At 37.1% G+C, this 72,089-nt stretch overlaps 1 protein-coding gene across 1 annotated transcript; it reads left to right on the forward strand.

The window, feature by feature from the left end:
• Positions 1-12,230: 12,230 nt before the first annotated feature.
• On the forward strand, positions 12,231-43,784 carry TRPA1 (transient receptor potential cation channel subfamily A member 1). Its single transcript, XM_041464464.1, has 27 exons — positions 12,231-12,350; positions 14,747-14,909; positions 16,014-16,189; positions 17,930-18,037; positions 18,460-18,568; positions 18,908-19,053; positions 20,344-20,480; positions 22,740-22,788; positions 25,774-25,873; positions 26,867-26,967; positions 28,256-28,425; positions 28,514-28,678; positions 29,433-29,547; positions 31,359-31,525; positions 32,386-32,479; positions 33,082-33,141; positions 34,052-34,150; positions 34,955-35,025; positions 35,520-35,667; positions 36,261-36,350; positions 36,572-36,741; positions 38,841-38,970; positions 39,097-39,279; positions 40,212-40,280; positions 40,896-41,006; positions 41,466-41,563; positions 43,360-43,784. The coding sequence occupies exons 1-27, from the start codon at positions 12,231-12,233 to the stop codon at positions 43,589-43,591; spliced, it is 3,381 nt and encodes a 1,126-aa protein (XP_041320398.1). The 3' UTR covers positions 43,592-43,784.
• The last annotated feature ends 28,305 nt before the right edge of the window (positions 43,785-72,089 follow it).

Genomic DNA, 72,089 nt, shown 5'->3' on the forward strand with positions numbered 1-72,089 from the left:
CCAAAGAGGAAGAGACAGTGTAGAAGCAGTAATGGCCAAGAATTCTCCTTATCTTCCCCCTGGCCTGCCTCCCTCTCCTTCCTGCCTTCTGCTAGCCTCACTCGCCCTTGACCTCTCAGCCCTTCTTCCCTCTCTTCTTCTTGTCTTCCCTGATATAAGGTTTGAAGATTTTCATCTCATTTTAGAAATATCTGTTATTATACATATAACCTGAGGTCCTCTGTGTACTCATGAAAGACAGAAACTTAACACTCTACTAATCTTCTGTAATTCACATGTCATTCCATGGAGTTTCTGACAAAATTAGAGATTTTACAGTTATTTCATAACCTAAAAATGTCATTTCAGTGAAAATTACTGCTAAAATGCACTATAACAGGATCTACTATTTTCCAGCAACTAAAGAGTGACTGTTGGCAAAATCTTCAGTTTTAATACCTAATTACTAAATAATTACTTCATGTTAATACAGGTTTTTAACTTTATAAATACTCCCATAAAATGTACAGGTTTTGACAACAGTAAATACAATGGCTAATAATATTGAAAACAGATAATTAACCTTCTTTCTTGGTCCTGAGACAAAGTATAACTGAAGCTTTTCTGAAAGTTATACTGATTGCTACTTTAATTCCTGAATAAAAATATAGATTCTCTCTGAGGATCAGTATAATAGCTCAGGGAAATCATACAAGCTGATTAGACATAAGAGGAAAAGAAATTATAATAGCTCATACTTTTTTAGCACTGAATGTAGACTTTTAGAAAAAAAAAAAAAACCAAATATTTGCGAAGTACTAATATCTACAGAATTGAAGAAGGAGTCCTAGTTGCTTTAGTCTCTTTAATTTTGAAATCAAATATAGTTTCCATTTCCATTGAAGGTATCCTTTTATATTTTTCCAGGTTGGTGAAACTGCAAAAATACAGTGGACATAGGTTTTCTTTACCCTGTATTTGAGAATCCTGTGCTAGGAAAGGAATGGCTCGATGCCATCCTGCTTTCCCAGGGCAGTTGCAGAGCATGCTAATGTTCTTGGTGCTGAATCAGTAACTCAAACACTGGAACAGCCATTGTATTACTGGAATAATTTTGATCTTCTAATAAATGCCAGAAATCCCACTCAAGAAGAAACGAAGGATTAAGATTTTTTTTGAAGATATCTCCCAATTTGGCAATAACAGATGGGTTATTCACAATGATCTGTATTGAAGGAGTTCTGTCAAAGTGTTAGAATTCTTAAAAAAAATTGTAAAATAAATGAGCAAATTAGCTAGGGTGTATTCAACTGGATGCATTTAGACAACATTTCTGATTAAAATCTTCAAATTGTGAACCTTCCAAATTGTTTCACCCTTTACAGTGCTATGTACCTGACGTGTTTTGTCACTGAGCATGACCTGTGCATAGGTTTTCTCATCTTCAGTTTATAATTAATTTTATTAAAGCACAGCTTGCCTTCAAGAAAGAAAAAACTTGAATACTTTTAATACTTTCTTAACTCCTCTTTGCTCTCCCTTCCTCACAGCACCATCATATCAAGATACCCTCATAACTCCCTTTATCCTTTTATTCACTTTTTTAAATGTTTCTATAGTGAATCTATGAATCTCAGCTCTGCAGGCACTAGATGGCATTTGTAAAATTTTTCCTTTGACTTTGCCCCTGCTAATCTGCTTTTGATGCTGTAATGATATCTCGTAGTTTTGTCTGATGCAGTGTACTTCGGTGTGTTTTTATGCTTCTCTCTGTATACATTATCACCAGCTGACACATGACTTATGGAGCACTGCTGGTTCCATCCCAACCTCTCCCTTAACTTGTGTCACTTCTGTGACAAGAAAGTAAACTTGTCACAGGTACTCCTCCTAATCCTTGTGTCAGTTTTTAAAACTGAATTCCTAAAACTGGGTAAAGAATATTTAAGCAGCTAACACCCATTCATATTAGCAGGGCTTACCTTTAATGTAGCACTTGTTGGCTTTTAAATTTGAAAGAATGTTTTTGGTTTTCATATGACAAAGTATATAAAAGATGCTGCAATATTTAGTTCCAAGTGTATGTAGCCTAGGTACTCCTCTAGCTGACACAGTTGTATCCTGGAGGTTTTCCTTCATCATGTTATACTGAATCTTCCTTGCTTTTTCCTTGAGAGTGGTATCTAGGAATTAGGGGCCTAAAGATCCTTGGTGCATGTGTCCCAGCTGTTCTCAGTCCTGATACTTGATTTGTAAATCCCTACCCCCAGAGCTATATGAGAACAGCTGACCATCAGTTTGACCATCAGGAAAAGAAAGAGAGAGACAAGGAACACACCTTTGAAACACTCCTAGTCTATGTCTGAGTAGTCAAAAGCATGACTACAATCTCAGGACAACAGAAAGGGTGCAATGAGTTCATTAGTCCCATTAAATGTTCTGAAATTGCCCTAATGTACACTTGGAATTCTTGAACGTGCTGTTACTTGCGTAGCTTGTATTTTAATATTCACTGAAGATAAACCCCACAAACTACCAATTTGGAAACTGTAAGAACAAACAGGAGCAGGTCTCGAGAGGCTACTGGAATTTTTGAAAAGAAAATAAATGGTTTGGTTTGCTGAGTCTGACAAAATCATGGCTGTAAAGGGCTGTGTTGTCCTCTCCCAAGTGAATTAGAACATAGAGAGACATACCATAGTGCGGTAATGATAGCTTAAAAGAGAACACAGTGTTGACCAAGAGGAAATTATTACCCCTAGATCATGAATGAATTTATTCTGGGAGCTACAGAAACATGTAACTATGAAATCAGTAAGGTATTAGAAAAAAAGTAGAGGCAAGAAACTTAACAAGTTTCAAGGTAGAAACTGTTCACCTGGTGAATGATATGGTAGGAGCACTGGGGCTATCAGGTGACTGAATTTGGAATTTAAAAAATTGTTCATTTTGAAGTTTCCTCAAAGAAAATGTCATGGTGACTTGACTTTTTAATTTTGAGAAAATTAGGTTTTCTAGCTGACAACCACTATTCAATATCCACAAAATTCCAACCATGTCCACATTATTAAAACAGTGCACCGTAATATTTAGTTATCTGCTGTAACAACAGCCCATGAACACAATAAATTTCATGCCTCAAGCACTGTATAGCAGCACTGGAAAACAATTCAAACTGCACTGGTAAGTTCACAAAGTCTGTCAAGACCATTATTTCTTGGTTCCACGTTTTTCAAGATAATCATGTGGTGCTGCAAAACTTCAACTAGCACTTAGACTATTTTTGTGTTCATATCTACTTTCTATTTACTGAGATAGAGGCTTCATCTCCAAAGAGACAGATAAATAGAATTACATAGTGATGCCAGACAGCTTTTTTAGGGAGACATGTCCATGTTGCTTGACTGTTGAGAAGTCAGGAAGATTCATCTGTCTCCTCCTAAGCAATCAGGTCAAAGCCAGTACTAGCATGACTGAGTGACAATGCTTGGTGGGTTTCAGCAGGCTGGGCAAAGATGAGCTGCAGAATGAAGAGCCCCAGTCATCCTTAGCCAACATCAATTTAGAAGACTTTTCTAAATTTCATTATCTAAAAATAAATTTAAATAAATTTTTATTTAAATTTAGAATAGGTATTTTATTCTGAAGATTTTATTACTGTCCAGATTCTATGTTACCAAAATGATAGAAAAGCTTGAAAATGTCACTGTCTGAACCACAACTCAATCCTTTGTTTGAGAATCAGCAAGGCTTATGGATTCTGAAAGAATATGAAATCACACAGAAGTGAAAATTGCGATACTGCTTGAAGTATATGAGCTATTTTCCCCAGACTGCACAATTATGTATTCTAGTATTTGTGATAAGACAATGTAATTGATAGGTGCTAGTACAAGGAAACTTTGTTTTTTATCAAAATGCTGACCACTGTAACTATTCCAGCTTCAGGAAACTGTGTAATCTCGCTTTCAGTCTAATGCAGATGGGGCCAAGGAGTCCTCTGAGAATTAGTTCAAATGAACTGAGCAAGATTGTGGTACTTTGAAAATAAAGTGCAGAAGACAAAGTAAGATTTATATTTCAAAGAGAAAGCATATGCAATTCTTCTTGCATTAGGAATCGATCACAGTCTGCTACTTTTTATATGGTAATTCTAATTTTTGAAACATTTATTAGTAAAGTGAATTTCATAAGTAGGCAGTTTTCCTCTTCAGTGATGTTTGGATTTTCCATTAAAGGCAATTAGTTCACTGCAAATAGGTAAACAAGCACCCTCCAGTGACTACCTGACAAACTGAAACTACTCTAAGATATTGCATTAGAAAAAACTTCTTGTATGGAAGGTACATTTGCAGCCAGAATTGAAATGGAGTTGGATTAGAGGTATTGAAAATAGAGAACTTCAAGGATCCCTTGATGAGCACGATGCTCCTCCCACACTGAGCAATGCATACCTACCTCTTTTAAATAAGCACCTCCTTACACAAAGTGAGCCACCAGACGACACAACTGGTGGCTTCACCTGCCACAAGAACTTACTGATATAAACATCAGATAAGGATTCAAACAGTCATATCTTTGTGTTCTTTATATATGTGTTGCTTCAGAGAGAAATCATCTGCAAACTTCTTGAATGGTAAGCGTAATATAGTTTTCGCTCAAATTCTGTCACTCAAATTTTTGTTGGACCTATTTTTCTTTCGTTTTTAGGGAGATATTTTCTGCTAAAAATACAACATAGAATTTTTAAAATTTGTATTTAAATGTAAATTTGGCATAATTTCAGCAAATTGGAAAAATGTATATACGTATTTTAGCTGATTTTCATAAAATCCATATTTTAAAAGCGGGAAAATGCAAGTAATATACAAATAATATTACATCCTTTCATGTTCAGTATGGACTTTACATTTCTTTTTATTGGCAAAAGTTTTTCACAATGTGTTATTTCTTTTTGGCCATCATTTATTGTCCCCAGTATATCCATATGAAAAAAAACATTCTAACTATTGTACCTACCGTAGTGTCTAGCATCACTATGTAATTCTAAGTATTGTACCTACCATAGTTTCCAACTGATGCTTGTAACAAGGGAAATAATTAATTAAATATGCTTTAAATAGAATAAAATAGACTATTACTGATGAGACTCTGGTCATAGTTTCATATCTACTAAATATGAAATAGAAAATACATTTCAAACAAATAACCATATCTACTCCTTCTAGTAAGCCTACATAACTTAATCTTAGGCAGAGAGACACAATGTCTGACTGATTTTGACTTAGATACCATCCTTCAGTTAGGACAAGAATGGCCAGCGCTTGTGGAAATCAAGTCAATAGTCAACAAGTCTTAAAGAAGAGCTAAAATACCCAGTACTGTACTTATAGTAGTTTTATTATTTTTGCCTATTTCTTCTTTACTGAATTATATATGTTTAAACTGACTAATTTAAAACAAGACTATGTATTTTCAAATTTTTTTAGATTCAGGTATGTGAGGATCATTTTTGCTTCATTATAGATGTAACCATTTTCAAGACAATGTTTTCTTTTATCATATAATAATATATGTGTGTATATATATATATATATATAGCATATGTACACCATATAACTTCCCTTTTAATAAAGTTAATTTTAGATTAGTCTTTTTTTTTCTAACCTGATAGAAATATAGTTTAATATGCCAAAAGAGTTAATCTCCTGATTTCAGTGCAATTGCACAGGTAATTCATAGAGAAGAAATAGAAGTGATACAGAAAACTTGCAGAACACATTGTTAATATTTCAAAGAAGTGAAGACCTGAGGTATAATCTGACAACAAAAATAAAAGTTGCATTCTATTTTGAAGAATAGGGTGCAGTCTGTGATGATCCATAGAAAGCTTTTACTGAAGATTTCCAGTGTTGCCAGTTTCTGCAAAAGAGAGTCAGTTCATTATTCCCAGTTACTTAAACAAGAGGGTCAGGTTAACCACTGGAAAGTCAGGATCCATATCTCTCTTTAGATATCAGAAACCATGGAAGTGCTTTCAGAAAATGTGTGTCCCTAAGAAAGTTAGAGAATTAAGTGAATCCTCTTTTTTTAAAAAAAAAAAAAGAGGAACTGCAGTCAGCAGAAGTTAAGAGGAAGACAGACTTTGGATGGATAATATGCACAGAAAGAAAGTAATGTCAGGGGAAGAGAAGAGGATTAAGCAGGCTTGAAATATAAAGAGAGAAGCCAAGGGAGAAGAACAGAAAAGAGAGATAGTAGGAAGGATACAGAAATTATCATAAAAATGAGTTTGAAATGCCAACATGAGGATACTGGAGATCATATGCACTGTTGCTTTACTAACGCTACTTTTCCATGCTTGAAGTTGTCACCCTTCATTTTCTATATTTGCAAACTGGTGGCATGTAGCTATGGTATTATGAAAAATCCTTTGCTGGGATTTTTCCTCTCCTGAGAAGCTGAGGAGCCTCAGGAGAGAAATGTAAACAATTACTATCTGCTGCTGTGGAATGCAACAGGTGCATCCATGATTGGTCCATGTAGATTGTTTTCCATTGATGACCAATCACAGCCACCTGTACCAAGGCTGTGAGCAGTCACAGGATTTTGTTATTCTATTCTGTTCTGTTCTGTTCTTGTTGTAACCTTCTGATCTCTCTGTTCTTTTAGTATAGTCTTAATGTAGTATTTTAATATAATATTTAACATAATAAATCAGCCTTCTGAAATAAAGTCAAGCCTCGTGTCTCCACACACGGAGAGTCCTCAACAGTGGCAGGGGGAACATTACCCAACACTAGATCCCAACAGCTATAAGCATGAAAAGGTTTGAGTGCTCCAGTTCAGCAGTGAAATGTATGCTGCACTCTGAGCAAATATATGACAAAATGGGGAATTCCAAGCCAATGAGCTTAAAATTTACTGCATGTTTTCATTAGAAAATATGCATGGAAACATTTGACAGAAGTATAAATATTGCAGTTTATATAATTGTGATAAGAAATTATTCCTAATTATTTTGTCCTTCTGTTGCTGCATATAGTAAAGACAAGTACATCCCAAGTGAGAGCTATGAATTACTAGGACACGGTCTGGCAGGTTTTCCTCCATACAGTCAATTTTAAGAACTCCCACCTTCAAAGATATTTGTCACTAACAGCTCAATATCAGTAACCACCAAAGACTGTATCTTTGGAAGGACAAAAGTAACCTAAGGCTCTTTTCAGAGATGGAGAGAGAGAGTAGAAGTTGTGTGATTAAGATGTCTTTGTAGAGGACAGATTTGGCTGGATAGGATGTCCATACGAGAAAAGGATTTCTAAAAGGACAAACTAGTGAATGAAAAGCACCATTGCAATGAGGATGTTGTGTTCCCTGACAGGCAGAAAATATACTAAGGAGGAAAGTTCTGTGGATGCATATTAGTGATGCCTTGGTCATGTAAATCACACAGCAGCTGAGGAAAGACCAAGCAGCACAAAGAAATAATGTTTCTGAATGTATTACTGGTCACCAAGAAAGTGCTTGAATTAGATTGCAGGTGAGATTTGGGCTTCTGAAATCTAGGACTGTCTTGCCTGAAACAAACCCTTGTCTAACTCTCATATGTATAAATATCCTGAGGCACCAGTGTCTTCAATCTGACCTAGTTGAAGATGTCTCTGCTCATTGTAGAAGGGTTGGACTAGATGCCTTTAAAGGTCCCTTCCAGCACAAACTATATATTTAGTTCTAGGTATTTTATTATCAAGATTCTCCTTTTTTTTTTTTTTCCCAGATATGGTACACCTGAAGGTATATCTCCACAATCTCCAAAACCAAAAAAAGTTCATTCAAAATAAATAGTGTAAAGCATACATTCAATGCTTTAGTCTCATTGGACTGAGGGATCAGAAAGTTTCTGAAGCCTGATAATTCAGTTTTTCCTAAATTTCATGGTTAGGGAAAGCCCGGGATGGAGTTCCCCAACTTCACAGATGGTTTCTGGGTCTGGTCAGTGGTAACTGAATGTGAAACCACAAAACCAGTACTGAAGACAGGAACATGAAGACGAGTTTTCCAGGGTGGTGGAGAATCAAACATCAGCACTTTGACCCAGTCTCTAGCTGTACATGGGCAGAGGTCCAATAGGAGGAGGAGACAGCATCACTATCAGAAAGCAAGCTGCCATTTGGTGACCATGATTGTTTTTATTATGAAGTAGAGAGAATGTTTTAATCTCTTTAATTTGAGGGAGACATATGATGCCTGCCAAGTGAGAGGCCCTTCACTCGTTTCAAAGGTAGTTTGCAAGAGATGGATCAGCCCCAGCTTCACAGGAGGATTTCTGTCTGAAATGGGTACCTAAGTCACCCCTCACCTGTGCACACTCCACTCTGAGACATTCAGCCCTCCCAGGGACAAGGGCTTACATTCACTTTTGCTACCATACCCCTAAACTTCTTCTAGATCCAGCAGAATGTTTTTCTCTAGGAGCTAATTTGAAGCCAATAGTTGCTTCAATTAATTGCTGGGCTGCACTGGATAGCTTGGGAAGTATCCTTACCAAGAATGTTCTCATGGAGTGACACCTGCTTATTACAATAGATATTAACCATAAAATCAATTTATACTTCCTTTCAAATCATAGATTTACTCTGCAGGCCTCTACTTAAATTTCTTCTTGTCCAAAATAGTCAGAGTAGGACTCAAAATCTGTAATATATTATTTCATATCATGTTTTATCATTAGAGAAAAAAAGGTTCTGCAGTATAATAAAATGAATTATTATTTTCTAGATCCCCTTTTTTTTTTTTTTTTTTTTTTTACAATTAGGCATGTAACAAACCAGTCAATAACTTAAATCCTTCTGCCGAGCATAGCAGCATATTCCTTACAGCAAAATCTCAATAACAAAGAATGCAATGAAAAATCCATTAGACATAAGTGTAAAGTGTTAGTCAAGTTGACCTCGCTTGTTTGACAACGACAGTAGCATTTTTTTTCTCCATGGTAAGTACTAGTATGTTTCTGAAAATTTCTAGGAGACAATGCATTCTTACTTGTTTAGGCAGTAACTTACTTGTTTAGGCAGATAAATTTCTGAATGGCTATAATCAATATCTAAAGTAGAATCATGACTTCATTTGGCTTACTGAATTAAGCTGATTCACTAAATCCTAGCAATCATTTTACACATCATAATTTATATAATACTAATGCCAAATAAATCACTCCCAAAGCAAAAAAAACATACAGTGCATCCTTTTCATTACTGCCACTTGCTTGAATTTATGGTTTGTGCATCTGGAAAATTAACAAAATTGCAGTACTGTGTAACTCTGGCTCCAGTACTCTAATGGTGCATATTTACTGTATATACAATTTAATTATTAAACAATCATATTTTTAATGAAATGCTGTGGTATGATTATCCTCAGTGAATTTTGCTTGTACTAATGGATGCACTCCTTCCATTAGCAAGATCATATTTGAAATAAAATGGTATAAATGTATTTTAATCCACTCTAGGGAAAAGCAGCTGTAGGAAAGGTTACTCTATGACTACTTCTGCGAATTAGTTCCTTATGTCAGATCATTATGCAGAAATAAAAGCTGTGGTCAGCCCACTTAAAATTCCATTTGAATCCTACTGGGAATTGAAAACCTTTGTACTATTTTTCATAGTCTGAACATTCTTTTGAACGCTTACTAGAAGACTAAAATGTAGCAGTAATTTTAAAAGAAGGGAGCAGTATTATCAGATTCCAGCAAATTAGTAAAGTTATGGTTAGTTCTATTGTTTCACAGCTTCTCTTGGGCTGCAATTTAGGGGATTTTAAGAAGAAATGGATGATAGTTTTACTAATTCTTACTGATATTCCAATGACACTTTAATTTCCAGATAATGATTTATACAGAAAATGTCATTTATTTTCTTTATACAATACCCAGATGTTGAGTTTAATTTCTCATAAAGAGGACTGTGAGCAACAGAAAAGTCAAGGCCAGACAGGGATTTCAAAGGGATCTCACCACAGGAAGGTGAACATGCTCACCAACACGGGATGCTTCTAATCGAGGCACCAGGAAAACACTGGAAAATACAAAGATCTCCAGTGTCTTAATCCCAGGTCACATAATTTGAATCTCTGCAGGCACTAATTGCTAGCTTTCCTAAGCATAGCTTCCTTGCTATAGTATAAATATCCCTGTTCCTGTTGGTCCTAATTAATGATGATGCAGCAACAAAAACATACCTTAATGCACTGCTGTTTGCAATACCTGGGGCTACAGCAGTGTATGAGGGGAAGAAAGTTTTTGTCTCATTTTTAAATGTTGCCTGATAATTGACAGGAATGAGGGTTTGTACTACAAGCACTTAAACCCACCCATTTAGTCTTAGAACTATTTTGGTTTATGGTCTTAAAACTACTTAGTTAAGAATTTGTAATTTCAGCAATTTACAACAAACAATTCTGAAGTTACAGGCTCAAAAATAACAGGATCAAAATAACAAACACAGCATTTGTAGAGCGAAGTCTGGTGTTACGCACACCAGTGAAACTCTCTGAAGGAATCAGCAAGCCAAAAAAGGTACAAATGATGCCAGAGATAAATGAATTTGGGAAAGTTCTTCAAAAAGGTCCCTCCTTGTAGTCTTTTAATTAAACTAAATTGTCACAGGACAGGCAAGAATGATTTTCTGAATTTGGTTAAGCATTCAAAAATACAGAGTAGGAATACAACTTTTTAAAGCAAGGAAGTTCCTTGAGACCCCTTAAAGTCAGTGATGATATAAAGGTGCAAAAAACATTCTGGTGACTTGGAAGGCACTACTGAATTCTCAGAATAAGCAAAAATACAGAGGATTGTGGCAGATCCCAAAAGATTAGTGATACATTAATGAAATGTCAGATGAAATTCAGTGTTGATAAATTCTAGGTGAGTACCCATAAGAAACATAACCCTAACCAGCTTCATATGAGTGTGTACCTGAATGCTATTTATTGATACTATCACCAGCTAGAAAAGGGACTGTGGTGGAGAAAATTTCTATGGAAACTCAGCTCAGTGGCATTCAAAAAACCTCAAATATATTTGTGAACATTTATTAGAGGAATGAAGAAAAAAAAAATCAAACAAAAAATGAATACTACTGCCTGAATATACCTTAACCATGTAAGTCTTCCCATTCCATTTCTAAAGGAACATGGAAAAGATTCAGAGTAGCAGGATGTGTATATTCAGAGATAAACAGTGGCATTTGTAAGAAGGAAAACCACATGTACAAGGGCCCATCAATGAGCAAAGTGCATCAATGAGCAAGTACTTTGTGAAATAATGAGCACTAACGGGGATGAAAAAAAAGGGGAGAAAACACTCCATTTTTCGAAATAAAACCACTAGGGACCACTGAGTGAAGCCAGTGGTAAAAGAAAACTTTTTTTTTTCCCAAATATATAATGAAATTATGGCACTTAGTGCCACAGGATGTTGTGGCACAGACGGTATAAAAAGGATTTTAAAAGGGAATGAATGATGGAATTTATGGAAATAATGGAGAATATAATGGAGAATTACTTGTTGACAGCTATTAAATAGGCTATACGGGGTGCGACACTTGGTTTTGGCAGTCCTTAAGCTGCCGCTTGCCATAAACCATGAAAACGCAGGCAAAAGAATCACCTCCTGTGGCTCCTACTGCTGTTCCCAACCCTCTGTCCCCTCCACTACCTGACCTTTAGCAGGGGTGCTCATCTCACGTTAAGTAAAATGTTTGTTCCCCGAGTCACACGTATTTCCGTAAAGACTGGCTCAGTTACAGGCTCTTTAGGATTAATCCTTTGAAACACCTCATGCTCCTTCCTTCTCTACTCTTCCTTCACCTCCCCGAACTGTCTGGTCAAACAAATTCTGCAAGAAAATGTTACGGGTACACAGAGAAGCTAATAGCAGAAAACTCGACCCGCTTTTTTAGGGGCGGGAGGGCAGTGCAGGGCTAGGCAGCACCATTCGAGGGGACGGCTCCCGGCGGGCACGGGCGCTCCGCTCCCGCGGGGCCCGCCTGGAGCTGCCCGCCCGGGATGCAGCCGCCGCCCGGCGGGATGCCCGTCCCGGCGGGATCGTCCCCGCCTGCTTTCCCTGCTTTCCCTGCTTTCCCCGCCTCCCCCGGCGCCGCGGGTCCCGGCCGTCACTCGCTGTGTCGCCTCGCAGGTCGGCGGAGCGGACGGGGCGGGCGCTGCGCGGAGCCGGGCGGGCGGGCGGCATGAAGCGCTCTCTGCTGCGGCTCTGCCGCTCCCGGCAGAAGGCGGCCGCCTCCAGCGCCTACCAGGGCGTCGTGTGCGAGGCCGATGCCGCCTCCGTCGCCTCGCAGGATGTCTTCAAGGTGCGTGCGGGCTGGGAGGGAGGGATGAGGGTGGAGGGTGAGGTGGGCGAGGGGGCGGAGGGTCTCTGGAGGCAGGGGTTACGTCCCAGGGAGCCGTGCCTCCGGGGGACCCTGTCCGCAGTGGAGCAGGGAGGGAGGATCGGTGCGGGATGGGAGACAGGCTGCGAGCGTCCCTGGCCGCGGGGTGTGAAGGCACAGGTCACTGATGTGCTGTGGCCCAGGCTGAGCGGCAAGGTAGGGGAGCAGGGGAAGGAGGATGTGGGTGGCAGGCTGCTGAGGCAGAACTCGCACTTCCCCTGGGCACAGAAAGAGACCCCCTCTGAGAGGGAAGCCGAGGTCTCGATGGAAATGAATAGATCATCTTAGCAAAAATGATAGGAAGGAGTTTAGAAGCACTGGAACTGTTACAAAGGGAAAGGGAACCATCGATGCAACTTACACAAGTGATATTGCAGCCAGAAAGACAGAATATCTTCCCATTTTTAACAGAGATTAGGATGAGAAGTCATGTATTTGTATTGCTGCTAGGGAGACCTCGACCAAACTTTAGTGGAGCCTTTTTTAAGCATAAGAATAATTAAGCAAAGGAAGAGTTTGCTTACAGGATGGAAGTCTTGGATAACTTTGGAGATTTTTAACAGCAGGCTAAACAAATTTGAGAAAGTTTGTAGGTGGGTTTAAATGACCTCCTGAGGTCATTTCCATTCATATATGTTTTCTGTGTGCCAGCTGTAGACATGAGCAGCACCTCTTCAGCATAATATGGCTGGTCACTGGTGGGTGATCTGTCACTGCAGAGCTGTTCAGGCACAGGGCAAAGGAGCTGCTGTTGTTTAAAATAGCTTGCTTTGCTGTTTTCAGCTAACCCAAGTACTGAGAACAACTAATTGACTTCTTTCTTCCTTATTTTGTTAGTGAAACACTACAGTATTGGCTGATAAATCTTACTTTGGTCGATAGAAATGATCATCATGACACACTTTGTCTTACATTGAGAAATAAACCCAGTGTTAAAAGTAAAAAAATGTGGTCTTGATCAATAGAAATAATAAAGTAGAATGTTAGAAGAAAAAGAAAATACTGGGGTCTCTAATAAGGTTTTTTTGTGTGTCTAAAATGTATAGATACCGCACGTGTAATTGAGCTATTATTTTTGTGACAGTGGATTCATCTTAAATATCTTTTCCACAATTACATCACTTGTTTTCAATTACCTTTTTCTGATTGCACTATTGAAGCAGATACCAGCCCCGTATTTGGCCTCAGTCTTATAAATGTTTAAACACATTTGTAGCATTATTGACATGAGTAACCTCACTGAGGTCAGTGGGACTCTAAGCTGAATGAAGCTAAACACGTGCTCAAGCACATGAATGGGCTGCCCTGTAATGCACATTTGCTTAAGGATGGCAAAAATTTTTGAGTCTTTGACACTCAGGGCATCCTGGAGAGCAAAGTTTTCTTTTTCAGGCGTGAAGGGAGCAGTGATTTTAGGGAATTCCCTCGTTTTATTCTTTGCTTGCTTACAAACCATTTGAAGGTTTGCATTACTTGAGATAAGCATTTTTCTGATTTTTTTTTCCACCCAATGTAGTTGAACTGTTTTACTTTTTTATTCTCTCATAATTTTTGGTATTTGTTTCTTAAATTCCTGTCCATTCTTCTGCAATCATGTTATTCTATCACTTTACTTACAAATATGGCATTTTAATAGCTTTAACAAAAATATTTGGAGAATATCATAAAATAATAAACAGCAGAGTTTCCGTAGTGGGCTTTGGTTGTAAAGCATAGTACCTGGAATGCATCAAGCTGTCAGTGGGCTCACTGGGAAGATACTGCGTTGTGTCAGGCTGAAATAATAGTCTGATATTCTAAGCATGCTGTTGAAATTAAAACATATATTGGTTTCTCTGACACAAAGAACATCACAGAAGCCCAGTGGCTGAAGTTAAAAGCCAAGAACACAGTATCAATCTCAGTAAAAAGATCTAAAGAAAGGAATTTATCAAGACTATTAATTTTTCTCTCTGTTGAATTCATTTTACATGGCCACTGTAAGAAAGAGTATATTTGCTTAGTTGAGATTTTCCATGGTGAAGGAAGGATTTTGATCTCACTACAGAAGAGAGAACAGTGTATTCAAGATGATTTCCAGTTTTGCTCATTTTGCACTGTTTTTCATGCGGATCTTATATTGCAGTCAGTTACACCAATAACCAATCAGAGTTTCACTGTTGGCTCAATCTGATCTGGATTTGTGAACTTCTGTATGAGCCCAAAAAACTGGGCAGGAGTTATTGAGTGGTAACATGCCCACAAAATCACATTACAGCATTGCTAACTTCCTGCCTTTTAGGAGAATGAGAAAATGAGAATGTTTGTGCCCAAAACAGGTTATTTCAGATGGAAGTGCCTGTAGGCTACGGAGCTTCATTAAGAAGAATCGTTCTGGGCTTACAAAAGTGGATGAATTAAATGCCACCCCACTGCATCACGCTGCAGAAGGAGGACAAATAGAACTCATGCAGTTGATCATAGATGATTCTTCCTATGAAGGTAACATGCATTTTATGAACTATTTTGTTTAGCACAATAAAAAAGTTCAATAACCAAGATGTCCATTGCCTCACTGAAATAGGACTGGTAAGTGTTCTCTCCATTTACAGATTCAAATATATTTCCACTGTCTGCCACAGTTTGCGCTGTCTCACGTGTGTTTTGGGTTGCTTGTGTTATGTAGGACTGTTTTCTCTCTAATGCAGTGCATCAACATGTCTTGCTTTATTTGACACTCAGATATGCAGTCTTCAGATGTGAAAAAGAAAACTGCAGTGATTGAACAGAAGACTTGACTTTCTGTCTTCCTTATTCACGTTATGTGTCTCTTATATAATAAGCATTGTGAACTACATCAGACTTCACTGATAGATTGTATACTACTGAGTAAACCTACAATGAAATCAGATTAAAAGCTTGGTTTTTCCCCCTATTGATGGCCAATCTAATTTTATATTATTCTGGCTGAAATATATATTTTTTTATTTTCAGTCCATTTTTTTTTGTTCTAATTTTTTAGGATATTTGTAGAAGTTTATCTTCAGTTTTCAAGCTCAAAATGTATGTTTAGGACAGACCATTTTTATAACTGGTGTGAATTGATTTATTTTTGTGTTCTAATTTTGTGTTCTGTTTTGTACTCAAAACAGAGCAGATATGGTGTTTAATTTTCTTACAGTTTGAAAGCACTTATTTGTTACCTCTTATTTAGGTTATTTGCACTCATTTATTCTGTGCAGTCTCTAAAGAAATTGCTGTGAAGTCAAATAAAATAGGAAAAAGAATAATCGAGGAGAGAGGGAAATCAAGTAACTCTTGGGTGAGGAGAAACGTGTATAATAGTGGGCAAGAAATAGAGAGATGTTTCACTTCCATTCCCCCCACCAATACTGTATATTCACCACAATATTTAATTGATTTAACACATGCACTGCATCTCATGAAATCTTTTCCTTTCCCTCTCCAAAGAAATGTGATAGCACAGACCTAAACCTGACACTGAAGACGCCTTTTTTTTTGTTTGTTTCAGTGCAATCAGAACATTTGATTGTTTTGCTTTGTTTTTTTGTTTTGTTTTGTTTTGTTTTCTCTCCTTTGATCTAGTATTAAATGTGATGGATTCTTCTGGAAATACCCCACTGCACTGGGCCACAAAGAAAAACCAGGTTGAAAGCGTTCGCTTGCTTCTCAGCAGAGGAGCCAATCCAAACATTCTCAACTCCAATATGATGGCACCTTTGCACATGGCTGTTCAGTCCCTGCACAATGAAATTGTGAAGGTAGGTCTAAAATCTGCCTAAATATACACACTTGATGAGTAACTGAGGCAGCAGCCATGTGCAGAGCACCAAGGCTTTGTTGATATATGCCATATCTCCTCATGTGTTTTCTCTAGCAAGCAGGATGTGTAACATGATGCCTGTAAAAATGCTGGTGTCCTCTTAGCACTGCCACTGCCAGCTAACTTACTGATTTATAGAAATACTGAAGTTTGTGCTATGATAGTAGTCCTTATGTTTCACAGAAAATGCTTTTCAATTTTCCAGGCACAAGGAACTTTCTTTAAAAGTTCTTTTTAAAACAGAAACTTCATGTAGGCATGTGTATTTCAAATTATAGTATTCTGTTTCTTTATTTTTTACAATTGTATAGGGTGTCTTAGAAGTATTAACATTCTTGAAATTAGTGTATTTTTAAAATAAAAAACAGATTAAAACTAGTCAGAAAGTACAGGTTTTAGAACCAACATTTTAATAATCAGTTGAATGGTAGCAGAGCTAGATCTGCAATAAAAATCACAAAAATACATTGTGATGAAATTACTAAGGTGTCCATGTTGAACTATGTTGAACAGCGATAGCTTTGAGATTTTAAGCAGCGTAATTTTTTTAACTATTTGTCAAAGTGCAGTGAGAATGTTTTCACTTCATATGCAGCACAGGGTTAGAATTTTAAAATTTTTTAAGTTCTTTAATTTTTTAGATGAGTACAACCTTACAATTGCAACACTTCCTTTTCTCTTTAAATTTGTCTCTTTTTCTAGTTCATCCATGCAAAAGAAAGAAACACATGTTATCTATATTCAAGACAAATAAAGAGTTCTTTGGAAAGGTTTCAGTGTCCCCAAATCTTTTACAAAATGTTTATTTACTATGAGTTAAGAGCAATGAAATCTGAAATCAATGACATTTTTAAAACGGGCTTTTTATCAGCTTCTGTGCTTTGGTTCTTGACTAAATCTGTGCTCTCATTTTTTTCTCCACTCTGTTGTTTATTCAAACTAATTCTCCCTTGGTTTTTATTGTCAAATTGCCTGAGAGTGATTAAATGTACCAGTTCCTTTAGTGCAGAAAAAATAAATAACTGAAATTACTGAAAGACAATTAAATAAATATGTAGCTAGGGGAATAAATAAGCCAGTATGGTCATTATAATTTCCAGATCCTTTACTTCTCAAAAAGTGCTGGAAGCAGTCATAGAGATAATTGATCATATGGATAGTTCAGTGTCAGCTGTTAGCATAGAGACTGGAGCAGGATTTCAGGACTGCAAGGTCCCAGTTTTCATCAGGACCCATCTCCCCTCATTTTACTGTTCAATTGAGCAGATGTCTAATTTCAGATTCCAGAACATTGCCACTTGCCAGGGAATTTTCTGTTGAAAACTTCAGTTAAAAATCTTTGTCTGTAATGTGCGACAGAAAATACTTTCTCCCATTATTAAGAAATTGTTAAATCAGACTTTAAAATACTTTGCAGCTATGTGCAGAGTTTAACTCAGTTACCTGGTTGCTTGCTGGAAGGAACTGTACTTCACATGTGTTCATATCTGCATTTTTCACCAGCATATTTTGGCATTTTCCTGCATTTCTCCCTCATCTGCCAATGCATTGCGGGCCTTTGGCATGCCAAACGAGGAAGTTGCAAGAGTTCTGTGGGTTGTAAACAATAAAAATAATGGAATAGGCTTTTATCTTGTGTTTGACTTATGATTGACTGGATGTTTTCTTAAACATTTAGGTTTTAGTCCAACATAGCAGTACAGATGTTAACTTGGAAGGTGAAGCAGGGAACACACCCATAATTGTAGCGTGTTACAAGGACAATCCTGAAGCACTGACACTCCTGGTAGGTATAATTATCCATCATCTTTTGAGATGATTCTCCCTACCAAAATGCAGAGTTTTTCTGCTCCTGGGTTTGGTCTTTGTTCAGTGCAGGAAGGTTAATCATGGACCTAATGTTCAACTGGCTTTGCATGGGTTACTAAGAAACTTTAATCTTTTAAGAGGGTATATTATATCTATAGCTATCTGACTGACCAACTTAAGGAAAAAAACTGATTTTGAAGGTCATGAGAACACAGAATGAAGCACATGCATCGATTGTATGGCTATAACACGCAAAAGAAACTTGCATCAAAACTTCATAATACATATGTAACATTAAAAAATGGAGACAGCTACCCAGGAGACTATATCTGTAATAGTATATTCATTTGTCAGGTTCTTCTCTCTGTCAATAAGCTGTATTGAGACATTCTTTTTCAGATTGAAAATGGAGGAAAAATATGTAAACCAAATAAAACGGGATGTATGCCTATCCATGCAGCGGCATTTTCAGGTGCAAAAACGTGTCTGGAAATTCTTTTGAAAAAAGGTAAATACAATGTTCCCAAGTAGTGAGTAGCAATTTGCTCCTTTAGTTCTGAAATAACTGTGAAAACAAGCAATTGTAACTGTGTTTGAACTTACAAGAACTAATTGCAGTTATTTGAATGGGTGCTTTATGGTGACAACTTTTGTATGATTGCAGCAACAAACTAGCTGCTTTCCTAAATGTATGTTCATCCATTGTTAAATGACAGATGTGGCAGGTTCATATTTTGAGAGGGGAGAATATTATTGCACACTTAACGTGCTTGTTTTGAAAGCCTTTACATCTTCTGTTATCTCATTCTCACTTTAAAAAAAAGATCAATTTATTTTCATCTCTCAGGTGAAGAATTGGGTCACTCTGCTAAAACCCACATCAATTTTACCAATAATGGAAAGTGCAGTCCACTTCATTTGGCCGTTCAGAGTGGAGACCTTGAAATGATTAAAATGTGCATTGAATTTGGAGCTCAAATTGATCTAAAACAGGTAAAACTCAGACTGGAGTGAAATGTATTTTTGATAAAACCTAGCTATTTCTAAATCTCTGAGTGGTATGAAAAAAAGACGAGCAGATAATCATTGTTCATTCTCTCTTCCAATGCAAAGCAGAGGGAGCAGCAAATGAAAGCAAGTCTTTGGTTCAAATCAGGCAGAATGTGATGTTTCTTTACACAAGGTACATTGGGTCACCCCTTCCCAGAAGTGGGATCTTCCCAGAAGTGGGATCTTCAATCTGACCTTTTCTGATCATTCTGATCTTCCTCAGCCCTGCCTTGGCCTTTACAGTATCTGCTTTGTAAGCAAACACAAATTTGTGATACTACTGCTGCTTCCCTGGCATAGTACTGCTGGTGCAAGGGTCTGTACCCAGATGCATTAATGAATAAACATTTTTAAAAATAGCTACTGCTAATCAAGGAGTTTGCAAGGATGAAATCAACTCATGAGAGCAAAGCTAAATGTAGTTTTGCCTTCTTTTACTGGTTTGACTCTTTGAACACACAGCTTTCAAATGAGGTGAGTTATGCTGCTGATCTTGTGATGGGCAGAACTATTTTGGACATGCTTATGGCATTGTGGAAAAGCCCATTCCAGTGCATTCACCAAAATGGTCCTGCTCTAAAAATTATAAAGTCAAAACCCTCAGGCATATATCAAAGCTGGTTAGTCCCATCTTGCTAAACAAAAATCCCATTTTGGCAAATATTGTTCTATTCATCTGTATATTTCTTAATTATTTTACAAGTCTAGTTTATAATAGGTTTATAGCATATTGTTATTTTTTGCCTGCAGAAAAGTTGATTTAAGAATTACTTCTAAGGAGGATTAAATTTTAGGAAGTAAATGAAGTTTTAAAATAATGTATTTTCTGTATAATATAGGCTTGTTTGCTTATTCATTTGTATTGACCTAGATATGGTTTTCTGTATCTTTCATTTGCTTCATCTCGTGTATTAAAGAGTGCTGCATCTGGTTTTTAATTAAACTATAAAAGGTTGTTAAAAGTATAATTATCTCAAATCTTAGGGACTTTAATATAGAGTGATAAGAAGCTTCATAGTAATCCTTTAAAACTATGTCTTTACTCTTCTTTGGTTTTGTCAATCTCTTTAGAATTGTACTATATTTAAAGACTAAAGCTTTATTACTTGCATAGAAATTTAGGCATTTGTGAATTATAAATCCTGGGCTGGTTCACTAGTGTGTTTAGTAGATTGGAAGTTAGGTTTCTGAGGTTTAAATATTTATATTTTTTCTTTTTTTCCTCTTTTATAGAATGAAAAATGCACAGCACTTCATTTTGCTGCCACTCAAGGAGCAACAGAGATTGTAAAGCTAATGATGTCATCCTATGCTGGGGAGGAATCCATTATTGATGCTGTAGATGGGAATAAGGAAACATTGCTTCACAGGTAAGAACCTGCTGTGCCAGATTTCATTATGAATGCTGAAGCATGATATTCCCAGTTATTCCTTGTGTTTGGAGCACTCTTCCACATAATTTGGAACTTCTTCATGGTATGGGAGATGGTTGTAGTACAGTATGAAAGAGGAAAAAATTTGGTCAGAATGTTAAAAACCTTGGTGGTGATACCAAAATGAAAACAGTTCCAGTTACCTTGGAACCATTTCAAGGAATGGTCACTAACAGTTTGCATTGAAAATTTACTCCAATAAAGTTGTAAGGGACCAAGTTTATGGAATTGTTAACATCTTCTGACAATGTGGAAGATATGCGTTTATGTAATCACATGATGTTCTCCATAAAATGAGTGAAAAATAATATGAACTGTTTAAAAGAATATTTTCCTTTATTTTCAAAAAACCCATATACCTGATCAGGTAAAAGGAAATGTTTGTACACTTCTCTGTTACTTCATAGTCGCAGAGATGGTGTTTGTGTATATCATAATCCTTAAGACTTGTAGTCTTTTACACTCCGTTTAAACCCAGAGCACTAGACTGTGGAGAAGTTTCCTAAATCCTTTGTAGCAGAAAGGTACTTAGTTAAACATGCTTGCTCCCAACTCTATGGAATATAATATATTTCCCTGTCTATACATTTTTTGCAAGACAGATATGTTTCACTGCATTTAGCTGTAATTATTGGACAGTGTTATTCTATGAGTTTTACTGTATGAAATAAGTGGTAGAGCAGTGGAGATGATTGTTCTTTGGACACAGTATAAAGTGGAATGATTCAAAGATAATTGAAGACATTAAGAGTTTGTTGTAAAATTAGGGTAATGTTTGGGTACACTTGGAAATGTTACCATGGAAGAACATGATTACAAACAAAGTGATGACAGAATGCCAAATCAAATTGTGCAGACACATGTACTATTTAATAGATAACTGGCTACCTTATCTCTGATAATTATTGTCCTTGAAAAAAGCTTGGTAAAAAGGACAACACTATTTTAGTCCCTGTGTCTGTGAAACAGTAAAAATTATATTAGTAAGAATCATCAGGAAGGTCGAAAGTCACCCAGATATCTCAGAATATAAAAACAAACCTGAGTAGGAATGTTAACTTGTTGAGAAACAAAGCAGCAGTGAAGTATAGGTAGCACTGGATGCTTTTGCATTCCTACTGTCATGCTTCCAACTAAATATTTAATAAAATGACTTTGCTTTCTCTTCAGTCACCTTGGAATTTATTTTAGCGTTTGTGAAGCATTCAGTATTAATGTGTGGCTGGAAAGGTCCACTATAGATAACGGAGGCATCTCTGCGTATTTGGAACCATGACTTGATTTTTGAAATATGTCTTTTGAGCAATCAGTTCTAACTATAGTACACCCAATGTTTTATTACCTCTCATAATGCTAAGGCAACTATTATCATTTGAGATACAGTACAACCTTGGAACTGTTCTTCTGTTTTGCTTATTGGGTCAAAATATTTTGCAGAGGTCTGACTTGTGGAAACATTTTGTCTGTGTGTATTTACTGTGCTATACTACCATACTTTAATCAGTTTTTTCCTGTAATACATAATTCAGTGACTTACTGTAGAATAAAACCTGAGAAGATTCCAAATGTAGAGACAGCTTTAAAATATTTCTGGTAAATGGCGTAAACTTTTAATCAGTATATTTAACTAATGCTACTGACTATGCTCCAAATGCCCAATTTATACCAATTAGATTGTTCATATTTTTTCAAGTAGACTTGACTGCCACAGTCAGAATACGTGTTTAGACATTACCATTTTAACCTCACACTGGCATTATTGCATTAAATATAACCAAATTATTTTTGAATAAAGAAATTAATTTGAGGCTCCAGGCATGCTTGGAAAAAACTGCATATAAAATTTATGGAATTCTGTATTGACCTTGTGTGGCACACTGGATGATCTGACATACGAAATCACTGCTTATCCTAAAACTTGGCGGTAAAATACCTGTTAACCTACAAATAAGATCTTTGTTTCCTGCAGTGAGTTTTGAATGCAATAACTGAACTGAACTTAGTTTGAAAAAAGAAATCCGTGCAAAAATATAAAAAGAGTTTATTAAGATGAGTTATCTAATAAGGGTATATCTCTGTCTCTTTATTTTAAAATTGATTTATTTGAAAATAGAAAATGGAGAAGAATGCTATTCTTCGGCTTGAAATGTCTTCGTCCTGTCTAATATTACGGTATTTTTGCATTTTTCTCCACAGAACAGCACTGTTTGATCATTATGAACTGGCGGAGTATTTGATTTCAATGGTAAATATTTAATCAAGCAACACGTTTAGAGAGATTATTACTATCTATTGCTGCAGGTCTACATAGAGAAAATCATAAAGTAGAATGTGTTCTCAGGTATAGGCTAGTTAGATAGGTGGATATATACATTTCATAATGTATAATTGAGAGTTACAGTACAACAGTAGCTGTTGATCCATAATATCATCCCACAGTTACAGAGGATGAAATCTTAGATTTTTATTTCCATTTTACTTACTCAGTAAAGTTTCATAAACATCTTTTACCAAATATGGTGAAGTGGTCTGGTCATCCTACACTCTTCAGACATGACATATAAAAAAATACTAAACATGCACAGAATTTCTTCTGACCTTTTGCAAGTCATAAATCATTTCTTTAAAGAATGTACATATGATTACTATGGGATAACACAGCCATATATCAAAGTTTGTGTATGATCCAGAAATAGTTTTTATTCTGTATGGTTTGGTTGTATTTCTTCAGTGGATAATTATGAAGAATGGAGAGAAGAAATATAATCAGGCAGGCTACTGGCTATGCTCCCAATGTCCATTTGTGCCAATTAAACTAAGGCTCATAATCATTTTGTGCCCCACGTGGCTGAGGACATTTTGAGAAATTACCAGATTTCTTTTGTGTTTTATGTGGTTTTAGGATTTTTGCTTCATTTCATAGCACTTATACTGAAATAAATTCTCTTCTACATACAGTTTTGCTTTTCTCAGAAAGTTTGTCATAGAGATTTGATTTAGTTAGAACTAGATGTTGGGCTTAGTTTTGGTTTAAATACAAAATGGCGAGGTTTGACTACTCAAACTTGTCTGACAAAACCAACTGTCAACAAAACTCATTACCTGAGAAACGCAGATACAAGTTTTTACATGTGGAGGCTTGTGTGTGCAAAACATTATATCATAAATACCTTTCACACTGCATTTGCTAAGAACAAACTTTCATTCCTTGAGTGCAATTAGACTAGTTTGGCCTCTTCCATAGGAGGTTTGCTGAGGGTTTCTTTGCCTTTCCATATAAAGTATGTCAGGTTTGATGCTTTAGGACTGTTTTAGTTTGCCCTGTCTGGGAATGGATCAAAATGTGTCAGTTGGAGTCAGTGGAGTGCTGCATGTACAGCCTGTGCTCCTCCTCCCTTGGACTCCTGGCAAGATCATGGAGTTCTGCCTCTGCTGTGGTGTACGTGAGTGTGAAAAAGAAAAAGTTCAGCAATGTTGCTGCCTGAAAGGACTAGCAAATTCCAGTTCATAAAGGTTTTCCAGTTGTAGTAAAGAACAACATCTATTTATTTTACATATTAAATATTATTCACATTTTGTTCAAAATAAATAAGCTGTAGTTTTACATATTTTCTTCCCATTTTCTTGACTTTATCCCCCTTTTGCTTCTTTTGTCTTCTCCAAAAGGAAAATGAAAGATTAAATAGCTATAAATAATATCTGATATTTACAAAACTGGTACATTTGTTTTTATATTAATATCTGTTTAATTCATTTATGTTAATGCATTTGGGGCAACAGAAATGGAAAATTAAATAAAGTTCAGAAACTATTTTACAAACTCTTAATTCAGCTCTATCATAAATGAGGTAAATATATGACAATATATAGGTTACTTCTTACTGTGATAAGTGTTTATGAATGCTGCCAAATTCATTTTATTGAAAACTGAACAATTACATTAGTTGGTGGGAAGGTGAATAAATACTATATAAGGAAATAGAAATTGCTGCCCTGTATTAATTGAAATAAATTATACACTTGGATAAAAACGGTCTGTTTCTTAATGAAAAAAAATAATTTTTAAGATGTTGTCTGACCTTGTAGAAAGGTAAATGGGGAAAAGGTCTTGCATGTATTACTCCCAAATATTTAATGAATATACATTGGAAGCTCTCTGTTCTCTGTGGTAATCATTGCACGTTTATTATGTGCTTCTTATTACTACGCTACAGGTGTTACCATCCTGGAAAGTAAATATTGCTCAGGATTGTGATTAATTGTCTCTCAAATTAAGACTGGACCCAAAGATGATTCAAGTTAATGGAAAAACTGCCATCGATTTTTTTTTCAATCATCTTTGGATATTATCTGAAATAAAATAGATTTTTTTTTTGTGTACTTTGTTCAGCTCATCAAGTTTGACTTGCAACTCGGTATCTAGAAAAAATGATATCTAAACTGTCATAAAATATACATACATCTCATTGGTCCATTTGTATGTACCTTCCTGCTCCCTTGGTGGGATTTTTTAGATAAATATGTTCATGCTTATAGTAGTACTTTGCTGATATGACCATAGTGATAGTGTGACTATAGTGACCATACTGTCCTGGCAATATGTGTCACTGCAAAAGTAGACAACACAGAATAAAATATGCCCCCTGTTGATACAGCTGCTTTGGCATCAAAATGGACTTGGTTCAAATCACTTATGCTGAAGGAGAGGAAACTAATGTAGATTGAGCTATGCATATTGAACTGTACTAATTTCTGGATGCATTACATCTTGAATTGTGTTCATACAGTGTAGAGGTTTAGAAAGATCTTTTTCTGGTAATTGTTTGATAGGTAAGACCACATCATTGAAAGGACTACCATTTTTACATTTTTCCATAATGTCAATCCTGGTATTTTCAAGTTAGAATTTTATATTGAGAGTGCATGGAAAGGTTCTCTAACCAAAGATCGTAAGCTGTAAATTCAGTATACCTAGAAGTAGCCCACTACTATTTTGGTATCTGAATTTTTATATATAGATGACTGGACTGTGACTGATGGTTAGAAAACATGGTAGTTTTATAGAGTGTTTATTGGTTTGTTTGTTTGTTTACATAATGTGGAATTACTTATCTAGACCATCTGGGATTACTAAGAATGCCTGTATTTCTGCTTTGCTTATAAAAGGCAGCACCATTTTAAAGTTTCATTTATTCATTATTCACCATAAACTTGGAATTCTTTTTCTCAGGGGGCTAATATTGATAGTGTTGACATAGAAGGTCGATCCCCGCTTCTGCTGGCTACTTCCTGTGCATCATGGAAAATTGTGAATTTACTGCTTTCAAAAGGTAAAAAGGAATATACACATTTTATATATATATATATATGTATAATATATATATATACACACATACTTCCTTTGAACAGGGTTCATTAATTTTAAAACTCTGCATCCAGCTTCCCTCTCAATTTGCCTTCACTACTTCAGCATCCAGCCCAGGAGCAGCTGAGCTAAACGGCTGCACACTGCTGGTATCCCCTGAGATAAAGGAAGAATTGGTCTGATGATTTCACCCCTTTCACTACAGCATGACCAGGTTGTAGAACAGGCTGTAGAACAGGCTGTGTGTGCCATGTGTCACACTTCTCAAGGTGGAGGTGGCACTGGCACTCCATCCCTGCACTCCTTAGCAGCTCACAAAGTAAGCAGAACTGCTGAATAAATGCACCACTTAAACAGAGCTGTGTTTCATTGTTTTCAGCAATCAGTGTTTAAATGTTAAAGCCCACCATTTAATCCTTACCTGCAGTTTTACAAAAACCACAGTCACCTTGAAAATGTTTGAGCTACATCTCTTTCATTTGCTGCATTTTGGTGCAACTTAATGATTATTACTGTATTTCCTCTTGTTAATAGTATAACTGATTTTCTTTAAAAGCCTTACAGTAAGTTTTGAAACTGCAAAAAGGCTACAGCTTTAAAGGTTAGAAGAGGTGACTATCTGCATCTTTAAATTTCTTCTTGATTTGTGGGTGATCAGCATCTTGGAATGTAATGGCCCTATATAAAACTTACTGCTGCGATGAAATACGAAATGCATACACACAAGAAAATGCTGAAAACTGAATTTCATTAGGGGTGATTTTTTTTGGGAAACAAAATTGTACATTACAAGATTGACTTAAAAGAATATTTTATAGATTTATAAGAATTATTTTATAAAATTTTGTAAAATAGTAAACATTTGTTCAGCATTTGTTCCCTTGTCTTAAACATCATTATGTAGTGCCAAGAACCAGCAGTTTTGAAGTTGCTGGTATTTATTTCCGTATTTATTTAGGAGCAAATGTGTCATTAAAAGATCATCTGGGTCGGAATTTCTTGCATTTGACTGTATTGCAGCCTGGAGGATTACAGCATCTGAATGAGAAATATCTGCAGGTACAGTAAGCACCAACGTATGTCTTTCTGTTACCCTTTCTAGGAAAATGTAAAGAAAAAAGCAACTACCATTTTATTTTGGTATGTTTGTAAAAATTTTTGATAAGTGTTAAATAGACCAGTGTCACAAAAAAATGGTTTGAAGAGGTACATATCACATACCTCTCATGAAAACATTTCAAAGCCAATAATACAGTTTTCTTATTGCCAGGCAAAGGAATAACATAATCCCATAAATTATTTTGCTGTTGGGGGATTGAATAGCTCCAGAGGTAGGCAATAAAATATAGAACTTTTCACTTCTATTTTCCCAGCTTGCATGCAGTAAAGCCGGGAGACATGCTCGTAATCAGTCAAGATCTAGAACTTTATAAATAGTTTGCAGCATATTCTGCAGGAGCTTTCTATGGACTGAGCCATAATGAAGTCTTGAATTTAGTTTCTAAAAATATTTCTAACATAAATTTGTATTTGGCTATGTTGAAATGAAGCACTCATATTGATAGAGCCCAAGCTTGCCTGTAAAAATTATATTTGCTGGCTTCCAGAACTCCAGGAACCGCCTTTTAAATGTGAATCAAATATAACTCATCTTACAACATTTGCTGAAATCTATGAACACCTTTGATTGTAATTCAGAATGGATTTAACCTCCCTTTTCAGCAGATGTAGTGAATCAGTTTTAAAACAGTGATGATAAGCCTCAGCATTCGCTTTCTGATTATTGATCATATTAATAATTTAGAGAAATAAGTGGATAGGATGGTGGGAGGAGTTTTTTAGTTGCTTTAAGAAAGGTTGTAGGATAGCATTAGACAAGGAAAAGGGGAAATGAAGATGAAAACGAGAAACAAGGGAAATAAATTGACACTGTAAAACAGTGAACTGCTGGGTTTTGACAGTCAGAGGTTTTGCTACTGAATACAGACTATAAGACTGCCTTTAGTTTTGGTACAAGCCTTCTGCTGCCAGCAGTTAGCATTATGTTGGAATGGCAGCAAAGAAGAATTTCCTTTATTGTGCTGTGAATGGATTGCAGTGAGGATGCAGGATGGTAAACTCCTGTTTGCTCTTTGAAGAGTTGTTGTTTGAAAAAATGGTGACCCACAAATCAGCAGATAAAAAAGGTGCTCTTTGTTCCTAAATTTTATTTAAGTTTATTTCTTATTTTTAGATACTGCTTTAGAGTATTAGTGCTATTGTTGCAAACTATTAGAAACTGTGGAGCAGAAAAGATATAGACATAATTCTGTGCTTTTGTTTTTGGGTATCTCTGGGGGTATAACAGATGGAACATATTAAAAATCTTGTAGTGGATGAAGATAATGAAGGATGCACTCCGTTGCATTACGCATGCAGACAAGGTGTGGCCCTCTCAGTAAATAATTTACTCAGCCTCAACGTTTCCATCTACTCTAAGAGCAGGGACAAGAAGTCGCCATTACACTTTGCTGCCAGGTTAGTAGCACAGTCCAGGCCATGGAATCCATGCCGTGGTTTTCATCCCTTTATTTTTGACATTAATCTCTGTGTGCATCTTGCAAAGCTATGGGCGCATCAATACTTGTCAACGACTTATAAGAGACATGAAAGACACAAGGCTTTTGAATGAAGGTGATAAGAAGGGAATGACTCCCCTTCATTTGGCAGCCCAGAATGGTCATGAGAAGGTAGTTCAATTTCTTCTGAAGAGAGGGGCTCTCTTCCTCTGGTAAGTGTACAAATTTTCATTCATTAAGCCAAAAAAACCCTTTATCCCCCTATGTTTTATGTTCATCTGCTGGGAAGTGAATGCAATATAAATATAAGTACAGTATATTAAAATAATTATTATATTAATATATGCAAATACAAACATATAGTAAGAGTATGGTTATGAAATACTTGTAAAACAGAGTAGCTAGCTGTTAAACCAAGGCTTATAGTAGTACTTTGTGCTGATATGACCATAGTGATAGTGTGACTATAGTGACCATACTGTCCTGGCAATATGTGTCAGTGCAAAAGTAGACAACACAGAATGAAATATTCTAATTCCAGGGGAATATGTCTAATGCTAGTGGAACTGAGGTTTCTCTAAATCTAGTTGAGAGACGATTACTGAACATTTTCATGAGAAAAAAAATGGTTTGGAAATATTACAATCATTTGAGCCCCACTTACAGGCTTGAGAAGGGTTTCTTCGGACTGGTGGTTCAAAGGCATTCAGCCTTCAGGTTAAAGAGCCTCAGATCTCAGAAAGAGATGAAAAGGGAGAGACCTAAGTACTATTAGTGAGTTGAACCTTTTACTTCTGAATGGTGCATTGATCGTCCCATAATATTTGACAGAATATATGGACATCTCTGCAGCAGTGATGCCAAAGAAAAGAGGTGCAAGTCAAAGGAGCAGGCATTAACATTCACTTTAAATTTATAAAAAGCTTTTTTGTTTATCATTTCTAATTTTATACCATTGCATGTAAGTGATTATAAAGGCTGGACAGCCCTGCACCATGCTGCCTTTGGAGGATACACTCGCACAATGCAGATAATTTTGGATACTAATGTGAAGTGTACTGACAGAGTGGATGAAGAAGGGGTATGTGTTAACATTATTTGTTTCTTGTCTGCTGTTACTTCTAGATGAAGTGTCAGGGCTAGGCTGTTAGTAGCTTTCCACTGTGCATTACATGTGTAATATTGTATTTCCTGTGGCAGACTCAGTGATAAAGGATTTATTGGATAAATATATGATTGCTGAAATTTTTATCCAATTACTTTAAGTGGGAGATAAGAAATATTCAAATATTCTAATAGAAATCATGAAACAGTGAATGTACTAGACATGTTCCTCTTTCCCCCTATACCGTGCAAGAATATTTTAGTAATGTAGTACAAACATTGGTAATGCAAATTGAAGGAACTTACACAGATGTAAAAAAAACTGGTTATAGATTAATAAACATTTGTGCAACATTTGTTCCTTTGTCTTAAACATCATTTAGTGCCAAGAAGCAGCAGTTTTGAAGTTGTTGGTATTTATTTCCATATTTATTTAGGATCAAATGTGTCATTAAAAGATCACCTTGGTCAGAATTTCTTGAATTTGACTGCATTATCAGCTATAGCTCAGTAACATATATTGTTTGAAATCCACTGCACGCTGATGTCCAACAAAACGAGCACCTGTCTTGCTCTGGAGTTTGGACAAATGCAGTGTGTATTAGGTCAAAACAAAATCCCTTTCTGGGATTGAAGGCCTCTTATGTGAACCTCTCCCTTCAGAAATATAGGGCAATCATTTTAAAGAACTGTTTAATTCCCAATACAGAAGCTGTTGCTAATTTCTCTGAGAACTGGTGTTGAAAACATTTAGAATTACTAGATTAGAAACAAATCTTGACTATAAATTTAGGAGAAGCCTTAATTTCAATTTATAAGAAGTCCTTAATTTCAATCAGAAAAATCTGTGTGCATTCAGAAGATTCTCAAATGTCAGTTTTAGTGTACCTTGATTCCTAAACCACTGATTCCCTTACTTTTATGAAAATACAAATAAAAAACAAATATTCCACTTACAAAATTGCCCTCAGATTTTCTTGCAGATATTTTTGTATGAACACATCAGGATATAATTGAACACTTCTCTACTTGATTATCTAATGCAAGTGTTCTCTGTCTGTAGACACCATCATTTTTACCCCTTTGTGACTTGCAGTTCATTAATTACAAAATTAAAGTATATTAATGAATTGGCTTTTCTTACCTATAGTGAGTTTCCTCTTCAGATTTTGCCCTAGTGTAGCTGTAGACATAAAGAACATACCTGTAATCTCTGTCAGAATCTCTGACAATATTCTAATGTTTTGTGTTGTGTCATATTCACATTTTCTGAAAAATCCCTTCGCTCGGGATTTTTTTCCTGGGAAGCTGAGAAGCCTCAGAGAAAAAGGAAAACAATATTATCTCATTTATTTATCCTGTGTTTTGCTCCTTTGGAATGTGGGTGGAGATTGTTTACCAACAGGTGATTGTTTCATTGGGTCCTGGTGTGAATAATTTTGACTTAATGGCCAATCAGCACCAAGCTGTGTCGGGACTCTGGAGAGAGTCACAAGATTTTCATTATTATCTTTTTAGCATTCTGTAAGTATCTTTTCTGTATTCTTTAGTATAGTATAGTTTAGTATTCTATATATAATATAGTATCATAAAATAATAAATTAGCCTTCTGAGAACATGGAGTCAGATTCATCATTCCTTCCTGCCATGAGGGTCACTGCAAATACAATAGTGTTGCTAGTGAAAGCATTCAAGACTTGCAGCTGAGAAAAGCGTCTGGCTTTTCAATGTGGGAAAGCACTGAAACGTACTTTTCTTTAATTACTCGTGTACTGCTTTTCTGCACAGAACACAGCTTTGCACTTGGCCGCACGAGAAGGACATGCAAAAGCAGTGAGGTTACTTCTTGACTATGGGGCAAAAATTCTGTTCAACAAAGCAGTAGCTTCTTTTTTCCATGAAGCAATACACAATAGGAGAAAAGACGTGGTGTCTGCTGTCATTTTGCACAAAAGGTAAAGTACAGAGAAAATGCTTCTTGAATTTGTTTGCCCACGTGTCTTGGTTTGGTTTTCTTAAATGAGATTAAGTTCTGAAAATCTGTTGTTTAATAAGTAAAACTGAGTACTTATTTGAAAATTCCAGAGGTTGTGTTCTGTTCTAATGAGCACAAATAAAAAATGGCAAAATCGTACAAAATGGACATCAGACATATGGCAAGTTGTTTTTCATATTACATTGAGTAATTGGATTCTGTGTGTAAAAAACCTTTAGAAACCATCAGAAATAATTTTGACCTTTCACATAATGCTTTCATGCCTATAAAATTTAAATCAAAACGTGAATAGAACTGAAATAATTCAAGAGGTTTAATTTAAAATCATGATTTTAAATGCTGCAAGTATTTTAAAATGTGGCATTTCGACTGCAGTTTAGAATATTTTAGATTAAGGTATAGTGAAGCCCCCACTTTTGGAATAAAGCAGTACACCATTGCCTAATGAGAACATCTTTTGGTAAGAGTTACAGGAATACTGACAGGATTTTACTGCATTTATTATTATTTGTGTAATTTTGTTACCCAAGATTCCAAAATTCGTTCCAGTTTCATATTTTTTTAGGAGGCCTTAGCATAGTTGAAACATTTCTGTTTAATTGATAACAGAATTTAACATGAATCATTCTTAGAGATGTGTCCAGATTATTACTCAGCTACTCCCCAAACAGCTTAGTTTCCATTTAATAGTGCATAAAATTAGCACATTATGCATTATGCTTTTCAATATCCTAAATGAAACTCAAATAATCTAAAAGTAGTTAATTAAAAACATATTTCATTAATCAATTTTCCATTATCTGAAATATTTTTTTGCAGATGGGAAGAAGCTGTTGTGACTTTCTCTCACTCTTCCAGTGCCAATAAGTGTCCTTTGCTGGAAATGGTTGAGTATCTTCCTGATTCATTTAAAGTAAGTTTTCTGCACATGTTAAAGAAATTACTTCACAAAATAACCTTTGTTGTGCTGCATTTATTCTTCTGTTTGCTGTGCTCTCTAACATGTATTATTATAAAATAGAAATAAGTTCACAAAATTATTTAATAGTATTTTAGTAATAGTCACAGTTTGTCCAGTTTAAGTTCTTCAGGATTAGAAAAGTTCCTAGCTTCCTGAGATCAATGGAGTTATAAAAGTAACACAAAAATGATATATAAATGTAATGAGAGTTGTAAGTGAATTGGGTTCAAAATCATCTGAGATATTTTCACTCTCTTAGCTAACTGCCAAATGACACAACAGAAATTATTTTTAATTAAAAGTGGTACATATGTATTCATAAACTATTCACACTTCATACTTGTAAAATAGCAGTAGCCTTGCATTTATATTTAACTCCTACATGAAAACTGGAATTTTATGTCTTCAAAACTTACATCATAAAATCTGACTGAGTCATCACTGCCGTTAGCTGATTGCTGTATTTGATGGTCATTTTCTTCTGGTCTAAACATATTCTTTCTGTTGAGCATTGCCTATGTCACCTTAATTCACTTTTCTGTTCCTCTGGAAAGCTGGTGTTGGACAACTGCATAATTGAGTCTTCAGAGGAAAAGACAAGTCGAGACTTCTATGTAAGTAGATTTAAAAGTTAAGGAAAGTACAAAACATGTATATTTTAATGTACATGTCAAGCTCATATGCGTAAAGTACTATTGTAGATGAATCTCAGATCTTAACACAGAACACAGGAGACAGATCTTATTTTATCCTTTGGACTGTAAATTGGTTGAAGTTCAGTTTCTGTAATCTTCATGCTTACATATTTTAATAAGTGTGACATTAAACTTCTACAGTCCATAAACGGTATCTTTGCTGTGTTAATTTTTGCAATGGGTATTTCAAAATAGCAGTGAGAGAAGACATGTAATATCTATGAGTATTGAAAGTATGGTTATAATAAGTGGTGCAATTGTCATCAATAATTTAGAGTTCAACATGCTTCTTTGTTTTGTAAAAACTTGTCCAAAATCTTCATCAGTAGATTGCTTTTAATGCTAGGGAGACATGAATGTTCTCCAGTTATGTTACCTTTGAAACCATATTGAAAACCACCTTATCAATGATTATATTGGATTGTGTCCACGTCATTAACAGAAAACTTGCAAATTTTTTGCTACTGTGCATTTTCTTTATATTGTATAATCAATGCCATGTAACTCTTAAAGACAAGCTTTTCTTTAAAGTAGGCATTAAAAAAAATCACAGTTATGAAAATGACCTTTCTTAATTGTAACCTTTTAGCAAGAAATGTGCAGTTTTTATTTTAAAATTCAAAATGGCTGTTCTTTTCAACACCTTGCAGTCACAGATGTGTATCTCGATGGCATGTGTTCAGCTGACAGTGAATATACATCTTGATTCTGACTACCTTGACACAATATGCTCTCTAAAAGATAGACTTTTTTGTATTAAGAACATCATCTAAGACTGAGATAATCATTTGCATCATTTGCAATATTTACCTTCTGGTGTATTATATAGATTGAATACAACTTCAGATATCTTCAGTGTCCCTTGACACTTAACAAGAAAGTAAAGGATGGTGAAGATATTTTCTATGAACCACTTACCACTTTAAATGTAAGTTTTACTCTGATATCATTGCCTGCTGTCTTGGTTTAGATAAAATGAAGAGGCTTGAATTTTTCATCATAATATTTCTTCTCCAAAGCCCATAACTTTCTATATTGAAAGTATATTGAAATTAAGTATGGGCCAAAGTTCTAAGTGATAAATAAAATTTATTTTAGGTTTAGGTAAAACTATGAATGCTCAAGATATTGTGCTGTACATGTAGGCAGTACATCAAAGAAAACCACACTCCAGTCATGGTAGTGACCATGCACTGGAATGTAAGGCACTGAAAAACCTGACAAGCTGATTTTTTTCATATGGTAATTGCAAAATATTTATGATGCCTGAAACAAATTTGCTAGTTTTTTTGCATTGTCAATCTGTTCTCTCATTCTTTGTTAGAAAATGTCTATATAACAAACTTTCTGGCTTAATATGTTTGCTTTTTGGGATTCCTGATGGTAATTAGTTGTTATACTGTCTAATAATAAATAAATAAATAAATATTTTTCCCATTAAATGTAAAACTTGGTCTCACAGGTATAGTTCAAAATTGTCTGTATAATTTTTGAAGCTTGAAATAGACTAAGAGAGCCCCACAGAGAAGCTGAATGCCTTAGCAGGCAGAGAGGGCAAGATAGTGAGGGTTTGGGCCAGAGTGCTTAATCAAAAGAACTTTGCAATATCTTACACATATTTTACTTTTCATTAGGCTAATAATCAGGTTAAAAAGGTTGCCCAGCCAGTTTTGTAAGCACTTTGCTTACCTAGATGAATGAAGTTTTACCCTTCTGTATTTGTGTTTTGTAGGCCATGGTGCGCCACAATCGTATGGAGCTCCTCAGTCATCCCGTGTGTAAAGAATATTTGCTTATGAAGTGGTTGGTCTGTTTTAATGGTTATAAAATATTATAAAATAAAAATTTATAATATTGTATAAAATTATTTTATTATATAAAATATTATAATACTGCATGTTAAGATAAAGACTATTTTGCCTGAAAGTTGTTTATTAAAATGTGTATGTTTATAGAGATGACTGGGCAAATGTCTGTTCCATAAAGTACGACTTAGTATTTAGTACGACTTGGTATTTAGTAAAGATTTTTTGATACTTACAACAAAGGCAACTAATAACTTTGTTTCCTCTTTATTGCAAAATATGTGATAAGGTTGCCAAGTTAAAAGTGAAAGGAACTTATTTCAGAGTGGCAAATACACTTCTGTCCACATAAGTGATGAACACATTCATCACAAAGGGACGTTTCAAGAAATATTTATTTCCTCATCTTGAAAACATTATTGACTGTTAAATTTGAATGCATGCTCTTCTAAATTTGAAAAGTGTTGTAACTTTAACATTCTGACTTTCAAGGATGGCCTATGGGTTTCGAGCACATTTAATGAATTTAGGCATATATTCTCTTGGTCTCATCCCACTGACTCTTCTGGTCACTCACATACAACCAGGAAGACCTTTGAATGGAACAGACCTCTATGAAGCAAGACCATTAGAATATGAGGTACTTTTATTAGTACTTACAATCTGTTTAGGAGTTTTATAGCAAAAAGATATGATCATTAAAATAATTTCTAGACTAATTTATGATCTAGCAACTCTAAGGAATAAAATTGAAGTATATATTTCTAAACATTCAGCAGCAACCTCTTTAGATGATTTGCAGTTCTCATTTCTTATTTTTTTCTGAGAAATTTATATTTGGTACTTTGTTAATTCAGTTTTTCCCAGAAGTAAACAATATTTGTTTAATATTGAAGAAAAAAGATTCACATGAGAGAAAAAGTATAGAACTGAAACTCAAAAAAGGATATGCTAGTAGAAATATCAAATAAAACAAATGCAAAGGATATACAAGTTTCATAAAGATATCCTGATATATGAAAAATCATGAGAATCACATATACAGCCCAACCCAGAACAGGGATTTCACAATAAATATTAGTAAAACAGAATATAGATAGTAATAAGTATTTGACACAGGCTAACAGGGTTACTTTGCTTGGCAATATAATGTATATATATAATAGGTAGAGATTAAATGAACATTCTTTTAATAATTTATAATTTCTTTTTGTGGTCTGATTTTTGTTTCAGGATTCATACTTCACAAGGGTGTGTATGTGTTTAGTTTTAATTATGAGTTTACTGGGCATCTGCAAAGAAATATTTCAGCTGATTCAGCAGGTTAGTACAGAGAGAAATAACATTAATCAGACAGTGTGCTTGCATGGCAGTTTGTATGATAATTGAATTAATCTGTTTTTTCTTGATTAGAAGGGAAATGTTAATTTATACTTTTTAATTTATATATAACAATTAAAACTGATAAGAGAAATTAAATAGTGAATTCAGTGTTTTAATGGTGGATGACTTGTAAATATTAACCTTTCTCTCTTAAATCCTAGAAATTGAAATATTTGTTGGATTACTCCAATCTACTGGACTGGACCATTTATACTACAAGCATAATTTTTGTGTCTTCTTTATTTATTAATACACCAGCTCATTTGCAGTGGGAATGTGGAGCAATTGCTGTATACTTGTCTTGGATGAACTTCTTGCTTTATCTTCAACGGTAAAAATTTTTTACAGGCTTTACAATAAAATATTTTAATATTTTCAGATATTTTACATATCCTAAATAGTGACTGATCAAGTTTGAGAATCCCATTTTGTATTTTTATTTTTTTTCAAACTAAACAAGTTTCCAGATTAGGACTATAGGAATTTTTTATCTCTGATGAGCTGTAAAGTCACTTTCTGTGTTTTCCATGTGGAGCATCACAACATGTGTTATAGCAACTATAGAAATAACGATATTTATTTTAATGTTAATTAAGCACAGCCATGCTTAATTTTATCTTTTTTTAAATCATCTTTCACTAGACTGTATAGACTTTGAATTTAAAAGAACATAGAAGGATATTAATTATGAATGGTATAAGGAAGTCAGGTTTTATGAGTAATACCTGGCAGAAGGTAAATTCCTTTATAATTTCCATATTAAATGGCATATCTCACTTTATGCCATAGTGTCCTGTAAAAAATTACAATTGATGTAATTGTAAATTTCTTCAGTTGACATCATGTCTGTTTATTGCCCTTAATTATCTTAATTGTTGTCACTGGTACAATAGTGTCCAAGAGTTATGAACTGCAGGAGAGCTGGGTGGAGGAAAAAATTAGTGTGGGTGTAGTGTTTAAGACTAATAAATTAAACACATTTGTGTCTGATCAGGACTGAATGTGGTAACGCTGCAGAAATGTTCTTCCAATTCATATTGTACATATGCACTAATCAGCCCCATGAAGTCTTGCAGACAGACAAACACAACATTTGCTGATTAATTTCAGGGTTCTTTTACTGTAGTAGGGATGTTTAAGGAGATGGTTTGTAAACAGAGTTAATGGCAAAGAGTGTACCTTTATGGTCTTGCCTCTGCTGCAAACCTTGTCCGCGCTCCCCCACGCCGTGTCTGATCTCAGAGACCGATGAATGGGGTGTCCTGTCTGCTCCCAGCAAAACGGGGGTTGAGCCTGAGCAGGAAAAAGTAAACAAATGATTGCACAGCCTTTCTTCTGCTGTTGGATGAAATGCCTTCCTGGCCTGACTGCTGTTTCACGTGTGTTGCAGTAGAACTCTGCACATGGTTTTCCTATCTCATTCAGGCTGTCTTTTCCCAAAGCAACCTGTGATTCCATTGACATCAACTGAATTTTGCCTAATAAGTGCCCGATAATAGAAGATCAGGTTTGCTTTATTTCCAGCTTGACCTTGTCAGTCTTGCACATAAGGTTTCAGAGCGAAAGACATGCATAGGGGTTTTCACAGTTGCTACTCTAGTAGCATTAAAAAAATCTCTTGGTCCCTGGATTTGAGAGAGGACATAAATTCCCAAGATCAGGTTTGAAAGAAAAAGTAATTTAATCTGCTTTATGGTAATTCCTGTTCTGATATTTAGTTTTTGTGTTAATCAAGAAGAGGAGAGGCTTGCCAACATCAGATTGTTGTTGGAAACACAGGTGTCTTAAAATTATGCTATTCTCCTTTTCCTGAACAGTGTGTTTCTTTTTGTTTGTTTTCCATTGTTTGTATTAGACTAAAACTACATAATGTCATTTGTTTCACATCCTGTAAAAAGTGAAATCTTTTAAATCAGGCATGTGGCTGCTACGTAGATTATGGTGACAGTTGTCCTTGGTTCTGGTTGCTACTTTGTTTTGAGAAGCAGTAAAAAGTTGAACAGCTTGCTTTTTTATTCTGAATGCAGCAGTGGTACAATACTGTACTGCCTGTGCCTATGGAGGAAATAAATGTTATCCATGAAAAATGCTATCTTGAAAATTGTTCTTGTGCATTAAAGTATAAGATTATGCAGTTTAGGGTTGCTGTGAGCAGGATTAGGATCACTCTTTTGGATGTGAAAGTAGAATAGGTTTGTTACCATCATACAGTTTCTCAGAGAGGCAGTGTCTCTTTCCACAGAAGAAAATCAGTGTTACTTACTGCCTTACAGAAATAACTGAAAGGAACTCAAACTTCAGTATTTAATGGTTTAGGGGTAGACTTGGTAGTGCTAGATTAATGGTTGGAGTTGATTATTTTACAAGTCTTTTCCAAACTAAGTGATTCTATGACTGATTCAATATCTTTTTTGTTCACTTACTGCCTAGGTTTGAGAACTATGGAATCTATGTTGTGATGTTCTGGGAAATTTTGAGGACTTTGATTCGGATTGCTGTGGTTTTCTTTTTCCTGATACTGGCCTTTGGGCTGAGTTTCTTTGTCCTTTTGGGTTCACAGGTTAGTTCAATGCTCTAGTTAAGTTTTTATCATTATAAATATTATCTTTGACTAAAGCATCTCAAGACTTCAGTTACAAATTCCATCAGTTGGGTTTTTTCTTTATTTTGGTGTTTCTTTTTGCAGCAAACATACAGCACACCTCTGCTTTCCGTAATGAAGACATTTGCAATGATGCTGGGAGACATTAATTACCATGATGCATTCCTTGATCCTTTACTAAGCAGTGAATTGCCATATCCATTCCTGAGTTACACAGTTCTCATTATATTTACCTTGCTTATTCCAATCCTTCTTATGAACTTGCTAGTAAGTATAAGCTATTTATTAATATACAAAAGTGGCTAAACATGAGTATGTATATAGAATTCTAGTTTATAGAATTACTTCAGTAAGTGACAGCCACTCATTATTTAATGGATATTTTCAGTAACATATTAAAATGTCCCCGTTCTCTGCATTTGTTTTCCATCCAGTGTACTGCTATGAGTATTTTCCCACACCTCACTCCTGGCAGGAGTATCTTGTATATCTTTAGGTAATAACTGTGATGGAATTTGAATTGGAGCTGCAATGAATTATTCTGAGGTCTTGATAAGGAAAATTGGGGAACAATGATTTTTGTTCAATCCCTTGTATCATAACCTAACAGTAAAAAGAATTTAAATTAAAAGAATAAAGCCCCAAAAAGCCCAAACTCAAATCTCCACTGCACACAAAACAGCAAACAGAAGTAGTGATAGAACTTACTAACAAACTTGACCTGAAAGTTAAGAATCAGAAAACACAACAATGGTGAAGAGGGGGGGAAATATGTAATATATTTTCAGCCATGTTCCATTGAATATAATTTTTATTTAGGAAATCACGTTTTCACTTGAGCTGAGCAATAAAAGTCAAACATCTCATGTTTTTTAAACTTGATTATTGCAGCCATGATTCTACTTAATCAAGAGATCAACCAGTTTCTTAACATTACAGCAGTAATGAAGAATGTAAAAGAAAGATGTTATTCTTGGCAAAAGTAGCACTTCAGTGCCTTACCAAGAGTGTTGTCAGTAGAAATACCCTCAACATTTATTGATACATATTTTCCAAATATATAAAAAATGTTTCCAAATTCAAGTGAAAAAATAATTTAAGTCTCTGGAATATTTTTTTAATTTAAGTGAAAATGAGAAATACAATTGAAATAACAGACCATGAAGAAATAGATAATGAACTCTTTCTCTTTCTTCTAGATTGGTTTGGCTGTTGGTGATATTGCTGAAGTACAAAAATATGCTGCACTCAAAAGGATTGCAATGCAGGTGAGTAACAGACCATGAAGGTATCAAAGGTTGAAAGTACATATCATTGCTTGAACACCATTGAGATAATCAGTTGATTTGTCATCACATTCCTAACTATCTTAGGATATCTGTCAAGCAAATTGTTGAGCATGGCATCTTATCCTGAATCTCATTTTCACTCATATGAATCATTGCCAAGGAAGTGTACAAATGCATTTTTAAGGAATTTTTCAACTATCATTTCAAGCAATTCTGAGTTTTTCCAAAACTAGAATCTCAAAATCAGTCACTGCAAAGCCTGAAATTGCAGTTTTCTTTTAGCAGAGAACCTATGCAGTGGAAAGAAGGTACACAAAAATCAAAAGGATACCAAATTTATTCTGCTGTACTAAATTCTCATTAGTAAAAAGAGTGCACATCTATGTGGAGAAATTAATTCTGCTAAGATACTCAATACTCATTATGACAATGTAGTTTTAGTGTCTGGGCTGGACTATTCAGATATTATACCACTGTTTGCAGTGTGGGGTAGTACTAGTGAGTTGAATGTAGTGGCATGATTGTTATTTGCACATGTAATATGTATTTATCCTAAGACAATGTATCTGATTCTAAATGCAAAACCACATTTAGGTTAATCTTCATACCAACTTAGAGAAGAAGCTGCCATTTTGGTTCTTAAGTCGGGTGGACCAGGAATCAATCACTGTATATCCCAACAGGCCGAGATACTGTGGATTTATGGTAAGATGGTGAATATTGGATGGAGGAATTCTAACCAAAAAGGGGTATGATTGACTTTGTACACTCATTGCTAAGGACATTGTGTTATTAACTGACATCAAGGGAATTGTGATTAGACCTTGACTAAGGTCAGTGAAAATGATAAATCAGTTTGAGTGCAGCTGTATTCAGATAAAATTAGTGTTTGAGTACTCAGTGAACTGTAACTTTATAAAGTCAAGCTACAAAAGATGTTCAGATAAAAAGTAGAATTACTCCCTTTTGGCTTTCCTTCTTTTATTTGAGCTGTTGTTCATAGACTGAATTTTCTTATAAAACAAACATTTTAATATATAAGAAAAGAGCATCAAAACAGAAAATCTTTTCAATGTTAACACTGTGTGAAGACTTACTATTCATATATTTAATCTGTTGTCAGACTATAGGACCTATTTAAGTTTGGTTCCATGTTCTGTTTAGAGTGTGTTCCAGTATTGCTTTGGGTGTGAGGACTCTACCACATATGCACAGAGCCCTGATACAACACTAGAATTGGAAGTTCTGAAGCAGAAATACAGGTATTTTTTGTGATATTTTGCAGTTGAAAAAATAAGTAGAACCAATATTACAAACATACTTCTATTTTTAAAAGTATTTTAAAGCTGCATACTGTATCTAAAAAGTAAAATTCTGTGTCCCCAGCACAAACCAGGACAGCTTTTTGCTTGTTAAAGTAATCTGAAGTAATGGGGAAGATGGATTTTCATTTCAGAGTTTTGCAAATGGAGGTTTTCAAGGGTTATTCAGAACTCCCAAGTGATGTAATTCCAGTCAGTTTGCAAGTATACACAATCAGTTATTGACTTTCCGCTGGGTAAATCAGATTCAGATTTTTTCCCCAAAAATGGATTGGTATTGATCCTCTCTTGGACAAAGCATGTTTCCCAAAGCCTTGGAAGGAATTCTTTGTACTTTCTTGATTTACTTTCATACCTACATATCCATAAGAATGGTTTCAAAAAAGCTTACTATGAATGCACAACTAGAAAAATGTATTCTCACTCAGTCTCACTTTCCCCTGCAGTAGTTTTCCTCCATTTTTTTCCTTTCCTTTTTTTTTAAATCTACCAAATTTTTGTCTGCCTGCACAGATTCAGATTGAGTTGTTTGGGTTTTTTTGTATGAATAACTCATAAAGAGTTGAAAGATGGTGAGACTACACCCTGCAGATATAGGCAAATCATGGACAAGTCTTTCTTCAAATGCATACTACATCATTATGTTATAAAACAGACTCTTTCTTGGTTGGGATTTTTTTGCTACAGAGAAGGAAGAAAACTATAATTTTATAAAATTACTTGCAATAGAATAACTTCTGACCTTATCATTGTGGAAAGTCATTTATACTACTCTGAAAATATGGACTGAAAACTCTTACTACATTGCCAGTGTGTTTTTATCAGAGTTCAAAACAGTTCAGTTACTACTGGAGCTAGTGTCAGTGCTGAGTGTATGTATTTTTGCATTTTGGTTTGGGGCAGGGTTTTCTTTCACTTTGCATTTTAATTCTTGTGATTTTCACATATTTTAACGTGTATTACCATTTCTTGTTTAAAAAAAAAAAAAAACCAAAAAAAAACCCTAAAAACCTAACTACATCTAAAAACCCCTCACCTATTCTTCCCAAAGAACCTTTTCAGTCACACCGGATTTCATGTTGTAATTTTGTGAGTCTAGACATTCAGAAAAGTAGATTTTCAAAACGCCTCTTTGGTAGTTTTATAAAGAGAGTTTCTAGTCACATTTACCATTTCTTTCATTGTTTCCTTAGAGATAACACATACTGTGTTCTGTACATGTGATGCTAACTTAGTTTGACTACTTAATTGCATCAATTGCACTTTGGATACCACTTTGAAAAAGATCAGTGAGTGCCTCATGAGTATTTCTCATATGCTGTAAAAGTAGTTGTGAATTTCACTAAATGTTTTTGGTTGCTTTATTGCCATTGCAGCTCTGGCATTTTTCTTGCCAGACAAGGAAATAGGTCGGTAGGAAAAAGTTTTGATAGAGCAGTCAACAGCTTTATTTGAGAGTGAAGTTGCTTCTACCTTAACTATATATTAAGTTGCTTTTCACAATTACCACGGATTTGTTCTTTAATTCTATTTCCTGTAACATGGAGTTCTTCAGCTTGAATAATTAAATGTGTTCTAGATAATAGTCTTTGTTAGCAGAAGGTTTTAGTTAAGTACTGTCAGAAGAGTGAAGTACTGTCAATTTTTAGATCTGTAACTTTAATGACTTCAGTCAATGTCCTTTGAAATCAAATGACAAAACTTGATGCATATTTGTTTGTTTGTTTGCTTTTTAGGCTCAAAGATATATCAACATTGTTGGAAAAGCAACATGACCTCATTAAACTGATTATCCAAAAGATGGAGATAGTATCAGAGGCTGAGGATGAAGACAGCAATGATTTATTTCAGCACAAATTTAGGAAGAGGCAGTTAGAGCACAAGAATAGTAAATGGGATACAGTGTTAAAAGCTGTTAAAACAAATGTGCCTAACTCAAGCACAGAAAAGAACAATAGCTTCTTCTAGACTTGGCTATGATATCATGTTGTATTATCATTTTGTTCTACTTTAGGGTCACTTCTCTTATTGTCTTTGCATAATGTTAATGTGATACATCATGTATTCAAGTATAAAAAAAGGCCAGATCCAAAACCAGGATGCAGGTGCTCAAAACAGTATTTAAAGAGACTGGAGATGTCTACATCCAAAACTGTGATCCTAAAAGTGACTGGCTAATCAGGAAAGTGCCTAACTCAACAGAGGCCAGCCTTGCTGTCCTGGCAGTTCCCAAGGCTTCTGTCTAGATCTGTTCCTGGGTTTGGCCCTGGTACACTTAGGTCTATATGCAATTACATTATTTTCTGTTACGAATATTTTTAGAATTTCTAAATTTTTAGAAATTAGATTCTAGTCATTTATTATTCAGGTGTTTGGAGAGAGCCAATGGGCTTTGTGTAGCTTAAAGAAAAAGTACAAAACTAATCTGACTGCGTGCGTTGGAAGTTTTGCTGAGTAGGGACTGCAGGATCAGGCCTGAAAGGTAGGAAATGAAGGATCATGAAGTTGTAATGTAAGGAAATAACTTTCTTTTCTAGATAAGTGGAAGCAGTTCATAGCAGGATCATTTTTACTAGCATGCATCTAGCAATGATAGAATGACATGTTTAATATTAGTCATTTACAACTTGCTGTCCTTATACTGCTAATGTGATTTTGGCCTTCCTGATAACCTAAAACTGATCTTGCTACTTTAATCTGCACTTTGGTTTTAATATTCATTTTCTGAATATTCCATGCATTATGTAATATATGGTAATATATTAAATTTAATAAACATTAATTAAAATGTGTTTAAGTACCTGAATATGTTTGTTTCAAAACCAGTGCTAATAAACTAATTATGACTATGCATGGTGGTAAGGCTCTGTGGTCTGCTTTTGAATTCAGACATTTTCTTTAAGAGCTTAGTATACATTAATTCTTCTCATAAAAACCAATTATGATTTCTGTTTATTTAAAAGGTAGTCACTAGGAGGTAATTCACACTGTACAGAACTTGTTCAGTCTTCACAAGACACTGGAAGATGCACTGTAAATTAATGTGACTTGTGACTTAAAATTGCCACAGATATTCAGTAGGCAAAATTCTTTCTCACGCAACTGCTCTATTCCAGCTTTGAGACTTTAAATCCTTGCCAGGTAAAATAAAGAAAGGAGGAGGCTGCTGAAGGAGCAGCTCTGCTCCAGAGCCAAGCCTGTTGTGAAACAGTGAAACAGGAAGAGAAGATGTAAGCAGAGTCAGAGCAGAAAAAGTAAAAAAATAACTATAGTTCTGAAATTGTTGTGGCTCCTAAAGTCAGATCTATTCCTGTGAATAAACTGTTCAGGTTTTCTGCACTGCTGTGCATCTGCAGCTCCCTCTGTCAATAAAAAAATGACCAGGTTCTTAGGATAGTACTTGAAAAGTGTAATAGCAATTTTAAATTCCTGGCAGTCTGTGCCATTAACACTAGATGGCAGTGAGTGATAGCATTTTTAGGTAAGTAAATGGGACCTAAATGCAGTGTTTTGAGTGAAGAACAGTAGTATGGCTACAGCAAGAACAAAGCAGTCAGCACTTAGAGTTTTGCAGTCTAAGCCTTTCAAGCATCTTTAAACAGAACTCTGAGACCTTTATATACAGCTGCCTCTTAGCTTTTCTGAGTGTTCACAATTTGGGAAAAGTTTTCCTTTCCAATTTTATATAGAAAGACAGAAATAAGTTATTTTATAATTAGCAAATATTACAACATTGAATTATTGACTTTGCTTTCTGTGGAAATCATCAGACTAATATTTAATTGTATGTAGTAGAACTATCTAATAGAGCCTAAGTACGAGAGATGAAGAGTTTAAGGAAAAGTACAACTGGAATATAAATCATGATTAAAAATTTTTGTGGACTGAGCTGAAGATAGTGGGCTGTTTCAGCAATCTCTAGAAGCAATCCTGTTAGAAACATTATGGTTGGAAAAGACCTCTAAGTAGGGTAAAGACCATTGAGTACAGTCATTAACTCAACACTAAACCATGTCTCTAAGCGCCTTATCTACATGTTTTTTAATTATTCCATGGACAGTGATTTCATTTTCCTGGACAGCTTGTTGCAATGCTTGACCACCCTTTCAGTGAAGGAATTTTTCCTAATATCCAATGTAAACCTCTGCTGGCTCACCTTGAGCCAATTCCTCTTTCCAATTGCTTGCTGCATGGGAGAAGAGAGCAACCTCCACCTGTCTCGATGTTACATGTTAGGTACAGCTAAATGTATGTTAACCACAAGTGTTACAATAAGAATTTTTGACTTCACACTTAGGAATTGATATTCAATGGAAATGTATCCTCTGGGTGTGAATATAGAATCTGCAGACTGTGATGGGTGTGTATCTGTGTTCAATACTCACCCACTTCCCTTCAGTCTGTATGGAAGTAACACCTTTTCAGCTGGGGTACTGGCAGTTCTGTAGGGACACATAGTCACCATTTGTCTCTTTCAAGACTGTATATCAAATACTGCTGATAGTGAGGGTAAATATTCCATTTCATTTCCTGCTGCTCATCAGTGCTGTCACTGTTTTCACCTCAACATGAATGGCAGTATGGTTCAGGCACCATCTCCTCCCACCAGGTCATTCCCATAAACTCCTGTTGGGAAGACCGATTTGTGCCTCATCTGTGTGACACACAAGAGGGTCATAATTTGGGACAAGAAATGACATTTCTGTGTGAGTTGGTAGTCTGAAAGAAGATGGCAATCCTTTGCTGAAACCAAAGATCCAGTTGCCTGCCTTTCTATCATCAGACTCTTGCTGATAAGGATAAACTGGCAAAATACTTTGCCCATGTAAATTAAAATTAGCTAGAGCAATAAAATACATCCTTAGCAGAAAATCTGAAGTGCCCAGATTTGAAGTGGATTAGAGTGAGACTCTTTTCAGTATATAAGAAACAACTTGCTTCAAGCTGTCTAGTGTGCATATTGGTGTTCTCCATGATATGCTGCTGGAACAAAGACAAAGCCACTCTAAGTAAGTCTCCATCATTTTCTACTCACTTTTTTTTCTTCAAAGAAATAGCCTTGCATTCTCCTTGCTGTGTTATATAAAACCATTTTGTTTTCTGCAACACACTGAAAATGTGGCTTTGTGAAACATTTCACAACAAAATGCTGTATGAAAAATTGTGTTGTAGAGGATTGGTAGGGGAGAACATCCCCACTCCCCAAAATCAGCCGGGAATGATTTCAAACCCTTGAGGGCTAGACATACTAAGAAAAAAGAGGAATCTATATGAACAAAGTGGTGGTCCTTCTCACTGGTTAGAGTTTTTGTTTTGTATGATTAAATGCCCATAAGCAGAGCATATAGCAAGAGAAAGAAAAGATGAGAAAATATCCTTAATCTATAGAGCAGGACCCAGAGGCAGATTTTCCCTTAGGTTAATGGCCTTTTACCCTGCCCTGTAGGTGTAAGGAATCACTTAGGCTACAACACGGTATGCATCAGTTGTAACTTGTCTTACAGACTGTCTTTACGTTGTTTGTCTGACAAGGGATCTCACTGTGGGCAGGAATTTGGCACATGGTAATGAGCAGACAAAGTATAGGAGTGTAGCAAACCTCACCCTGGAGTGACAGCAGGAGAGTTTTGAGCTTTCTCTTTAAATGATGGAGAAAATACAAAGAATGACACAGGAGCTGAGAAAATCTCTGGTGCCAAAAGTAAGAGCACTGCTTTAAAGGCAGCATTTTCTGAGCAGTAAAAAGATACTGGTTGGTGCCAAAGTGGCTGGAGTCTGGCACTCCATACTGACACAGGCACTGCAAGAGAGATTTGTGTGAGCCAAGGCATGGGTTGGTCCATGAACAGGCCACTCAGGCACATCTGAACCTCTTAGGTAAAAATATTTGCATCCTTATAGAAATGCTCTGAGACAATTTCACAGCAATCACGAGAGAAGATGCTTGAATGCATCAGTGTTGTAGAGATTATCCAGCTGAAACTAGGACACAGGCAGGGGAAAATCTCAGCAATGGTAAGATTTTGTTTAGAAGGCAAGACAGGAAGTAATGAAAGTGATGAGAAGTGATGCATTTTATGTTGCTTCATAATTGGGAATCACAGCTTTAAAAACAGCAAAGTTTAAAGCTATTCATTTCAGAAATTGTTAGTACTATTGCTAGTATTTATTTATCCAGAGAGGTCTAAAAATTGACCAGCAGCAGGAAACAGGACTGTGAAAAACAGAAGGTTCAAACAGACCAGTAACTTGGAGTAAAAAATAAAGAGAAAGGAACTGGGACTAACATTGACATTAGTGTGATCACATTAAAAAGGACAGAAAGCCCCAAGGTACCACTGGCCCATCTGAGTACAACAGTGCTGCTCACAGCAATGTCAAATTCAGCTGCATTCAGCCACATGGGATCAAGGATTTAAACTTTTAAAAGCAGAAACTCAGTCAGTCCTGATGATAATCCCTGGAGCCGGCAATGTCCATGGGAATGATTCAGCAAGGCAGCATGGAAGTGATGCTGTGGGAGATAGACATAATGTACCTCAGAGGGAATTCTCATCGCCTCAGCTGACTCACTTCCTGCGGAGTCGCATTTTAACTTTTCTTGGCATATCTGCCTAGTTTGTGAGATAATTACAGTTGTGTTAAATGGTTGAAAGCAATCATGGTTCAATGCTGCCACTGGCAATGTGACTCCCAGCCCAGGTAGAGCAGTCCCTGGAGCTGTGTGGAACAGGCTGGACTCCGGCACTCCAAAGACCACCTGAGAGAGACACCTCCCCTTGCTGGATTTTAGCTGTGGTGGTGCCAAAATGCAACAAAAGGAATGGTGACAGCTTGGATCTCAGATGGCTCTAGTGAGTCTGTAGGGTGCTCTGAATGTTCTTACCTAATTTAGTTTTGAGGAGATGTAGGATTAGTGTTTCAAATCTGTATCTGGTCTAAGGTTGGGCCCTGACTATTTCTCCTTCAAGAAATCTGGCTGATAGCCTTGTGAAATGTTTTGTGGATAAGTATCGCACACAAAGGAAAAATTAAGTAGTCTGCATCATTTCAACCTCTATCCTTAACCCAAAAAACTTTGATACTTAATGGAACTGGACTGATTTAATTTCATTTTATTTAGATTTTATTCTCTTGATAGTTGAAGTCTCTTGAATATGTAAAAAACCCCAAAAAACCTCTTTCATGTTTCTTCATAAATTTGTAACACTAGCCAAAAGATTTCTCTATTCTCTTCATTCCTTCATCTGACTCAAATAAATTATATTTTGCTTTGAAAAGTTCTCTAATATTTTATAACATAAGCAAATGAGTAGTGGGAATAAAAAATACACGCTACCATTATGTCAGATAAAGCAGAGGCAGACAACCACAATCAGAAGAGTGCACATTTACTCTCCCTCCCACCCACCAGAGAAGTGAAAGGATGGAGGGGCAAAAGTGAGGCTGATACAACCACAAAAAACATTTGGACTAATGACAGAAAGTGTTTCCTGCATAAACTTCTTACAGGAATGTAAGGAAGAAATACGCATTTCTAAACACTGTAAAAGGAGCTTAGAAAGTGAAGGTGGCTGCTGAAATCCACATCTGCTGCTCCCAAGACACAACATCCGCTGTGGCCTGGAGCTGGGAAGTCTCCCATGACCTGGGAGATTATCCTAATTGTTGCTTCACAGCAGCTGAGGTGGGTCTGTGATGCCTCCTTCGCCTGAGATCAGTTGTGTGGTAGCTGTTGTCACACAGAGAGGTCAGACACAGGTGGCACAGAGGATGCCACATCTGAGTCCCTCTTCCTGGCCATGGCATACCCTGAGGTGCACAATCTCACTTTCTCCAGAAAGCACGAGCAAATGAACAGGCACTGTTAAAACAGCTGTTTCCTTAATTGTGAAATCCATAGATACGAACAGAGAGGCTAAGAAAAAACAGCATGGATTAGTGAGGGTCAGATGAGGAGGAGGAGGAGGAGCTGCAAATAAAAGCATATCTGACCCAACCAGGGGAGGCAAGCCGTTATGGCAGATCTTAAAGGAGGGGAGAAAATGTGTGGACATGTGTTGACACTGGCTCAGAGGTCACCTGGGACCTCTGGTTTTGGACAGCAAAGTTATCAGTGCTATTAAAGCTTCTTAAATTTCACTGGTGAAAGAAAGGGCAAGGCATGCTGGGGGAATTAAGGATGGAGCCAAGAGTCCACAAGGGCTGTGAGTCACAAGGGAGGTTTTTCTGTTTTCCAGAAGAGATAAAAAGCATCGTCCACTTATCTGAATAAACACAGCAATGCACCAATTATTCCTGAGGAACTCATAAAACATGTATTAATGACTCTAGAGTGAAACAATGGGATCCTAGTTCCAGCATGCATATATTCTAATGTAAAAGACTGATTTTTAATGTCTAAAATCCTAACTTAAAAAATAGCCTTTAAATAAAGACTGAATAATCGGTAAAGAACTTACTGTTGAATTTTGAGACAAAGCAATAATACCTATCTAGGACGTTTTCCTCCTAGACTTTAAGAAAAGTTAAAACCTCTAATAATACTGGCTGAAGAAAATAAAAATGAAGATCACAGAATGGCTGGTGTAGGAAGGTGCCTCTGGAGATCATCCAGCCCAACCCCCTGCTAAAACAGGTTCACCTGGAGCAGGTTGCATGCAATCTCTTCCAGACAGCTTTTGAATATCTCCAGAGAAGGAGACCCCACAACCTCTAGATAGCCTGTTCCAGTGCTCTGTCACCCTCAGAAGAAGAAAGGTTTTCCTCATACTGAGATAGAACCCTACATTTTAGTTTGGGCCTGTTGCTCCTTGTCCTGGCCCTGGGCACCACAGAAGAGTCTGGCCACTAAGATAAATATTTGTATGCATTGGTAAGATCCCCTCTCAGTCTTCTGTCTCCAGGCTAAACAGGATCAGCTCCCTCAGCCCGCGTACATAAGAGGGATGTCCCAGTCCCATAATCCTCTTTGTAACTCTCTGCTAAACCTGCTCTGGTAGTTCCTTGTCTTTCTTGTACTGGGAAGCCCAGAGCTGGACACAGTACCCCAGATGCAGCCTGAATACCACACCAATGTGATGGGAATTGAGCCCTCACCCAGCATAGGCAACCTGTTCTGAGCCCTGTTCCATGCCTTCCAGGTCCATCTGTTTACCTGTGAGCCATCAGAGTGGAATATGCAGCTGCTCTGCTGCTTTACTCAAATGGAACTGAGAGCCTTAGGGTAGTTTACTTCAGATACCCCATTTTTTATTTGTAAGAGGTGTTTTTTACAGTGAGTCTTCCCTACTTTACTGCCACTTAACATTGCCTAGGAATTTAGGAAATGCTTGAAGGTCCTTCTGATTGCTGGTTACAGTCCTGGTTCACACACTGGTACTTGCACCTTAGTTAAGGTATGGCATTCCCAGCCTGAAAAACTTTAGAAATGCTGGAGAAGTTCATGCAAACCTTCCAGCAAATTATGCCAGACTTCAGAGCATGTGTAGGATGTCTGAATACTTCCAGAGGAGAACTACCACTGACATTTTGCCCTGTGCTACACAATCCCCGACCAAGATCATTCTAATATGAAGAAGTAACAAACCTAAACTTCTGTCAAAGCATGAGTAGCGTATGTGGTCCCTTGCTGCTCAAAATGTCTCAAGCTGCTGTTCACTGCCAGTAGCTCCATGCTAGCACAGCACTTGGCTCTCAGCTTCAATCAGCAGAATCAGGTCAGCCAGTACAAGCAAGAAGTCACAGGGATGTGAAACACAATCACCAGGCACCCCCCAGACCTCCCATCTCCATTTGTGGGGTGCACTTAACAACCAGCAGCCAGGAAAACCAAACAACAGGTGCTGCAGCGTGAGTTAGATATTCCAGGACAAAAATAACCTCCCAAAGCTGTGGTGGCCATAGTGGCCACCCTAAGCAATTAGAATCTTCTAATCTTCTGTAGAAACTGAGCTTCTGACATTTGGCTTTCACTGGTTCAGTGGCCTGCACTCTTCCTGCAATGCAACCTCAGAATGTTTGTAAGAATATGGATTACTGTGGCAATATTATAAAAAATAAGAAGATATTTTTCAAGATCACTTCTATACCAGAACCAGCAAGGCAAGGCAAGGCAGGGACTGGCAAGACATGTAGCAGGTGTCACAAGTACTGTAGCATGTGTGGTCTTTCCCAAATTTAAGCCATGTGATGTTTTCTGAGAGGCTTTCAAGGTTGCAGAGCCTTGTGGATGCCCTTTCTGCAATGCCACAGCTTGCCAGCATTTGTAACACAGTTTGCAACTGTGGAAGTGGAGGGATGGTGTAGCTGCCTCAAACCCACCAGTGACTCTTCACTCCCCCGTTCATATTTTGCTGTTAGGCTAATAGCTGCACAGAAATAATGACCATGGCGGAAAGTCTCACAGATCATTGAAAACAAAGTTCCATTTTTACTTCAGAGAGCTTGAAATCAGCTTCCAGAGGTGGCTCAATGTAGGCCAAAGGAACCTGAAGAGGATTCAAGCATAGTCAATAAAATGGGTCAATTAAAGGAAAGCAAGTCCCAATGGAGAAGGAGAGAAAAATAGAAAACACTAGCCTGTTCTTCATAATTCCTAAATTAATTCAGTTGTCATTTCAGACTAAGATATGCCTTGATTTCTTTCTCTGCTATTCTGACCCAGAACAAGGCTCCAGGTAGTCCAAAGCTTCCCTTGGCCCTGCACGGAACAGTGACACCCATCACAGAGCCTTGCTGTGCTCACAGGGAACTTCATACAATAATGCTCACCCACAGAAGGCTAAAGCAGGCTCATGGAACCCAATTCACCCTTTGTGCAAGTGCAGCAGAGCTGGGTAAGCAATCAGCTGATTGTGAACTGAGCTGGTGAAAGCAGGGCTGTCCGGCCTCTTCCCACCCCTGCTGCATCAGCCCATTGCATGCTGGAGAGTCCTTGCTAATGTAGAAACTGACCCTTAATAAATTGTCCTCTCCTTTGTAAATTTATCCTGATCACACATTTGCCTTCTGGGGCTGCGCATAACCTGGCCAAATGTAAGCTGTCTTTATGTAGCCAGTTCCCCCACACAGACCAGTTTGGTGTGGCAATCTCTGGAAGTAGTTAAAACCAATTTAATTATTTCTCTGTTGCTGTGGCTGACAACCATAGCCATTTTTTATTTCCTAGCCATGACAGAATTTTCATTTGCTATTTTTTTTTCCTTTTTCCCATTAAAAAACCTATAGTCTCTTTATATAAAGATTTCACCAGATGCAATAAAAGATCCCTTTATTATAACCCACATAAGACACTACCACCAATCCTGGGATGCTCTTCTTCCTGTCTCAATATTCAGTAGAAATGTAAATTGGATATCTGACAGACAAGACAGTAGGATTAGACCCTTACTTCATTAGATCCTACTTGTGCAAAATGAAGAATTAATTCTGGGTTTCAATCAATCAGGATACATAAACTGTACAGTTTGCTTTATCAAGTGACAATTTAGCAGCCTGAAAGATGCCTCTCTGTACAGCCTGAGGAAGGTGACATTGCTCAGTTTGTACTCTCCTCCCCAGAAACATGAGTGAGGATCCAAAGACAGGGCACAAGGCCAGATCTCTGGAGTGCTGTCTTAAGCCTTTGCTGCTCCAGCCAATGTTTTAGCATGATTGTATCGGGGAAACCAGATAAAGAAAACTCTTTTGTTCTTCCTGCCAGCTCGCAGTTAACCTTTGAGCCCTTTGGATTAGCAATATAGTGAGGATGTGTGCCTTGTACATTTTTTGCTGACTTCCAAGTTGCTCTGTAATGCTTCTTTCTGGGAAAGTGAGCAGTGAGAACTGACTTAAGGGGAATTGCAGTTTGATGGATGTGGGAGGTTTACATGTTTGGAAAGAAATGCCCTAATTTTATTCTGATTACTCTTTGTATACATGCCCAGAGATGTGGCTATGGGCCCACTTAGAGTTAATGAATGAATACATTTGAGGCTCTGGGTGTTTTTAGGGCAAAATTAACCTACTCAAACACTCACTACAGAGTTGTAGCATCAAGTTTGCTAGACACACTTTTTGTAGCAAAAGCGACATGGAAAAGCTGGAGTTTTCCCTCTTCATTACCAGCTCCAAGTCCTGTCCCTGACATTCATATCAGATTCAGAGGAGAGTGTCAGCATTAGCAAACCAGCTGCCAGGAGCCATCAGTGGCTCTGCCTGGCATCATTTCCTTCTTTTCTCCTGGGCCTTTCCAGCTGCCCTCCAAGCAATGCTCACACACCACTGGACATCAGTTCTGCTCTCCCCTCTCCCCCTGCCCTGAAGGACACTGCCCCAAGGTGTGACACCCTGCCCTCTTCTGTCTTCATTAGAGAGCACAGGGAGAAATTAAAATGCTGTTATAAATCATAGTTATTAGCCAAGTGACTCATCTTACAGCACTGAGAAGGAATCTCCAATCTCATGAGTGCTGGGTGTCTCTTACAGAGAGGGCTGGGGTGTTGATGAGCCTTTATGGTATCCTTATCTTGCATTTCCAACAGCAAATCCAACCTGTGTTTCAGTCATGCTGTTTATATATCTAATCAAAGTGGGTCAGGAAACGTGGAAGACAGCACCAGCGCTGCCTGAGAAACATAATATTTGTCAGAGAGCATTAACTCAGCCTCCCTCTTTCAGGGAATGATAGATGAAGTGTGCCTGAAACTCTGTTTAGATTATGTGAAGTAATGCACTGGTGGTTACATTCATCCTAAGCAAATCATTTTCACTCACTTGAGCTGCCTTACAGAATTTTCCAATAACACTTTAAGCAGCCTTAAACAAAATGAAGTCCTCACGGGTCACTCACATGGGAGCTCCTCCTGGAGCCCAGTTGCACACAGACAGGTTCAGAGGGCTCTACACCTAAAATAGAAGGGGGTCCCAGGCTAAAACCTGCATCAGTATTGGGACCAAAGTTTTCCAGGGCTGGTATCCATGCCCACTGCACAGTGCTTAATCTGGTTCAAGCAACAGAAAGACTGACATTAAAGAAACCACAGCAGCTCTTTACGAAAGGATAAAATGACCTTCATGAAGGCTCTGAAAACTTTCTGACCTGTGCTCACCCATGTCAGGGCAGTTACCCTCTCCCTGCTGTGTGCTGTTTCTCCCCTTATTGGCATCATCTTCAGGTGATGGTGGGAGGGTATTTCCTGAGCCCTTCTGTTCAGGTCCATGCCTCCAGGTGGCTCTGCCAGTCCTCCAGCTCCATGAGCTCTTGGGAAAGGGGAGCAAGCCAATGTGGTAGTGCAGGGAGCCCATGCCAGGTCACACACCCATTCACACAGGCAGCCTCGAGACCCATTCCTGCTTCTCCACAAGAGTAAGGGAAAGGGTTGCTCTAAAACTCAGTATATCTCTTACTAAAACCCAGTCAATCTTACTAGAGATAATTATGGCTTGCTCAATTTAATAATCACAGAAATATATATTCCATTTGTACTCTGTGCCAGTTCTAAGATGAAGTGAATATACTTGCTTAAGTTTAATATTTTTTAGGGAGGAGTGCTATAATTTTCAGGGGAGGAATGCAATTATATGAAGCCTAACAATGTTTCTTCTAGCCTGCATATTTTTAAATTGTTTTGCCTTCATCTTTTTTTAAAAGGAGCCTTTGTTGATATCAGCTCCTGCTTTGATACGTGCTGTGGACCCTGTAATTAAGAGTTCTGGAGATTAACTAAAAAGTCCCATTTAAGACTTTTCAGAAAATACTTTGAACGAGAGGGGGAAACCACTTAAGTCAGCTGCTTCTGTACATGTCTTTTTGTGCTATGAAATATGACTTCAAAGGAAACCCTTCTCTTTCCATTTCAAGGTCTTTTTGTAAGGCAAGGAAGATAGGCAACCAGCACTGGAATGCTGCCGCTGGGAGATTTATTGGAAGTCTTGAAGGGCTCAGTAGACTGGGAAGGTAATTTTTGTATCCTACTGCACTCAAGACTGATTTAATTTTGTGTCAGTTCTGGAACTGCAACCAGAATATGAGCTGTGAGTTTATAAATTGCTCCTCTGAGAGCCTGACCTTGCAGGGGAGGAGAATCTAGAAGGAGTTAGAAGATAAAGAGATCTTGCACAGCCAATCAAACACATTTCACTGGGTTAGTGGACCTCTTGCTTGTGCCTCATTTCCCCCTCAAGCACGCTGGCTTTGACAGGATGCCAATCTCCTCAACAGCATGCATGCTGCAAGGGTTCCACTGTCCATCAGGGTACATCTGACATATGGATCAGATTTTTTTGAACAGAGGAAAGTACTACTGCAACAAACAACAATCATTATATAGGAGTATTATAACAATACTCCTACATAACAATCATTATTAGGAGTATTTTTTTATCTTTGTAATATTTTTTATCTTATTGTAATATGTATAAATATTTAACTGAAGTGGAATTTCAAAGAAAATTTTTCAGGGCAGCAAATTTTATTTTTAGCAAATAGGAGGAGAAAATGTTAATTGGTTGATTAGATTTGGCAATATTGTCTAAAGAAGAATGTCAGAAGTTCCACCACATGAGTGATTTAAAAACATGTTAGACAAAGATTTTGGGAATTCATTTCAAAAACCAGTGCTCTTTTGGCCAAAATTAAAGAGAAAATTACCTAATAGCACTGTAGGATTTTTTTGTTGTTCAGTTCCAGCTCAAAAATCTATGTCTCAGGTTCTGAAAAGTGTAAAATCTGTGAAGTCCAATTGGAAGCTAAGCTTCATTTCCAAAGAAAATTTTATTAGAATAAAGTGTGCTCTCAACATTAAATCATTGCTCTTCATAACATATGATGAACAGAATGACTGCCTTTGAAAGTAACTTCAATAACCTGGGATTGATATAAATTCTATACTATAGTTGCCAAAAGTTTTGATTTCTCTACAACTGATCTTCTCCAAAACAAGCAGAGTGGGGTTTAAATAACACCACACATATCAAAATAACATAGTCCTATTGTAGAGGGTATTAGCACCATGACATGGCAGAGCCTCCATGTGGTGGATGTCTGACACAGGATAGGGACCATCAGCTTGCACCTCCTGAGCTGTGGCTGGCTCACTGGTCACATGCTGCTGAATCCTATCATAGTTTCCATCCTATATTTTTGCCAAAAGAAAGCTAAATTTTGCTACAAACGTTGCCTGAATATCAACTTACCGTGTAAGCACTCATTGGTGCACCAGGAGTGCTGTGCAATCAGTAATGGAAAGCCAAGTGATCTATAAACTATGTTGGTAAGATAGAAAAAAATCCAAAATCCCCGTGCTCCATATCAAATCAACAAAGCCTTTCTGTATTATATACAGCTAATTTATAAATGTCACGTGCGATTAGCAGTGGTGGAGCTATTAGGGAAATACATTTTCTGCCTTTATATTTGCTGCCTTGTCCATTTCAGCAGCCACTTCACAGTTTTATCTTTTGAAGGAGTTATCTCAAGACCAGGTGGGAGGGAGACTATGCATTACCTTCTGATTCCCCCATATCTTGTTCATTTACCACTGTGAACCAGAGGCAAAGAATGATTGGCACAAAATTTTTTCAGGGAGAAGTGTCTCCAGCATTGAGATATGTCACTGAAATGGGAAATTCCCTAGAGAAGTGACAGAAAATGTGGTACACTCCTTACATTCTACATCTTAATGGGGTCACCAGACTCTGTACATTTGTGACTATAGAAACCTGCTAGTCTGCCATGTCCTTCCTCTTTCCATTCTCAAATTTTTTTTTATTTTCGTCGTCTCTTATTATTCCATCACTTTTGAGTTCTTTAGGTGCAGGGAGGGATGGGTTATTCTTGTAGCCAATCTATTGCAGCACTAGTGCAAGAGTCTGTTGCTGTCCAGAGCACTGTGAAAGGTTCTCAGTGTGCAAATCCCATGTGAGACAGTCTATCGGATATCATTGTGGGATCCTTTGCATTCATTTACTTTATTCCCTCCCACTGGCATTGGGGAGTCCAGGTCATGCAACATGTTGTAGAAAATGTCTGAGATGGTGATTGGTTGACTTCAGCTGTAACTAGCAGTGGAAATAGCAAAGGGAAATTGCACTTTTTTTTTTTTTGCCTCAGATGGGGCTGAGTGCTTCTCACAGTCACAATGTGATCATACCCTCTGCACTTGATTGTGGTGATATTTTCTGTTTCATACTCAGAAGAGTGTGGAACACAGTAGAACTCAAAAGACTATTTAATCCCCTTTAAATTGGAAGCTGATATTTCAAGTGTTCAGTAGGACTAATTGAACCCCTAACTGAAAAACACACTCAAAAAAGCAAACACCACAAACAAGAATCCTTAAATAAAGTTTTTGTTATGCACATGCCTGTGTTTGCTAACCATACCTATTCTAGCTGAGAACTGCAGAGAGGCCAGCTCCTACAGGCTGAAAACTGTAGGAACTAAGTTAAAGGAGATGACAAAAAGCCTAGAGCTTTATAGTTATATAGTATAGTTATATAGTTATATAGTTATATAATGAAAGTAGTTATATATAGTATAGTTATAGTTATATAGTTATATATAGTACAGTTATAGTTATAGTTTACAGAATTATCAATGACATTTTGCTTGGCTGGAGACAAGCTCTCTTCCTGACCAAGCTAAACAGAATCAGTCACATCTCCACAGAGGACTGAGATCCAATCCCATTTAAGATCCAGGCTTCTGTTTCCATGACAAATGTTTAATTCTAGATGCTGACTTTGCAGGTGTCTTCTCATTTGAGAGGGTTATGCGGTCATGTTATGAACCAAGAAAATATAGTTACAAAAGAAATATCAGAGAAAGAAACATGACATCACCTGATGCACATTTAGCATTTCCCACCATACTCTGTCCCCTTTTGCATCATCTCTAAGAGATCAAGAGATGCAAGCAGCTCTGAAAGGCCATGTCTGTCCAGGCAGAGGTTACCTCCATTAGGACCCTTCAGGAGAGAGTTGTAAGCCACCTTCAGAGGACACCAGAGGCCCAAACTATAAGTAAACATGATTCTGGTGAGATGGAGCTACACCTCAAGGCTTCAAGAGTTACCTATCCTTGCTGAGAACACCCCAGCTCCCCACAAAAAAAAAAAAAAAAAAAAAAAAAAAAAAAAAAAAAAAAAAAAAACACCACACCCACACCCCACCACTGCCCTATTCCTTTGTTCCTTTGGGAGAAAAGTGAAGGGCAGAGAGGAAAAACTGTCAAGCTCAGTCTCCCCTTAATGGGGTTTATCAATACATGAGAAAATTGCCAGCAGGATTTAAAAGCTGTTGCATTGCAACAACTGCTTTAAGGATATTTTTGTGGGTGCTCGGTGTTCGGATACTTCCTTTTGGTGAGATTATTAATGACATGTTCTGAAAGAAAGTGTCAGGCACAAATTTAGCTTGGAAAAATGTTGTCTTTGCTCGGTGTGTAGAGCTCTGAGCCATTGCAGAAAATTGTCTACACTTGGCAGCTGAATGAAATCTCCAGGCTGTGTCTGCAGTGGCTGTCTGTGCATGGCACTGATGTCTCCTTTCTGCCTTCCCATACTCAGGCTTATTGCACAAAAGTGAAATATTTTTCCACTGTCTACCTACAGCATCTGATACTGGCACATTGTCAAAGTAGTAGCTGCTGCATACTCCGCTCTGCAAATATGTGTCTCTTTTGAAAAAGGCTGCTGCAATTGCAATATTAGCTGGACTGTCAAATGAAAGCTGAATTAACACTTCCATTAATATTTAGACCTGTCATACTCAAGAGAACATTCTGAGCTAACATGTTTTTGTATGCAGCAAAATCAAAAATTATGATGTTTAAACTGAGATGTGGATTGATGTTAAGTGAGCATCATCTCCCATTATGGTTTTTTGCCTGAATGGAAGCTCAGCAAACAGAAAACCTTTGTAGAAATTACTCTGATGGGTATCATTAGACATTGGCTGGCACTGATTTTACTAATTTTTACTACACTGATTTTACTTGCATATGTGCACTTTATTTTGAGATGTGTTTTTTGGAGAGATACGCCTCTTGGTATATTGCATGTTTATAATAGGTAGCAGCACTGAGAAATGCTCTGTGCACTGACAGCTCACCAAGGCTTATGCAGAAATAAACCTATTGAAATAAAACTGCTTCTGTGGCCACAGATTGGAAGACCTTTTCCATTTTTATCCTTTACTTTTCACAGTATGATTCATGGGCTGTGTCTCTTGCTTGAGCAATTTGCAATGTGGAGTTACACATGCAAAGAAGAAGAAACCTGTCTTACAGCATTTTATGGAAGAACAAAACAACTTGTCATTTTGTTATTACGAGTCTCCCAGTTCACCAGCTACTTAATGTTTCTCTTTTGCCTCCCCCAATCCAATTTCTCATGTGTAACTTAGACATTTGAAAAAAGTATGTTCTGGAAAAAAAGAAAAAAAGACCCATGCTATAAAGTCCTTGAAAAATCTTTGGTTTGGCTCTGTGGCATTACTATTTCAATTTTCACATATATATTTTTCTTCCCAAAATGAGCAAAAATGTTACATGATATTCTGGTTGGTTTTCCCTCTTGGCAGTTACAAGGAACTTTCACAAGTGGTTCTGATAAGTATTAAGTATTTTTGTTAAAATGAATCATGTCAACTAGCTAAAGGATGAAAAAGCAAACTTAAATAAATATTTTGGGCGAAGGAGGGGAAACATTTTGAAAATCCTACTTGTGTTTTCCTAGTATCTGATCCTTTTTTATTTGTCTGTGAGCAAACTGAAAATCTTTCAGTTGTTCCTAGCTGAATTCTATTTTGCTTTACTACTCTTCCCAGCTGTTTATTAAAAACTATAAGTGATCCTTGGATATTTTGCTAAACTGTTGTTCAGCTAGAGGATGAAAAGTCTGAGGAATGCCATGGGATTATTATAACAGTATAATTAGCTGCAGACAGCTCTCTTCTCAACAGCTTTGAAAAGCTCTTCTATCCATCTCACTTACCCAAGTAATTAATTAAACACAGCTGCAGACTAGAACAACTGTTGCAAACAAAAAAGAAGTGTTTTCCATTTGCTTTTCCCGCTCCCTTCTAGGCAGTAGTAGAAGAGGAAGCCATGTAGGAGCAGTTAGGACAATTAGGAACCGTGTGCTTTGCTCCATTGCCTAAAATCCTGTTAGGGAGGAGAAAGGTGCAAAAGCATCTGTGGAGCACAGCTGTTGCTGCGGCCAATTCATGCCTGAAGCAGGGGCAAATCTTTTAAAATCATGTGACTTTGTCCTGGAAATGACCCAAGGAGGAAAAGCCCTGAGCATCCTTGCCAAAACTCTGGCATGTCTTTTTTACACAGTGTTAGAAATAAAGTACATAAGTGAGAAAAATTGAATAACTGAAGCAGTCTCAGTTTGGAAGGGAACTGGCAGAAAGCTGGAGCAGGTGATTTTAATACTTTCAAATGTTCCTGGAAGCCAGCAGTGCTAAAAAAAAATAATACTGGAAATGGTGCTGTCTTCTCAACTGTTATATGTAGCAAGCTTGAAGGTGCAGAGGTCTTACAAGGAAAGCTTTTAGGATAACTAAAATAATCCACAGAAGAATGTGACTATGGAAAGGTGCATTTTCTGTCCAAGAAGCGATCTATGAGGAAAAGTGACTGAATAATGTATATTCAGTTATATAAGGGTATAAAGGGTATATAATTCTTATTGTATATAAGAGTTATACAATAAAGGTATAACAAAATGTGAACAGTAAAGCTGAGCTAACAGGCAAGCTGAGCAATATTGGGCAGCCCTTTTATTCTTTCTTTTTAATGGCATCTTCCTGCCAAACAGCAAAGACTGCAAAGAGAACTTAACTGTACCACCAACAGTAGCCAGTGTTACCTGGTTCCTGCAACAAGAAGAAGCTGTGGTTGTAAAGACTTGAAGAGCGAATGATATTGCATCTTTGTGGTTTTTTCATGCATTAGGTGCTTTCCTAACAGAAAATTTAGAGAAACACAAGAAGCAAGGGTTAGTTTTTCCAATAGCATCTCAGGATAACCATGTGGTATCACAGCCTTTGCTGTTTCACAATTACAAAAGGCTACTACTGCACAAAGTATTTTATGACCTGTTTGATTGCTTTTCCACAAAATGCCAACACTGTCAAGAGCTAAGGAAGCCCTATATCCAGGGTTTAGCTTTTTATTTTTATTTGCAGTGTATTCAATGGCAGCAATTCTAGTTTAAAATGAAAAAGGGATTTGTCCTGGAAGAGGAAACCATTTATCCTCACAGACACAGGTTTTGCAATGTGTGGAATTTCATCATCCATGTACCATCCAGCTTTCATCACACTCTCCATGATGGTGGAAGTCCTGCCTGTTTGTCCTGAATGAGTCAGGAACTATAATGAGATTTCCAGAGGCATGGCTAGAGCCTACAGCTCTTTCCAGACACTTCTGAAGATATTTTAAGAGCATTCTAGACGCCAATATACTTGTCATAAGTTTCTGTGTAGACATGGGGATGAGAGATACAATTTAAAACATCAGTATTTGAAAAAGTAGATGTATAAATAAGTACTTGAGAGGCTTTTGCAAATTTTTATTTGTGAATCATAGAATGGGTTGGAAGAGACCTTGACGACCATCAGTTTCAACCTTCCTGCCATGGGCATGGTCACATTTCATTAAGCCAGGTTGCTCAAAACCCCACACAGCCTGGCCTTGGCCACTGTCAGGAATGGAAGATCCACAACTTGTTTCCTATATGAGGTATATAGAAGACTTGCTTCTTTTCTCCTAACTGGCAAACAGGACTTTGAGAAACCACAGTGGTTTTCACTGGTGAACTAAAGATACTGTAATGAGATATTTGAGAGGTAATGCTGGAAATAAAGTGTAGGACTGGCTGCCCATATATTGCATATTACTAGTGGTACTGAACAGCATTGTCTCACAGGAGAGGCTCAGAAAACACAAAATTAACTAACAAAGAGATTAAGAGGCAAAAACAGGCTAAAACACAAGTGGCAGCCCTTGGCGTGCTCCTTCAGGGAAGGAGGCATTCTTCAAATAATATATTATCAATAGGTAGATGGTACTCATATTACACAGTTCTGGATTTCACACAGGCAGCAGGAGGGAAAAATGCCCACTGCAGGAAACCATCTCGGTCCTGCAGTGGTGTAGCTAGCGGGACCCCAAAGCTCTGCTCTTCCCAGTCCTTGAACTCTGACAAAAATGGGGATAGAATAATTTCCAGACTCCTCAGAGCAGACATCCTGAATTTTTTTCAGACCTTGCTTTAGCCAACGTTGTTGGCTTTTGCTATTCCTCCTTGCTCTAAGTTAAAAAGCAGGCTATATCTGATCTTCAGTGATTTCCACTGCTACAATGTCATTTATGGGCTCTCTATACATTTAATGTGCACAGTGACTTCCTTGCAGGATGTGGTAATAGAGACTCAGCTATCTTCTTACAGTGTTTCTCCTCAGGCTAGTTAATAAAGTCATGCCCTGGAGGCTCTAGCATAGGAACTCTGCTTCTCTTTGTCCCTCATGTTCCTCCTTCGCTGGTATATAACTGCACGATGTTTTAAATGAAAGTCCCTATTCCATTTCTTTCCTCAGAGTCTGTACATTTGATTAGTAGCCAGCATTGCTTTTCCAGTGTCCCACACATGCTGCTTGGTTGGCAGTGCCTCTGGCAGGGCCTCTTATTGCACCTTTGCATGCACCAGCAGGATGCTGAGGGCATCTCTCATTATGATTCTCACCACGTGGCATGGAAAATTTCATTCCCCCTGCAGGCTGGGTACCTTGGTCTCCTGTACCCATGTTTTATCCTGGGTCAGGCTGAGTACAATGACAGGGAATTATCAGTAGTCACAGTGCACAGCCATGGCACAACTCCTCAGGAAAGCTTCTCTGTCATCTCTTCCTGCTTTAGTCTCTGCTGCCAGGCAGAAAGCAAATGGAAGGTAAATAATCTGTGTGTCACACATTTACAGGTAAAGTGGTGATAAATGTGTCATTTCCAGTGCTTTTCCACTTCCTCCCATAGAAATCAGGTAACCTGATCTGAAACTCCAAAGAGAGAAACCCAAGGACTGGAATCCAAGAACTGACTTAGCAAATGGATATGCCAGCATCAGTGAAAGATCCTGTTGGTGCTGATGTTACTCTGTTTTCCTGAGTAGACCTTTGGAGATCTCTGATTCTGCAGCAGTGACAGTGGGCACGTTCTGGCCTTGAGCATCCTGCTGAGGCTGGCAGAGCAGAGGTTACAGCAGGTTTTCTAAGCTGAAGGGTGTCTCACATCATCCACCTTGCCCACACAGGCTGTAAAATGTGAGCTGTAAACAGCTCTCAGTATAGCTTGATCCTAAAGTCAAAGAAAGGAAAGGGCTTAAACCTGGAATGCACACTGCATGATGACTGCTTTCATTATAAACACATTCAGAATTGAGTGAATTCAGAAAACATTATCCATTAATCAGCTGCAGGAGATTCAGCCTAAATATGCCTCTAAACTACTTTATTTGGCTTAATTCAAATATCTTGAAAAAAACAAATAAAGCTAAGTATAAATGGATCTCAATTTCTAGCTCTGTACTTATCCTTTATGCCTGTTTTTATTTGCAATGAAGGGGAAGAGATAAAATCTTGGAGTGGATCCTCACTGCCTAGACACCACATTCTGAATTAATCCATTTTCTACTGTACACCTGCTTAGTTGCAAGTATTTCTTAGATTTTGATCTTTGCTCTCTACCAGACTATGGAGAGGCATATTAAAAATAGGGAGCACATAGAGTTTTTAGAAAGTTTTGATACAAATTTTTCAGCTTGTGTTGCATTCTTTTAAACATTCTCCCTAACAAGTTTTTCCTGTACTAAGGTACTTAAGATTTTATTTGCTCTTCAAGAGCATCTTGAGATCTCAAGAGTTTGCATTAGTTATGATACATTGTTTGGCAGACAGACTATGGCACAAACTTTTAAAATGACAGAAAAAGGATAGGTAAGAAATGAAAAAAGAAGATGTATCCCAGAATTTAAAAGTGTGAAACAGAAACACAGGGAAGTCAGACACCTGTCCAAAACCACCCAGGAAGTGTGGCAGAATCAGAAATTAAATCCAGGTCTTCCCCATTCAGATCTAGAAACATGTGAGCAGGCTGACTACCATAGCATATACCATAGAATATGGGATTTTATTTGGGACAACCTCTGCCAACACTGAACATTGCACAAGTCCCAGCTGACACTTTCTGGGAGATGTGCTCACATGAAAGTGAATTTTGCATCCTTTCTCCACATATTCTAAATTAATTAATTGAGCAGGCTGTATTTCAATCATGAGCTTGCTGCTGTTCACAAAACAGCTTAGGCTGTCCCCTCATAGTTTATGATGTCAACAGGTCCCTTGATTGAAATACAGCCTTGAAATCCACCTCTTTCTTCCAGACTCCAGTATATATTATTCTTGTAGTTTTTAGGGACAGCTGTGTGAATTAATGAACTGATCTGAGAATCGAGGTTGGCCAAGAGCACCATTTAAAAGTCATGTAGATGACCTCATAAAAACTGCAAAGAATGCTTACAGCTTGCTTGTAAAACAAATCTATTCCTTAATAACTCAAAATGCCCACATAATTCAGTACACATTTTGACCCGAGTGAGTGCTTCATAAGAGAAGATGAAAATTTCCCATGAAAAAGACATTTAACTGGTACAGGCAACTATAAACTTTAATTGATATTTCACAGTATGTACAAGTTTGCTCTCCAGGGAGTGTAGAATATCATTTTTGCACCTGCACTCTAACTGCAGTCTTATAGTATTTCAGCCATTAAGCATTTTTCATTAAAGCACTTCATATAGAATTAGTATAATCTGATTTTAACAAAAGCATTCTATATTTAGGTTTTTCACACCATATTAATGCATAACTGTTAGAACTGGAGAAGCAGTATTGTGCAGGCAAACCCCAGGTTTCTATGCATGGTCATTAGTTAGGGTGGTCTCTGTACTTGGAGCACTATTTGTAAAACATATTTATGATAATGTAGTTGACTGTATCTGAGAAGAAAAGAATTTAGAATAAATTAAGGGGGGTTTCCATATTTTTTTTTTCTTGGTGCTAGATTTCCCCAAAGAAATTGCAGAATCTAGTGAAATAGCAGTTTATGGTATAGCACAATGGTATCACGTTCTTTACAGCTTCCATCCTTGGCAGTCATAAAACCTAACAGTGGAAAGGGTGTTTGCATATTGGGCAGCAGAGGGAATATTTTTGGATGGCTATAACCTAGCAAATCTGCAGAAATATTTGTCTTATGGCTTGCATTTTATAGCTGTTATCTAGCTGGCAATAAGAGGTGAACAGCTGTGCAGTTTTAAGATGTATGATTTTAAAACAATGAACTGGAGGCTTGCTAAATGGTTCAAATTAGGCGTGGGTAGTAGCAAACATCACAGGACTTTTCACCTTGTGCTGGAGACAGAAACTGAAGTTGAAAGTGCTCTACAAACTCAGTGAAGGCAGCACCTCCTTAGTCATTTTTAAGAGACTCTGGAGAATATCTGCAGGTTTGCATAAAAATACTTTCTGGGATTTTGTGAATCTTTTACATGCATTTCCTTTCAGATAGTTCTCACCCCCAAAACATTTCCCCCTGCAGAAGAGCTAAACTTCATAGGTATTAATCACTATACAGTTGACAACAATTTTAAAGTTTGAGCAAACATCTTAACTGAAAAATGGATAAAATAAGTTACAGGGATATAAATCTTGGTTCCACAAATACCAGTAAATAACAGAGTTGCACAGGGCTGCAGGGAGTCGTGGTTTGCCTCTGCCTGTGATGAAAATATGAGGCGCAGTTTGTGTTTATTGGAGGTAAATGGAAATATAGTTGTTTTGTATAAAAATAACTCTGTCCATACCCCAGAGACTTAACAGAGGAGGTGTATGAAAGTGTGACTGATTGACTTGTGATAACCAGCTTCAGACCACACACAGGAAATGCTTTAGTCAAGGCTTTTTTTTCCCATAAGAAAAACATAAAATACACTTTAGGATTAGCAACAGTCCAGCGAATCATAGGCAAACACTGTAACAAAACTTTTTGGGGGTGGTGTAGTAAAATTTCCCACATGAACATTTCTGCCATCACTTTCTTCAAAGAAAATCACTTTGCTTATGATGGGGAGCTGGTCAGATCTATGTTTACAGAACTAATTATACACAGATAATCTATGTATTCTTCCTTCCATTGTCCCGAAGAAGAAGGTTTTAACTTTCACAACCACAAAGACAGTGAGTGAGATCAAATTTTGGTCTGGTTTTAGCATCAGATAAACTGCTTAGAATTTTCAACTTTCAGGTGATGTCCCAAAACACTTTGAGACAAAGACCTTGTGCCACACATAAAAAGTGCAGAAACAGCCCAAGGGGTTACAAAGCTGAGAGTTTGTTGTGGACTTGTCAATATTTTGTGCCTGGCCTTGTCCTGTGCCTGTGAATATTGAGCAGCCTCCTCCTTCCCTGTGAGTCTCCTCCTTGTGCATGAGCCTAGGTTTAATGGTATTTATACTTATTCTCACAAAATATTCTTCAGGAACATTTATACTGGGTGACTTCTCACATTAAATTTTTAATTATGACTGTCTCTTTTAGCAGTCATTACCAGTGTATTAAAAACAGTGATCCTGCTAGGAACATTAAAGATCTCTTCAACATGAGAGACAGCTAGAGCTTAGGAGACTTCTCATCTTAGCAACCACAGGGCAAGGCTATGCTTCAAAGCAATCCCAGTAATGTACACCACCAGCACAATTCCACACTGATCACTTCACTATCCAGGACTTCCTGGGTTTCTCTCCTTGTGTTGGGCAGACTAACAGAAATGTATCATTCCTGTGAGATTTTTTCTCTTATCCTGGATGATTATTTCCCTCTGTGGGACAAGGTGAGGTTACATATCCAAAGCTATTCTGAGGCTCACCCAAACAAGACCTCTGGGTCTGGAAGGTAATGGCTGGTGGGGGAGGAGAACACAATCTTGGGCAAACATGATTTTGTGGAGCCTGCTGAGGGGCCAAGGCAGTGCAGCTGATGGGCTGTGGCCAGAACAAGGTGTGAGCTCACCTCGCTGAGACCCCTTCTCAGTCTCAGAGCTGAAATGGTGACATGAGATTGCAGTTCAGAACAGGGGATTGCTAAGTGCCTAGGACTGGTTGTTGAGTGACACTTATCCCATAATATATTGGAAGATAATGTACGTCTCAGAGCAAGGTGTGGGGAAAACACAGTAACAGGACCAAGCTGGGGCAAAAAGCACTGCTGACAATGGTTCAGTGAAAGTCGGTTTTTTGGTTTAATGCAATAAATCTTACACAAAGGAGCAGCAATTTTTTTTCTGGTTGTTGGTCTGATGCAGTGTTTAAAGAGACTGGATGGAACTTGGAAAGCAGCACAGCTGGAGGTCCCCACTGCTCCTCTCCATTTGGTGGCAGAAGTTCCACTCTTCAGATGCATGATCAGACATACTCACTCTGGTTTGTGGGTGGGGGTTTAAGAGGATTGTAGTATCTGGGAGCCCAGGCAAACAATTCTCTTATAAATATCACTTGTAAGGAGAGAAAATTACTTTCACTGCTCATAGAATTTTCAAACAACAAAAAATATAAATGTTGTCTAGCAGATAAACCAAGTCATGTGAGTACACATGTGAGTACAGTACAGCCTGTGGGAGCCTTTGGGAGATATTAAATTTGGGGAATTTTGTTTTGTTTTGTCTTCTCTTTCAACCCATCAACTACAGACAAAACTAGTTCCCTAGAACATCCCACAGAAAATAAAGTGTGCAAGAAAAATTCTGAAGCTTATATCATGTGAGTTCAACTACCATACAGCCTGTGGGAGCCTTTGGGAGATATTAAATTTGGGGAATTTTGTTTTGTCTTGTCTTCTCTTTCAGCCCATCAACTACAGATAAAACTAGTTCCTTAGAACATCCCACAGAAAATAAAGTGTGCAAGAAAAATTCTGAAGCTTATTAGCTCTACTTCTGGGAGTTGTTGAAGAGTATGTTTTGTGGACAAACTCAAATACAGAACAATACAACACAATACAACAGTGGCCATAGCAGCAAAAAGTGATAGAGGATATTTGGCTGTATTGTATAATTTGCTTCAGCAAATCCCTCTGCTGCATCTGTTACTACAATGACCTGTCTCCTTTGCCTAGGCAGATGATAATAGATGGAAATTATGGACTTCCAAGGCTGGATGGTCTCTCTCAGCAGGTAAAGCTCAAAGGTTCTGACTTCTGCTGGCATATCTTGGCACTACTGCTATGTAAACCCTCATTGTATGTCAGTAAAATTTTATAGAGGGGCTGTTGTAGAAAATCTTAAGTCACAGAAGTTGAAGGATGATGACTAACATCCTTGACTTCAATGGAGTCAGGATTTTAAATTTAAAATTTAGTTTTTAATTGGGTAAAGTATTTTAAAATAAACTGACTTTATTTCTAACTTGGTTTAAATCTTAAATCATGCTCCAAAAGAGATACATAGTGTATGCAAGTCTGTCTCTTGCTGCTGGCATTTATATCACAAACCACTCTATTATGCTTTTCATGCTTTTGTGAAGACAGAGACCAGCATAGTATTCTCTTACTGTGTTCACAGACTGTCTTGAACTTCAGTTGCTGATATTCTTTGGAGCAGCAATAGTATGTACAGCTAATGTAAAGTAATCTGTTAGTAAAAGGAAAACAAAAAGTAAAGGAGAAAATAAAGTGTTCATAACAAACTTTTTATTTTTACTTGGGACACCTTTTTAATTGCACTTCTCATGCATCTAGAACAACTTTATTATTATTCTTGAAACCAAATTGATTATGTACTTATTCCCATATTTCAAATGTTAATTTTTCTTAATTATGTGTGAAATGAGTTTATCTGTGGAGTAATCAATCAGTTCTGTCCATTTGTACAGTTCACATCTGTGATGGTAGCCACTTTTATAAATAAGACACAGTAAATTCCATAATCTGTGAAATAATTTTAGCCCAAATGAGCATTTTGTGCCCTTCTGTCATGGAGATTGTTTAAAACAAGGCACACATGTTTCAATAGTAACTGTACCCTTACTGAGAGAGACAAGTTTTGCATACTCTCTTAAATCAATCATTCCTGCATATTTGAATAGGGCTGGGTACAGCAAGCTCAGCAGCTAATTTAAGTCTAGCTCTTTCTTTTCTCAGGATCAGGAACTTACATTTCCCCTTTACCTGACTGATTTTTTTTTTTTTTTTCTTTGAGCTTTAGCCACAAGTTCCTGTAGCATTCCTAACAGAAACACAGCTGCTATCTATTGAAATATAAGTCATTGTTCATGGATTGCATGTATAATCCAGCCTACTGGTGAGATACATAATTGTATTTGCCATATGTGAAAGCAATTACAATACCTTTTATAGAAGAAAAGCCTCCAAGTGTCTGCTTGGCTAACTAAGCCTAGCCTGAGCTCTGTATTTGAGAGCAAAACTATATTTTCTTCAAAGTAGCTGTGGATTCCTACTAATGGGCTAATATTGAGAATTTTAGGTACGTGTGTGTACAAACAGGCTTTTTGCCATGTTGGTTTTCTTGATACACTCATTTTTTTCCATACCAAGGTTTTAGCTTTCAACTGACTTAGTTCTAATGATTCTAGGAAAGATATATCAATCTATTTCAGCTACAGATCTGAAGTCTAATACACAGATTATACCTTCTCTTTAAAGATGAGATTTTGTTTCTCCTGTTCTTGACTCAAGTCTTATTTCATTAAAAAAATGAGCTTCCTATTGATATGTTTTTGATGAAAGCTGCTTGTCTAGCTCTGATCTCATTTTCTGACGGCATTTCTTAGCCTGATGATTTATTCATAGGCTTTCCTATAAGTAACTACACCATTTTAAAATGTCAGAAGAAAACCTTGAAGAAGATGTCTTCCTTTATTAACTGAAATTCTTTGCTCAAGTCCTGTCTCAAATTGACAGGGATTGTAGCACTTGCCATATGTAGTGTAAGTAAGGGTGAGAGTTTTGGTCATCTACCATTCCCTGCTTTTTTTGGAAACAAATATCCCATAATAACACTTTGAGGGATCTTTTGCTCAATGCTGTGTAAATCACCTCAATCTATTTAACAGGATTTTGATCACATAACTTAATACCAGAGAACAGCTCTCCTACATTGAGTAGGTCAAGGCTTTGCATTTTAATGCACCCTTTATGCTTATTCTGCTCCTCTGCTGTAATGATTCAGGGCATTAATATGTCATGTTGCCACCTAACTAAGTATACAAGAAAAGCTTTGTGGGGTTGATGTTTTGTATTATTCCATGAATCAGTTTAAAAGAGGTTGCCACAGCATCTGCCAATCTCACATAGGGTGACTTGGAGTTAGATTCTCCTGGGCTTTAACCTGCAGAGGGTAAGGAGATTAAACATTCAGTGGGAACCCACTGTCTGCCAGAAGTCAGCAAAATGAGGCTTTTAGTTTCTTCCTGTGGCAGAACAACATATTAGATGTAGTCCTGAGGGACTTCAGGTTTCTGTCTACTATCCCTGTAGCTTTATATTCAGATCAAAGAGTAATGATGTAAACTTCTTCCCTACTGCCTTACAACATTAAGTTGTAATGCACATATTAGATATAATCTTGCATGTCAAAAAAGATTAAAGGTGTATCAGAAATTTACTGAGTATATTTTTAAGACCTAACCCTAATAAAACAGGGCATACTTATTTCCTAGCAATGTTCAAGACAAGCATACACAGTGCTGTAGAGAAGCTTTGTGTCAGCAGACTTATGTCTTACTGCTACCTAAAGAAATCTGCATTTTCTGAGAAGCAAGAAATTCTCTGGTGTTTTTTAAAAAAAAAAAAAAAAAAGGTATTTTTTAAATCAAGCAAATTCCATATCCCTAGATTTGCCCTACTAAGTTACTTTAGGGTGATGAGAAGGAGGAGGATGAAAGACTAAATCACAGGACTGCAGGTTGGGTAAGATTGGAAAGGACCACTGGAGGTCATCTAGTCCAAGCCCCCTGCTCAAGCAGTGCTCCCTTGAGCAGGTTACTTAGGTTTGTGTCCAAGCAGATTATGAATATCTCCAGAGAAGGAGGCTCCTCAACCTCTCTGGGCTACCTGTTCCAGTACTGTCACCCTTACAGCAAATTTCTTCCTCATGTTCAGGTGGAACTTCCTGTGTTTCAGAAGATGAGTTTTCCATATTGTAAAATATATTTTGTTAACTAAAATAACATTGAATCATCATTTCATCAGAAACAATCTTGTCTTAGTACAGTTTTTGTGACAAACTATTAGATGTTCACCAGCAAAGGCAAGCACTTTTCAAAACTGTCTTCCCAAGTTAGTGATGCAGCTTTCCATTTTTTCACCAAAGACTAATGTCTGTCAGAGATCTCCAAAGGCATCAGTG

Source organism: Pyrgilauda ruficollis, unplaced genomic scaffold, assembly GCF_017590135.1.
Source record: "Pyrgilauda ruficollis isolate IOZ18807 unplaced genomic scaffold, ASM1759013v1 scaffold18, whole genome shotgun sequence".
NCBI classification, from domain to species: domain Eukaryota; kingdom Metazoa; phylum Chordata; class Aves; order Passeriformes; family Passeridae; genus Pyrgilauda; species Pyrgilauda ruficollis.

Coding starts and splice junctions, on each gene's coding strand:
- TRPA1 (XM_041464464.1), top strand. CDS start 12,231: ATGAAGCGCTCTCTGCTGCGGCTCTGCCGCTCCCGGCAGAAGGCGGCC. Junction 16,190..17,929: donor TGCACAATGAAATTGTGAAG/GTAGGTCTAAAA, acceptor TTAAACATTTAG/GTTTTAGTCCAACATAGCAG. Junction 18,569..18,907: donor GGAAATTCTTTTGAAAAAAG/GTAAATACAATG, acceptor TTCATCTCTCAG/GTGAAGAATTGGGTCACTCT.